General features: G+C 44.8%; 2 protein-coding genes across 4 annotated transcripts; one reads left to right on the forward strand and one right to left on the reverse strand.

The window, feature by feature from the left end:
* The first annotated feature begins 28,309 nt into the window (after positions 1-28,309).
* On the forward strand, positions 28,310-55,688 carry LOC108396771 (interferon-gamma-inducible GTPase 10-like). 3 transcript variants are annotated; one of them, XM_073222140.1, is made up of 3 exons: positions 28,310-28,559; positions 30,820-30,938; positions 53,330-55,688. In XM_073222140.1, the coding sequence occupies exon 3, from the start codon at positions 53,351-53,353 to the stop codon at positions 54,620-54,622; it is 1,272 nt and encodes a 423-aa protein (XP_073078241.1). In that variant the 5' UTR covers positions 28,310-28,559; positions 30,820-30,938; positions 53,330-53,350; the 3' UTR covers positions 54,623-55,688. The 3 variants fall into 3 exon arrangements, with proteins under 3 accessions (XP_073078241.1, XP_073078240.1, XP_073078239.1); XM_073222139.1 differs by lacking the exon at positions 30,820-30,938 and having other exon boundaries at positions 28,311-28,559; XM_073222138.1 differs by lacking the exons at positions 28,310-28,559; positions 30,820-30,938 and adding an exon at positions 30,969-31,124.
* Positions 55,689-65,133: 9,445 nt separating this feature from the next.
* LOC140846294 (immunity-related GTPase family M protein-like) lies at positions 65,134-68,247 on the reverse strand. The gene is given in 2 exon segments (XM_073222141.1): positions 65,134-67,215; positions 67,217-68,247. Coding segments are annotated over 2 exon segments (1,146 nt in total). The 5' UTR covers positions 68,204-68,247; the 3' UTR covers positions 65,134-67,056.
* Between the last annotated feature and the right edge of the window lie 3,842 nt (positions 68,248-72,089).

Consider the following 72,089-nt stretch of genomic DNA (forward strand, 5'->3'; position numbering starts at 1 on the left):
ATATTGTCAAAATGGCCATCCTGCCTAAAGCAATCTACAGATTCAATGTAATCCCTATCAAAATACCAACTGCGTTCTTCAACTAACTGGAACAAATAGTTCTAAAATTCGTATGGAACCACCAAAGACCCCAAACAGCCAAAGCAATCCTAAGAAGGAAGAATAAAGCAGAGATCTCGCTTCCCAGCTTCAAGCTCTACTACAAAGCCATAGTAATCAAGACAATATGGTACTGGCACAAGAACAAACCCATAGACCAGTGGAACAGAATAGAGAGTCCAGATATTAACCCAAGCATATATGGTCAATTAATACACAATAAAGGAGCCATGGACATACAATGGGGAAATGATAGACTCTTCAAAAGCTGGTGTTGGCAAAACTGGACAGTTACATGCAAGAGAATTAAACTGGATCATTGTCTAAACTCATACACAAAAGTAAATTCAAAATGGATCAAAGTCCTATATGTAAGTCATGAAACCATAAAACTCTTGGAAAAACACAAAGGCAAAAATCTCTTGGACATAAACATGAGCAACTTCTTCATGAACATATCTCCCCAGGCAAGGGAAAGAAAAGCAAAAATGAACAAGTGGGATAGTATCAAACTAAAAGCTCTGTACAGCAAAGGACACCATCAATAGAACAAAAAGGCATCCTGCAATATGGGAGAATATATTCATAAATGACATATCCGATAAGGGGTTGACATCCAAAATGTATAATGAACTCACATGCCTCAACAACCAAAAAGGAAATACCCAATAAAAAATGGGCAGAGGTTCTGAGCAGACAGTTCTCCAAAGAAGAAATTCAGATGGCCAACAGACATATGAAAAGATACTCCATATTGCTAATCATCAGAGAAATGCAAATTAAAACCACAATGAGGTATTACCTTACACACACTTTTGGATGACTAACATCCAAAAGTCAAGCAACAAATGCTGGCGAGGATATGGAGAAATGGGAGCCCTCCTACACTACTGGTGGGAATGTAAATTAGTTCAACCACTGTGGAAAGTAGTATGGAGTTTCCTCAAAAACCTAAAAATAGAAATACAATTTGACCCAGGAATTCCACTCCTAAGAACTTACCCTAAGAAAACAGAATCACCAGTTCAAAAAGACAGGTGCACCTGTATGTTTATCGCAGCACTATTTACAATATCCCAAAAATGGATGCAACCTAAGTGCCCATCAGTAGATGAATGGATAAAGAAGATGTGTTACATATACACAATGGAATATTATTCAGGCATAAGAAGAAAACAAATCCTGACATTTGCAACAACATGGGTGTTGCTAGAGGGTATTATGCCCAATGGAATAAGCCAGGTGTAGAAAGACAAGTACCAAACGATTTCACTCATCTGTGGAGTATAACAACAAAGCAAAAACTGAAGGAATAAAATAGCAGCAGATTCTCACAACTGAAGAATGGACTAATGGTTACCAAAGGTAAAGGGACTGGGGAGGATGGGTGGGAAGGGAGGGAGAAGGGGATTGAGGGGTATTATGATTGGTACACATGGTGTGGGGAGGTCACAGGGAAGACAGTGTAGCACAGACAAAGCAAGTAGTGACTCTATAGCATCTTACTACACTGATGGACAATGACTGTAATGGAGTATGTGGTGGGGACTTGATAAAAAGGGGGAATGTAGTAATCACAATGTTGTGCATGTGAAACCTGAGCATAAGGCTGTATATCAATGATACCTTAATTAAAAAAAAGACTCATCTGATGGCTTTGTTCTGAGCAACTGATTGAAGAAAAGTGTCATTTGAGGGATGGGGAAGGCTAAGGGAGAGCAGCTCTGGGGTAAGGGTGGTGTAGAGTAGTAAAGAGTCAAGAGCTCAGAGAGCGGCTAGAGAAAAGATGGTGGAGTAGGAAGGAAAGGCAGAAACCTCCTCTCATGCACACATTGAGAAAACAACTACATCAAATACAGCTAAGCCTGAAAAAGACCTGAGGCCTGCAGAATAGACCACCTGCTCCTGGGGAAGGAGAATGGACTGAGTTGAGAAGGGTAAAGTGGCATATCCAAGACTGATTGAACTCCAAACCCTTCCCACATCCCAGCCCATAAGTGGAAGGGTGAGGATAAATGGTCAGGAATGCAGCACGTATTGCTTTACAGATCTGCTCCAGGAATACAACTCCACAAAGCATATGACTGTTGATTAATGAGGCTAGACACTAGGGAGAGGTGGAGCACGGTGCGGGGCAAACACGCCTCTCACTTGTGGAGGACAGGCATGCTCTGTCAGTCCCACTGAGGCACAACACAGAGGTGGCAGTTTAAAAGATTTGCCAGCAGTGGAAATGTACCAGAGGGATGAGAGCCTGAGGGAGCTCTCTGCAGAGGAGAAACGGCACGTGACCAATGCTTCTCTCAGCCCACCTGGTCGGCACTTGGGGAACCCAGCACTGAAATGCTCCATCTCCCTCACTGGCAGCTCAACCCTGAGGAAGCACTCCCCATATACCTGGCCCACCTGGCACACTTAGCCGGGCAGAGGGCAGGTCTTGCTGACTGGCAGGCAGAGGATGAACTACACTTTCCTGGCTCTTCCATCTCTCCCTCAGCTCAGGTGGTCAGATGCTTGCAGGAGCCAGCTCTAAATTCCCCACCTGCCCCATTGGCTCAACCCCAACACCCCCACAGCATGCCCACCATTTAGGCACACTTGGCCCAGGCATGGTCTGCCTTTGCAGGCTGGTGGTAAGAGGATAGATCTGCTCACAATGAATCCAAGCAGAAGCTCCTCAACTCACACAAAGGGCAGACAGAGCTGGTTGTGGGGACCAGCCATTGCTGACAGAAGGGCAGAAAGTCAGGCCCAGCAACAGCTGTGGCTCAGCCACAGAAGAGCACCAGGCATTAGTGAGTGGACTACAGGAAGCAGAGGAAAGAATCAGTGTGATGGAAAATAGAGAAAAGCAGAGAAACCAAGCTGAGGAACAGAAAGAAAAATTGAATTTCTAAAAGTGAGAGGATGCTGAAAGAGTTTTTGACAACACCAAATAAAACCATGTTCACATAATGGGGGTCCCAGAAGGACAAGAGAGAGACAAAGGAGTAGAAAGTCTCTTTGAGGAAATAGTAGCTGACAACTCTGCCAACCTGGGGAAGGACAGAGACACCTAGGTCCTGGAGGCACCAGAGGCCCTAACAAGAGGAACCCAGGAACACAAGACCAACACATATAAAAATTAAAATGGCAAAAATTAAAGATAGAGAATCTTAAAAGCAGCAAGCGAAAGGTAGCAGGTTACCTACAAGGGAAACTCCATAAGGCTCTCAACAGACTTCTCAGCAGAAACTTTACAGACCAGAAGGCAGTGGCATGAAATATTTAATGTATTGACAGGGAAGAACATACAATCCAGAATCCTCTACCCAGCAAGGTTATCACTCAGAATTGAAGGAGAAATTAAAAGTTTCCCAGATAAACAAAAGATAAAAGAATTCACCACCACTAAACAGGATATGCCAAAGGGACTACTTTAGATGGAAATGTTAAGTCTAAATAAGCAACAATAAAGTTAAAAAATAGTAAAGTCAACTATACAAAAAAATCAGTCAAGGAATACACAAAAGATGCTGATTAAGACATCTAATACATAACATATGGAGAGGATAGAAGAATAAAAAAGTAGTACTTTAAAGTTGTGCTCAGAATCCAGTGACTATCAACATAATATAAACTATTATATATTTAAGAAACTATGAACCTTATGGTAACCACAAACCTAAAGCCTATAATAGATACCCCCAAATTTTTAAAAATGTAATCTAAACATAACACTAAAGAAAACAATAAAATCACAAGAGAAGAGTATAAGAGAGGAAGAAAGGAACAGAGAGGAACTCCAAAAACAACAAGAAAACAACTCATAAAGTGGCAATAAGTACATGCCTACCAATAATTACCTTAAATGTAAATAGACTAAATGCACCAATTAAAAGACATAGGGTGGCAGAATGGATAAAAAGACAAGACCTATTTATAAGCTACCTACAGGAGACTAATTTCAGACCCAAGACATACATAGACTGAACGTGAAGGCATGGAAAAAGATGTTTCATGCAAACAAAAGGGAGAAAACATCAGGAGTAGCAGTACTTAGACAAAAGAGGCTTCAAAACACAGAAAGTAACAAGAGACAAAGAAGGACATTATATAATGATAAAGGGGTCAGTCCAACAAGAGGCTCTAACAATCCTAAATATCTTTGTACCCAACATAGGTGCACCTAAGTATGTAAAACAAATACTAACAGACCTAAAGGGGGAAATAGATTGCAACACAATCATTTTCAGGAATTTTAACACCCAGCTTATATCACCGGAAAGATCATCCAGACAGAAAATAATTAAACAGAGGCATTGGACAACCCATTAGACCATATGGACTTAACATATGTATACAAAATATTCCACTCAAATTCAACAGGATACACACTTTTCTGAAGAAGACATGGAACATTCTCCAAATTAGATCACATATAAGGACACAAAAAAAGCCTCAATAAATTAAAAATGATTCCAATTGTGTTAAACACCTTTACGGATCACAGTGCTATGAAACTAGAAACCAATTACATGAAGAAAACCAAAATAACCCACAACCCATGGAGGCTAGCTTGCTTCTATGTAATCAATGAATTAAAGAACAAATAAAAGAGGAAATCAAACAATACATGAAGACAAATGAAAAGAGAAACACAATGGTTCAAAATATGTGAGATGCTGCATAAGCAGTTCTAAGACAGAAGTAGATGGCAATACAGGACTACTTCAAGAAATAAAAATAATCCCAAATAAATAACCTACATTCACAACTAAAGGAATTAGGAAAATAAAGAACAAAGCCTGAAATCAGTAGAAGGAGGGGCATAATAAAGATCAGAACAGAAGTAAATAAAATAAAGAATAAGAAAATAATAGAAAAAAAATCACTGAAACCAAAAGCTGGTTCTTTGAGAAAATAAAGAAAATAGACAAATCCCTAGGCAGACTTATCAAGAAAAAAGAGAGAGGACACATATAAGATCAGAAGCAAAAAGGAAGAAGTTACAACTCGCACCACAGAAATTAAAAGAACTATAAGAGAACTGCACAAAAATTATATACCAATAAAATGAAGTACCTAGAAGAAATGGAAACATTCTTAAAATTGTACAATCTTCCCAGACTGATGCATGAAGAAATAGAAAATCTGAACAGAGTGATTACTAGTAACAACATTCAATCGGATATCAAAAATTTCACAACAAACAAAAGTTCAGTACCAGATGGATTCACAGTTGAATTTTACCAAACGTTTAAAGAAGAGCTACTGCCCACCCATCTCAAAGTATTCCAAAGGTAGGAGTGGAAAGAATACTTCCAAACTCATAGTATGAGGCCAGCATCTCTCTAATACCAAAAACAGACAACAGTACAATAAGAGAGAAAATTGGGACCAATATCCCAGATGAATATAGATGCAAAAGTCCTCAACAAAACATTAGCAAACTGCATTAAAAACACACCAAAAAGATTATCCAACATGAAGAAGTGGAATGTATTCCAGGGATACAAGGATGGTACCGTAATTTTAAATCAATGTCATAAACCACATTAATAAATGGAAGGATAAAAACTACATGATCATCTCAATAGATTCTGAGAAACTATTTGACGAAATTAAACATCCATTCATAATAAAAACTCTCAACACAATGGGTAAAGAAGGGAACTTACCTCAATGTAATAAAGTCCATATACAACAAACCCACAGGTGATATCATCTCAATGGCAAAAAGCATAAAGCATTTCCTCTAACATCAGGAATAAGACAAGGATGCCAAGTGTCACAACCTTTATTCCTTAGTACTGGAAGTCCTATCCATGGAAATAAGACAAAAAAGGAGATAAAAGGCATCCAAGTTGGTAAAGAAGAAGTAAAACTGTGACTATTTGCAGATGACAAGATACTATGCATAAAAAACCCTAAGGGTTCCATAAAAATGCTATTAGAACTAATAACTGGATTCAGAAAAGTTACAGGATACAGAATCTGTATACAGAAGTCTGTTGCATTCCTATATACTGAAAATGAACTAGCAGAAAGAGAAATCAGGAAAACAATTTCATTTAAATATGCATCAAAAGAATAAAATACCTAGGAATGAACCTAAGCAAGGAAGTGAAAAACCTATATTCTGGAAACTATGACACTCAAGAGACAAATTATAGATACCAATAAGTGGAAATCTATCCCATGCTCATGGATATGAACAATCAATATTGTCAAAGTGGTCATCTTGCCCAAAGCAATTTACAGATTCAGTGCAATGCCTATCAAAATTCCATTGGCATTTTTCAATGAACTAGAGCAAATACTCATAAAATTTACATGGAATGATAAAAGACCCGAAATAGACAAAGCAGCGCCAAATAGAATCAAGCAAATAGCATGATACAAACCTAGGGTATCATTCTCCCTGATTTCAAACTCTACCGCAAAGCTAATGTAATCAAAACAGTATGGTATTGGCTCAGGAACAGACCATGAATCAATGGAACAAAATAGACTGCCCAGATATAAACCCACACATATACAGTCAATTAATATATGATAAAAAAGATCTATGAATACACAACATGGAAAAGACACTCTCTTGAATAAATGGTGTTGGGGAAAATGGACAGCAACGTACAGGAGAATGAAATTGAAATACTCCCTAGTTCTGTACATGAAGGTAAGCTATTAATAGATTAAAGACTGAATGTAAGGCATGAAACCATAAACTCTTAGAAGAAAACATAGGCAAAAATCCCTCGAACATAAGCATGAGCAATTTTTTCCTGGACACATCTCCCTAAGCAAGGGAAACAAAAACAAAATGAACAAGTGGGACTACATCAAATTAAAAACTGTGCAGCAAAGACCACCACCAACAAAACCAAAAGGCAACCTACAGGATGGGAGAATATATTCATAAATTATTCATCTGATAAGGGGTTAATATCCAATATATATAAGGAACATGTACAACTCAACACCCAGAAACCCAAATAACTCAAGTGAAAATTGGCAAAAGACCTGAACAGACATTTTTCCAAAGAAGACATACACATGGCAAACAGGCCCACGAAGAGATGCTCCACATCACTAATCATCAGGGAAATGAAAATCAGAACCACAAGGAGATATCCCCTCACAGCAGTCAGAATGGCCACTATCCAAAACACAAGTGTTGGTGAGGATTTGGAAAAATGGGAACCCTCCTACACTGTTGATGACAATGTAAATTGGTGCATCCTGTGTGGAAAGCATTAGGAGGTTCCTCAAAAATTTTAAAGTAGAAATGCCTTATGACCCTGGTAAATTCCACTTCTAGGAAATACCTATAGAAAACAAAATTCCTGATTTGAGAAGATATATGCACCCCTATGTTTATTGCTGCATTATTTACAATAGCCAAGATATGGAAGCAACCAAGATGTCCATTAATAGATGAATGGATAAAGAAGAGGTGGTACAGTCACACAGTGTAATATTATTCAGCCATAATAAAATGCTGCCATTTGCAACAACATGGATGGACCTAGAGGGTATCATGCTCAGTGAAATAAGCCAGGTGGAAAAAGACAAATACCATATGATTTCACTTACTTGTGGAATATAAAAGTCAAACAGAACAAAATGAACATAACAGCAGGAGACTCATAGACACTGAGAAGTGACTGGTGGTTACCAAGGGGGAGGTGTCAACATGGGGGAATGAAATCAGTGAAGGGGATAAAGAGGCACAAAATCTCAGTAATGATATAAGTTAGTCACAGGAATGAAAGAACAGCATAGATAATTGACTAATAGTCCTGGAACATCTTTCTATGTTGACAGATAGTAACTGCACAGCAACATACAGGAGAATGAAATTGAATTACTCCCTAGTTCTGTACATGAAGGTAAGCTAATTGGGGTAAGGATTTAATAATGTATATAACTGTTGTATCTCTATGTTGTATACTTGAAACCAATATAATATTGCTTATCAACTATACTTCAATAAAAAATTCAACAGAACTTTTTTTAATTATGGTAATATAATAATGTGTTAGCTTTCTTATTGTTTTATAACTTTGCTATCAAAGAATTAATTTACTTCTGTCTTTTAATTGGAGTATACCTCTCTCTCTAATTGAAGAAGCTGTGTATCGGCCTATTAGAGGTAAGTCTTTTTTTAATATAACAATGTCTCTAATACTGTACTATGAATGTGATTGTAATACTGTATACTATGAAAAATTTGCAATGATTTATTCATTAGTGTATAGACTAGGCTACAGAGAAGCAATCATATTGATTATACTAAGTTACTGTAAAGTAATCATAATATTTCTGCTTGATTATCAATGAATGAATACTTGTAAATAAATATGGACATATTCCTTACATTATCTTTCCATTTCAGATGTCTAGTGTTAGTCATATATTTGACAACTACAATGTTTTGTATGATGTAAGAGAATATTAATGTAGATACTGACAAAAGCCTCATGTTGAAAACAGATGGCATAAGCTTACATTATGTATAAATACACTACATTACTGTAAATGTATTTTCTTTCCCTTATAATTTTCTTAAATGATACTTTATTCTCTTACATTATCATAAGAATACAGCATAAAATACATATAACATACAAAATATTTTAATTGGCTGTTTACATTCAGGCTAAGGCTTCTGGTCAACAGTAGGTAATTAGTAGCTACATTTTGGAAAATGAAAGTTACACATTGATTTTTGACTTCATATGCTGTCAACACCCCTTCCCCCTTCATTGTGCAAGCATAATTCTGTTTTAAATTTCTTGAAATCTCTAAGAAAAAGTGAAGCAATCCAGTATGGAAGTGGGCAAATGACATGAATATGACTTTTTTAAGGAAAAGAAACATATATGGCCAAGAAGCATACAGGAGGTTTAGCAGCTTCATTAATAATGGGGGAAGTGCTCATATGTGTACAACAAGATGACATTGTCCATACTTTCAGTTGGAAAGATTAAAAAGTTGGACAATATTGGGTATTGGTCAGACTGTAGATACCTGTAGTGTCTGCAAAGCAGGGTTGCTGGGAATGTAAACGAGCACTATCACTTTGAAAAACAATTCAGCTTAATCTTGGTATATTGTATGTGCAAACACCTTAGAGGCCCGCAATCCACTCCTCAGAGTCACTCTACATAAACGTACAGGAGACCCGTGGAAGTGTGCTCCTGGCAGCATTCTTCCTGGTGTGGGGAGGACAGCATAGCCACCGACGGGGAGGGATTAACACAGCGAGCTGCGCGGCATTGAAAGGGAAGAACCAGAGCTCTAAGAAAGAACTGAATATTTTAGCACAGCTTGAATTTAAAAATTGAGAACAATTAGAACACCTTTTAAATAAAGCTTCAAGAAAACATAATCAATATAATGTTAAGCATGCATCTGTAAGTGATGCATCAAATAAAGGAAAAGAATCTATGGTAAACAAATACTTCATGAGATTGTCACCTAAGGGCTGGTGACAGAGCATGTGCCAGAGTACAGCTCCAGCGGTGGGGGTGAAGCCCAAAAGGATGAGACAGAGTCGGTGCACGGAGAGACAGGACACAGAGAGACAGGACACAGAGTCAGATGGAAGTGGTCTCTCAACAAAGTGCTGATGACAGCTTTATTTATACCATTTTGCACAAGGATATGATTATTTTTTATTGCTCTGTTGATTATTGGTATAGACAGTTGATTAATAGGTATAGGCAAGCTTTTCTTCTTTCTTCTTCTTTCTTCTTCTTTCTAATCTATTCATGTTTGGTCAAGTGTTAGGCAGATGATCATTTTTCTGTTCCTTGACCGAAACTTTTCCTAACAACATGGACTCTATTGTGTTTTATGTTTCTATGCAATGCAGTTTCTAAGTAGTGCATGTGACCATAGGAGCGTGCAGTATGTAGCAATGACTATGGAGTCTATCAGCTCAGGGTGAAATACAGGTCACTTACTGCCACAGTTAGCTATGATTCTTTACCACAAAAATATTCCTACAGGTTTTAATAAATTTACAATCAACCTAAAACCATAAACTCATATCTTCATTATACACTCCTCTGTAGGGCACAGTAAGCAGCAAACTACATTTCCCCTTCTTATCTACATTTCTCTTTCTTCTGTGTGGATACCTAAATGTCCCTGACATATAATACACAGGTCTCCATGACTCCACTACTGCAGGGACTAAACAAGTTCTTACATGGTGAACAATGCAAGGGCATTCATATCATAGAAACTGTTTCTGTTCTAACTACAAACCTTAAACTATAAACAATCAAGTCAAATATGATGTAGGATTATTCATTTGATTTTTATACTTTATATGTGATTCTAATAAAATGTTGATGTAGTAGGTAGATGCAAGATACAGATTGAAAGCATGATTTAGTGCTGTAAGAGAGCAAGTGTAGATGATCAGGTCTGTGCCTATAGACTAGGTATTAATCCAAGCTGGACAAGGGCAACAAAACATCCACCAGTATAGACAATTTCTCTCAAACTGGGGGGGTGAGGTTCTAAGTCTCACCTCTGTTGGCCCCCATTTTCTCACCTGATGGTCCCCCTGCGACTGTGCCTGTCTTAGGTTGTTCCTCCCATGAGGAATCTTACCCGTCTCTGGCTAACCAGCCATCTTCCGGGGCCATACAGGGAGATGTAAAGCTGGTAAGTGAGAGAGAAGCAATATTCTTTGAAAATGTTAGCTTTTTACTTCTTTGCAGATTTATGCCCTGTGGCTTCCAGGCCCAACACTTGTCTTGAGGTATCTTTACTTCTTGAAAAATTATGGTATTTGGTAATTTCACATATAAGGCATGAATTCTAGTAAAGGGCTGTAATTAGGAAGGAAGAAGAAAAACTATAGAAGTAGCAGAGGGAAGAAAACATGAGAAGATTAAGTGTCAGACAGGGTTATTCCATTCAGTAATCTCTCATAACTCTATTTCTATAAAACTCTTCATCACTAATTTCACTAGCATTACAAAAAAGGGGGGCATTCACACTTAGGTGGAGATGGGGTGGTCAGTGTTTGACTAGCTACCCACAGGGTTGGGTATTCCACGCCAAGATCGCAATCTGGCCCCTGCGTGTTCCATCCTTCAGGATCACTGTCCTGAAAGGCTTCTGGGAAGTTTATGTTCTCCTCCTTTCCATGCTGCTTATCAAAGGTTAGCTTAGCCCTTGGCAACAATGCAAGCAAAAGCAAAGCCAATAGTATAATGGAGAATAACAAAATCAAGGTGGGTAATAGGGGAGCCAGCTGTGAAGGCCCTTGATTTGCGAGGGTCTCCTCCAGCCTGAGCTTTGCTACACAGTTTGAGTAGCAGGGCTCCCGGCTAGCATAGAGTCAATAGGACACACAAACAGGTGCGAGCTTTTGGAGATGTTCTATTTCTTGGTATGGTTGTTCAGTGTGTAGGTGATCATAATAATATGCAAATAACTAAAATATTTTAAAAAGAAAAATATCTCTGTTCTTTCCAATCGATGCCATTCTTTTGTCTGCATTCAGACCTGAATCTGTCCCTCCTGCCATAGTTTGGGGACACCAGGCAAATATCTTCTATCTGACATAGAGGACAATCAATGCTGAGAAATCCTTAGGCAGGAGGCCGGGAGAGCCTGGCGCTCCCAGGAGAATGAACTGCGAGATGCAAGCTCAGAATGAACCTCACAGCCACACGCGGATGCAGACGAACACACACTGACAGCCTCCCCAGCTCTCAGGAGTAAAATAAGAAATGCCTCTGAGTTTCAGGTACACTTGCAGTGATGAGGCCCTTGGTGGTGGGTGACAGAGAGCCCCGCCCACTCCAGGGCTCCCCGGGCCTGGGCTGCACCCTGTTGTGAGGGTCACTTTGGTCTGGAGTGGCTCCAGCACCCGTGGGCAGGGATCTGCTGCCCCTGAACGTATGCTTCACGCTGCACAAAGTCAGACCTCTGCTCCTAAGTCAGTATTAGGAAATCAGGGCTATGATTTATGAAGATATCATCAAGCTCTCTATCTTTAGAGGAAAGGGAAATTACTTGCTTCTATGCCCAGAGCATAGCACCTATCTATGCACACAGAATAATGGCTTGATCATGAGAATAACATGTATTTGGGTGCACATGTACACACACTAAACATGCACACATTATGTGGGTTGTCATGCATGAATCCCTTATTTATTTACCGTTTCAAAACTTTATAGCTTCAGGTTGGAATTAAAGTGTTAATTATATCATGAAGGATGAACATCACAGATGAGAGTTTGAAAGAGACTGGGGAGAGGGATGAAAATAATAAACGGGAGTAGAGCCCAGGAGAGGCCCGGGAGGGCAGGAGACAGAAGGTCATGGAGAACATTTGGAACTTCACCCACCTGCTACCCAGCCCCACTGACCACACGCTCAGCAGCCTCACACCCAGAGAAAAAGGAGGTTCACACCCATGAGTGAAAACACTGTAGAAGGCCTGGAGGTGATGAGGAGAGAGACGTAGGTGCTCGGCAGGGGCCCCACTGCCCGTTAGCACAGAGCTCTGCAGCTGAGACAAGGCCCTTGGCTCCTTCTACCTCTGGTCTGGAGCGTCCGCAGCCCTCGTGGTCTAGGGCCTCATGCCCTGCATGCACACCCACACTGCACAGTCAGACCTCCGGTCCTGGGCCCCCGGGACTCACAGGGGCCTTCCTCAGGACAGGAGTGAGGGTACCCTGGGCACCAGTAAGTGGCAGTGTTCCCTGGACACCAGCACAGCTTCTGTCTCTGCAGGCAAACCCTCCCCGGCGCCTTGGAGGTCGGCAGCTTCTGCAGAGGCATCTTCTCCCCACACTGGGTGGGATCCCGTGGTGAGGCTGGAAAGAGTACCCCAGAAGCCTAGAAAGGTTTCCAACTGCACTTTGGGCCATACTTTGAAAATTTTCCTAGGTTTCCGTTCTTCTCTTGGGCCTAATCTCTCTCCTGGAGACCTGAAATGGTTTGGGAGCAGGCTCAGGAGAGTTAAAAAGGTCCAGGAAAGAGCCCAATTAACACCACCTCTCATCTCCCATCCTCTCAAGAAACCTCAACTCCTGTGATAACGTTCCCGGGGGTCGCGTCTCCCACCAACACTGGGCAAGCCTGGACCTTCAGCCACGAGGCTGACACCAGATCTCTGCGTGAACCGTTGTCAGACCGGACAGGCTTCTGGGTAACCAAGCAGGGACAGAGTGCGGGGAAAGAGGAATGGCATAAAACGGCAGTCCAGAGCCCCTAGGTTGGTGTGGGCACCAGAGGTTTGAGGCAGTTTGTCTAGGAAACACTCCGCAGGCCCATTAACTACACAAGCAAATGGGAAGTGGAAGTGGGTGTGGTCATTTCTTTGTCCTGTGAAAGTGACAGTGGGCTCTGTTCTGGTGATGATTGCAAAATGAACCCTCTGATCCACTTAGGGTGCAGCTCTGCAGAGAGGCACAGGTATACGGAGATAGGTGTGGCCCCTGAAATGCACAGAGACAAAGCAGACACTTCCTGTTGGGTGAGGGAAACAATGGTTCAGGAAACAACCTCCTCCTGGCCGCACCCAGATAAGCAGCGGTCCACTTGGGCTGGTAAACAGCCTTCACACACTCATGGGACAGGAGCCTCGCCTGGCCTGGCTCAGTTACTCCTCCGCCTGAGGCACCTGCCACGGGGACAGGAAGGCCGCCCCTGCCCTCTGCCTTCCTCCCTCCCTGCGCATTCCCTGGGGGGTTGAGGGGCTGAAGGGAACTGCAAGGGGAGGAAAGGACACCCCAGGGTGGGGGAGCAGAGATCCTGCTGGCCCAGGGCAGTGAGTGTCCCTCACGCAGGAGGGACCTCGGGCTCACGCTGTGCCCCCCGAGGGATGGGCTCACGCTGTTCCCCCACAGGGATGTCCGGGATGGGCACCGCCCAGACCTGGGCCTCTGACTTCCCCCTTGGTGTCAGGCACGGAAGGGCAGCACAGCCTCTCTCCTTGAGGCCATCTTCCCCAGGAAGAACATGTGCAGCCCTCTCTGTGGGCAAAGGCAGAAACACCGATGTGGTCCTTGCCTTCCCTGGTCCTCAGCCTGTCTGCTGCCCTTTCCTGGCCGGGGGAGGAATCAAGGGCGGCATCTCCAGGTTCACAGTTTCTCAGCTGCATGAGGGCCTCATAAGCTGTTACTGATGCTTGACATCCCAGCCTGAACTGTGGCAAACAATCCCTCTCTGTCACCCTGTTACAGTCACGCAGCCCATGCCTGGGTCTTGCTACCTGACCACACAGCCCTGGGGAGGGCTTCCTTCTGCCCCACATGAGAACGCGGACAGACCAGTCACTCAGAGGTGAGCAGCTGCCCAGGGTCAGCCGGCCGGTGTTGAGCAGCCTGGGGACTCAAGCCTCCTCCTGCTGGGAGCAGGGGCCCTGATGATGGGGAGAGGTCACAGCTGGGGGCAGTGAGGGAGCAGTGGTGGATGGAGCACCTGCCCTCCCAGCCAAGGAGGGCGTAACCCGTGGGCCCCAGAGCTGGAAGGGCCCAGCAACACCAGGCTAAAGTCTATGGGAAGGGTGTGCATCTATCTGAAGGGTGGTACTCAAAGAAGTTGAATGTGGGCCTCACACTAGGCTGGGCACTGACTTCTGATGACACAGCTGGGTCAGAAGGTGGCAGGGCCAGTCTCAGGGCATCCTGACCCTGTTCGGCGCCTCCATCCTGATGGGAAATCAGACACCCTGGGTTGGGGCCGAGAGGCTGTTATAACAACGGTGCACCTCTGCGGAGAGAGAGTAAAGCAAGCTAGTCCCCTCACTGAGAACTGGACAGATTTCCAGGAATAGAAACTGAAACCAACTTGCTCGCCCTGCGTCCCCTCCTCGTGAGCTGCACCACAGCTTGAATCTAAACTAACAGAGCACAGGGAGCAGCAGGCTCTGGAGGAGGAACCCGGGGTGACCACACTGGCCTCCTGCTCCCCTTCCCTCCTCCGCCATCGGCCCTTCCTGGGACAACCGCCACCCAACACAACTCCTATTCCTCCTGCTGGTGCAAGCTGGGTGTGGTGTGCACTTTTGGTCAGTCCCAGAAGGAACCAACTCTCTTGAGGGCAGGGTCCTTCCCCAGGAGGACATCTATCTGACCTCCTGCACCCTCTGAGTCCTGGAACAGGTAAATGAGAGGCTTCCTAAAATCCAACTCAGCTAATAATCATGCTACTGTATAGATGTGAAAGGTGGAGGCTGACATCAGGCCAGGAGAACCTGGGGTCTCGCTTGCTTATTATACTTTCCTGGAACAAATCAGCACTTTGGTTTTCTCTCAGCCTTTCCATACAATGACCAAATGGGGGACAAAGTTGGGACTTGGACCACATTGGATTCCAGCTCATGAAACTCCCTGGGGCCTGAAATTCCACATCTGGTCCAAGGCGGATCCCTGCTACAGATTCAGGATGATTGGACGTGGCATCATAGGAAACCCACTGACGAGCGTCCTTTGCTCTGCTTCTTAGGGCATGAGGTCTCCTTGGCACACCCATCACAATAGGATACACTAGACCAACATAAAGGGAAGGCAAATGATGTGATAAAATCTTTTCCCCATATATGCATGTGTGTGGGTACATGCGTGTTGAGTGTGTACTTAGTTCTTAGGCGAAATGCGTCTCTCACTTCCGGTCCCATTCAGAAGACTTTGGAGGATGTGTTCCCAGGGCCTGGCTCTCCTCCCAAGCACACCGTCCTCTCTGTCCTCTCTAGTGGAATCTGTCCCCTTGGCTCCCTCCACAAAGCCTATCGCTTTCTCAGGGGCACTCCAGCTCCATTCAGAAAGGGGGTACCAGGGATACAGCACGAGGAGGGTCGGCAAGCAGGGAGCATGGGGGCGGCCTGCATCCCAGCATGATGGGATGGCCTCTCCTCAGCTGTCAGGCCCGCGCTCTGAGCCCCGGCCTCCATGACACTCACGTACACCACCACCCACACGCAAACCACTCCTGGAGATCTCCATGACCTCACACGGTGTGTCCAACATCCCACCTTGGCCTGGTGGTGACACATGGGCACAATCATACCGTGAAGGGCCCTGGAATGAAGGCTTTGTCAGGTCCTTGTACAGAAGTGACCGGCACCAGTGCAGAGCATGCACCAGGTGAGCAGGTAGTTGGGGTCAGGCTGCTGGGTCTGGTCTGTGGGGTCCACATTCATCCCCTCCCACAGGGCCCAGCACAGGGGAGTAGACAGGCACAGAGTCCAGGGCTGGGTCAGATGTGGTCACTGAGATGGTTGGGAAGGTGCAGGGTATTGTGGACCCTCCCACACTCACTCTGGGGTGTCTACGCCTGCCTCAGTCCCTGTTCGCCTTCCAGAAGTGTGTGGATAAGCTGGCTTCAGCCCTCCAGGTGACAAATTTAGGAAGGAAAGTTAATCTGTCAGTCAAATAGGAAGTTAAAAATATACAGTGATATATTGTGCTTCATTCATCAAACAAAAATGTATCCCAAACCTGCCAGGCCCAAGTCACTAGGCAGAGTGTAGTGAAAATATTTATTGTGAAGACCAAGTTTAGCTTATGAATTTTTTCACTGAGGTATTGTCTGCTTATGAAATTTTATTAAATCAGGCATCCAACATGGGATGAAGCTATACCTCCTGATGTTTATGAGGAGACAGGGTGTTTTAAGCTGATATATCAGAGAAGAAGTCAAAATGATATGAGTAGTAGTGGGGGTTATAATGAGATTTAGATAAACCAGGGAAGGATTCCAGGCTGACGCCCATTTTCTGTGCTTCCTGGATGGCCTGGCCTCACAGAATCCCTAAAGTGAATTTTGAGCCCTCCCCAGCTCACACTAGCGTTAAACTAAGATGCAAGCATTATACATAGCCTCCTCAAGGGCAGAAGAAACCCCTTCCCACAGCCAAGTCAGTAGTCCTGGAACCCAACTACCAGATGATCGTCCTGGGGGCGAGATGCCATTGGAGGCACCTGGGAATTCTACGTCCCAATAACAAGAATCTACACCTTTGCTGGAGATGGGTAAGAGAGGTCTTGAAGAAGGCTTTAGGTACGAGGGCAACCAGGGGGCACTTTTACGTTCTCTGATTCTAGAATGTTCCCCAGCCTGGACTTTGCCCAGGGCTCAGACCCTCTGAGCTGGAGCCAGATTTGCTCCTCCAAACATCACCACCACTAGGCCATTCACCTCCTCACTGATCCCAGGGCACCCTCACTCCCCACAGTGGGCACCACCATGCCGGCTGACCCACGATATCTCGAGTCTGCCGCAGGCTCCCTGGCAGGGACCCTGGAGACTTCTCGGGAAGATGGGCTGGTGATCAACGCACCTTCCCGGGATCTTCCCTCCCTTTGAACCCCAGCATCTGCTCCTCATTTGATTAGGCATCTCTGTCTCCCAGTGGGAGTCAAATCCCTGCAAGAGGTTCTGAGAAGTGGGGACACTTGGTGGGGATTTTCCTCAGAATTTCAAATCAGTGAGTTTTCTGCAATGTGGCTTGAGGATGGAGGTGAGAGGAGAATGTAGTTTCCATTCTCCCCCCATATTAGAAAGAATGCATCTGGGGAGGAGTATGGCCATTGCCAGCCATGACAGGACCATGTCCCCAGTGTAAGAGCCCCAGCAGTCACGTTCCTCCGGCCCTGGGGCTGCAGGGGCTGCATCAACAGGATCTCTCTCCTGTCCCGTGCAGCTGGAAACACAGACACCATGGGGGTCCCAGTCTTAGGTGCCCCACTCATCGCTGTGTACTTTGAGGCTTGTTTCTAAACTGTAATGTTAATGTTGACATGAATGTTTCTCCATGTGTTTTCCTGCGCATCCAGTCACGGTGGCTGAGGGATGCTTAACTGTCACATAGCTTATCTCACAGAGTTTGGACATTAATCAAAATATGTCATGCAAAGTATCTACCCAGACAGACCCACAGACACAGGACCTTCATGCACCGTGGCCAGAGGTAGAGAACGGAGAAACCATAGCAAACACTTCCTGCGAGGCCCTAACAAGACCACAAAGCCTCTGCTGAGAGGTTTCAGGGAGCCCGATGGAGGGCCTCCAAATCCAGATCTCTCCAGAAACACCGCATGGTACCTTCACATGAGGCCGAGGAGGTGGGTGGCCTGACTCCCCCTGCGCAGTGCAGAGCACTGGTGCTCAGGAACCTGTCCACACTGCTGGGGCCAAGCTAGCTTCTCTGCAAACTCAGGTGGGGTTATCTGACAGTTTCCTCCAGGGATTGGGGTGTCTAGGCCTTCCTGCAGATGACTTGGGGGAGTGTCTGGATGCCTACCGCCTGCTCTTTGGTGTGGATGACGGATCTCTGCAGCAGGTGGCCCAGAGTGTAGGAAAGTCCATGGAGGAGTTCAGGGCCGCCATGAAGTCCCAGGACCTGCTCACTCTCTGCAGGGAAGACTGGAGACTGAGTTTCATGACTTGTGTAGTTATGAAGGCAGTCCTCAGCCACCTTACCTACATACATCCCAGTCTTGGGGGACCTTGTCATCCACTACTTCAGACGGATGAAGCATAGATGCATCCTTGATGTCGTTGCTGAGGACACCAAGGCCGTCCTGAGGAAAGTCCTTACCGCAACGAAAGCTGACTTGGCAATAGTCCCATAGGCCCATTCTCATGTGGGAGTCAGCTGACTGGAGTCCTCCCCCGGGATGGTACATCTTTCTCCACTAGAAATCACTATATTCAGCTTAGGTGACAGATAGTAACCTCGCTAGAGGGGCGAGGATTTAGTAATATGAAGAACCATTGAACCACTGTGTTGTGTATTTGAAACCACTGTAAATGGGTAAAACTGCAGCATTTCCAGAATCTCTCACTTGGCCTTAATCCATCTCCATATCAACAGGTGTCTCCAAGGGTGGAGAGAACAGCCCACCTCCACACCAGTAGGTGCCTACAGGGGCAGGGGGAGACTGAGCAGGCACCTGGCCTGGAGAGGTGTTGAGGTCTTCCAGCCCCTAAGGGGAGAGACACTGGCAAGCAAAAGTAGATGACTTCCTTTAAGCAATAAATAGGCTTCTCACACTTTATTTTTCCCTTTGATTTCAGTTTCACAGGTTTCCCTGGTTGATTTGCCCCAGGCTGGGAACACATTTTCCCCCTGGAATTACGATATTAGTCAGGGTTGTAGTCAGAAACAGAGGGCACGCTGAATATCTGAATCTGGGTCACATAAAGAGTTTGTAATAAGGAGACTGTTTTCAAAGGTATGGGTGGGTTGCAAAGAGATCACCAAGAGAAAGGGTTGACCCAAGAGCGAGGGACACTGGGACAGCGTCTCCCCTAAGGACTGAAACTGTAGGTAGAGTGGCAGGCGTTTGGCTGCATGTACAGTGGGCTGCCTGACCCCTTTGGCGACAGTAGAGGAAGGTCGCCTGGCACCAGGAGTCCAGCAGGGGCAGCACAGAAACCTTGCCCTCACTCCTCTCCTTCCCAGTCTCTGCCAGTGCTGCCCATTAGCCAAATCCCAACAGCATCCGGGGACGAGAGGACACACAGACACAGTCATGCAGGTCAGACATTTCGGATGCCTAACGTGGTAGAGAAGTGCAGAGGGTGCGTTTGCAGAGGAAGGCGATAGTCAGTGTATTGAAATGATTGCAGTGATTGCAGTGCAACTGTATGCGTGTGTCATTAGTACAGAAAACGGCAAAGATTGGTCCAGAGAACAATTGCGAATGAGGACTCTGCGGCAGGTGGAAACTGGGATTGTCCCAGCCCTGCTGGGATGTCCGGTCACCCTACACATATGAGTGTTCACTGAGTTATTACATAAGAAGCAGATCTCATCCCTCAAGTTCTTCCTCAAATACACATTTGCAGGCACACACTTGAAATAGTTGAGGGGATCCCATTGCTCGGAGCTAAACAGCTCATCACCATATTCTCAGCTCCCAAAGCTGCTCCTTCTTCACCAGCTCCTCCGATCACTCATTGGTCAGGAGACCAAGACAAAGCTACATTTCTTCCTTTCCATCGTCCTCATCACAACCCCAAATATCCAAGCCCTTCAGCTCAACATGTGACACAAACCACACATATAGCCCTGCCACGCTCACCAATTCTCTCCTGGACTCGCAGTTGCTAGCCACCCCTCATCACTCCTCCCCATTCCGCATGCCACCCTCAGAATGGTGCCTGGTTCAGTGAAGCTTCATATGTCGGGTGACCAGACATTCCTGTAGGGCTAGGAAAATCCCAGTTTTCCTTCAGTGTGCTTGTTTGGATGGTAAATTCTGTGGTCACTTCATAAGTTTGACTCCTCTGCTTAGTGCCCCTTGATGGAATTGTCCCTTTAGCTTAATGGTTCACTCAGGAATCCATCTGTGAACCTCTCCCGTCATTTCCCACCACTGTTGACATTTTGCTTTTAGCTCCAGCAAAAGTTTGATGTGCAGGTCCCCGGATGTACCTGGCTGCTTCATTCCTTTGTGCCCTTGCTTCTGATCTCCTCTTTGGAAGACTTTTCTCTCTTCCATTGGCCCAGCTCACTCTGACATCCTTTAAGCCTCACTTAGACCTCATTCCCTCCATGGAAGCCTTCGATGATAACTCACAGTGAGCCGTGAGCTTTAGCTTGCACCCCAATAATCAGAATGACCATCTCTGGGATGCATTAAAAATTGTGTTCCTAAACAAGATGGCAATTCTAAGCATTTGAGTTTCTGAATAACCTGTGAGAGAAAGGCTTGGGTGACTCCCTGAGAATTGGCTGGTGCCCTACTCTGCAACCCCCTCCCATGTGCAGCTTGAAGGGGAGAATAATAAGATCCCCATGAGGTTTGGGAACTGGGAGCATGCCATGGCATGAGAGAAAGATGTGGTACAAGGCAGAAGGCCTAGTAGGGTCCTGTTTTTCAATTTCCAGAGTATCTTGGATGACAGTCCCAGCATCCACGTGCCTTCTGGGGAGTACAGAAGGAGCTGGCATGGGGACTCTTTTTCTGGAATGAGGTGATAGGGTATGTTCTGGTGCTCAGTGGCCAGGATCTGGCACCATGCACATGTTAGCAGATGCCCACGTGGGCAGGTAACACCTCCTGGGATGAGCCTGGCCTGCGTCATAGCACTGTGCAATCTCCCAGACTTAGACATCTCCCCAAGGTTAGGAAAGGGGAACCCCTGAGTGTGCGGAACATACCCCAAGTTCTTCATGGAATTTGGACTCACATCTGAGAAGGCTGCCTCAAATCTGTGACCTGTTTTTTTCATATCTGCCTGTCAGTGTCTTTCATACCTGCAGACACATCAAATCCACCATCACAAGTATCTTGACTGCACTCCCCCCATGCTATCAAAGGACGCTATCCCCTCCCTGAAACCAGCTAGTGTCCAGGACAGGAGGGGAAACTCGCTGCCAGCCTTCCACAGGGCAAGAAAAACATTATCTTTGTGTGATCTGTTCTGTGGGGCAGAAAGTAATTCATTGTCCCTCATTGGTTTTCTTGAAGCCTAAAACATTTGGGCCCTAATTAACTGTGACAACAGATATTTCCCAAGTCAGAGGACTCTAGTATGACATGAAAGGATATGTAATCATGCTTTTCATGTTAATTCAAGTTTTGGATAATTTATTGGTAGTTTATTTAAAGTAATTAGTGATATGCGATAGAAAATCTCATTTTCGCCCCAGCTTTGTGATAAGCCCACTGAGCAACCTTCTGAGCTTTAACAGTGGAAATTTTTCCCTTTCTTATGGTTCTTGCTCTAACATTTCTTGAAAAGCTGGTTTAGTAGTGGTGAACTCTTTAAACTTATGTGAAGCTCTTTGTCTCTCCTTCGATTCTGAATGATAACCTTGCTGGCAAGGGTATTCTTGGTAGGTGTTTTTTCCCCACTAAGCACTTTTAATACATGATGCCATTCCTTCTGGCCTGTAGAATTTATGCAAAAAAAATCAATTAATAACCTTATGAGGTTTCCCTTATATGTCAATCATTGCCTTTCTCTTGCTGTTTTTAAGATTCTCTCTTTGTCTTTGATCTTTGACATCTTAATTACAATTAAAATCTTGGTGTGGACCTCCTTGGGTTCATCTTATTTGAAGCTCTTTGTGCTTCCTTAATGTGATAGACTGTTTCTTTCCCCAGGTTAGGGAAGTTTTCAGCTATTATCTCTTCAAATAATTGTTTTACTCCTTTCTTTCTCTCTCCTTCTCCTGAGAGTCCTATAATGCAGAAGTTAGGACATTTTATATTGTCCCAGAGCTCTCTTACCCTACCCTCATTCTTTTTAAGTCTTTATTCCTTCTGCTTTTCAACTTGAGTGCCATCCATTACTCTATCTTCCAAGTCACGGATCCATTTTTCTGCATCCTCTAGTCTGTTGTTCATTCCCTCCAGTGTATTTTTTTATTTCATTTATTGAATTCTTAATCTCTGATTTGTTCTTTTTTAGACTTTCGCTTTGTTGAGGTCTGCACTGAGTTCTCCTATTGCTTTCTTAAGTCAGTGAGTATGTTTATAACCATTGCTTTAAGTGCATTATCAGGTAAATTGGTTAACTTTATCATTTAGTCTTTTTTTTTTTACTTTTTTTCTTATTCTGTCATTTGAAGCATATTCCTCTGTCTCCCCATTTTGTATGACTTCCTGTGCTTGATTCTGTGAATTAGTTGAAAGGGCTTCCTCTCACACTCTTGAAGGATTGGCTTTGTGTATGATATTCCTCTGTGTAGACTACATGTGCCTCATCATTTTCCAAGCTGGAGACTGAGTGCGTGTTATGTTTTTCCTGGTGTTGGGACTCTCAGGCCATGGTCCTGGGGTACAGTTTTGGGGACCCGTTTGATGAGATACTGGGAGGACAACTGTGGGTTCTGCACTGATGGTGGAAGGGTGGTGGGCCAGCAGCAGGTCAGTAGTGCACTCCAGGTAGTTCCCTTATTGATGCCAGCTTAGTCCCTTGTGCCTCCTCACCAGTACCCCTGTCCATTCTCTGGACTGCTTAGGGCTTCTCCAGGGAATTCCTGCAACACATGCCAGCTGGGTCCCACTGGTGGCATACAGTCAGTCTCTGCCTATTCCCCCTTGGCCCCTGCATGTCTGGGCTGCAACATGGAATTCCTGCATTGTGCCTATGGGCCCACTGGTGAGTGGAATCAGGCACTGTGTGCATGCACATTCCCCAGTGATGCCTCCACATGCTTGGCTATTACAGAAGGGAATTTCCATGCTGGTACCTGCCAATCTCTCTGGTGACAGGGATCAGACACCAGGAGTATGTGTTCCCTTGTGACACCTTTACATTCAGGCTGCTCTGGGAAATTCTCACACTGGCACCCACAAGTCCCACTGGTGCCAAGATCAGAAACCAACCCCATGGCCTCTGTGTGCTCCAGCTGCTCTGTGGAATTCTGCAATGGTGACTGCCTGTCCAGCTGGTGGCCAGGGTTCCCCACATTTGTGCATTCTCCCTCAGTGCTCTAAGGAGTTGCCTTAGCACCACCAGTCCACAGTTCCTGAAGCCTCCCTGTGAATGTGTGGAAGGAGTGCAAACAATAGCACACAGTGTGAGCTATCATGGAAGGTTTCACAGAGGAAATACAGTCTAAGCAAGGCTTAAAGGATGTGGGAGTGAGCTGGGCCAGTGGAAGAGGGAAAAGCCTTCCAGGTAAAAAGGGGATCAGGAGCAAGGACACAAAGGAATGAAGCAGTCAGGTACATCCAGGGACCTGCACATCAACCTGTTGCTGGAGCTAAAAGTGAAAGATCAACAGTGGTGGGAAATGCGAGCTGAGATTCACAGACTGATTCCTGAGTGATCCTTAAGCTAAAGGGACAACTCCGTCTAGGGGGCACAGAGCTTATAAAATGACTGTAAAATTTACCAGCCAAATGTGGACACTGTGGTGAGTGGACACTGGGACTGTCCCAGCCTTACTGGAATGTCTGGTCACCCTACATATGAGGCTTCCCTAAACTAGGCACCATTCTGAGGGTGACATGGGGAATGGGAAAGAGGGATGGAGGGTGGCTAGCAACTGCCACAGTTGAGGTCAGAAATAGGAAGCAGGGGGTTTGTGACATACATAGTATGTTGACCTGCCAGGAATTTGATATTCTGGGATGTGATGAAGATGACAGAGAGGCAGTAATGTAACTCTTTGTCTTGATCACTTATCAGCAAATGATCTGAGGTGCTGGTGAAGAAGGAGCAGGCTTAGAGCTGAGAGTATATGAATGGTGATGAGTAGTTGAGTTCCAAGCATTGGGATACCTGTAACTATTTCAAGTGTGTGCCTGTAAAAGTGTAATTTAGGAAGGACTTGAGGGATGAGCATTGATTCTTGTGCAATAACCCACATAGTATCTGCCCAGAATTGCTGTTTGGATCAATCTTTGCTGTTTTCTGTGCTAATGATCCTGGCATACACTTGATTTACAATCATTTTCAATACACTCCAGGGCTTAATGCCTCTTTATGCTCTAGATGCCCCCTCTGCCCTTCTCCAGCAGATTAGACATCCCACATGCCTGCCAGCATGGACTGTCCATGGGGGCCTCACCCTCTGGATGCTGTGGGGACTTGGCCAACGGGCAGCATTGGCAGAACCCTTGAAGGGAGAGGAGTGAGGGCGGGAGTTTTACTCTCTCTGCTCCCCGTGATAGGCTGTCAGGGCCAGGGGACCTCTCTCTACTGCAGCCAGAGGCCACAGGTTGCCCCTGTTTACAGCTGTTATCTTCAAGGGCTAAAATACTTCCCCTTTACTTGCCCTTATAGGCCTTAAGAGAGCCACGTCCCACCTTTGCAGAACCCCAGGACCTCCCTCTCTCTCCTCAAATTCTCTGTGTGGACAGAGTTATCAATGAAGTAGGGTTTTAGTAGCCCTTGATAATTGATCAAGATACCCTCTGGAATCTGTAACTAAACCTGTTTCCATAAAGTTACCTGATGGCTGTTGCTGACGTGCATCTTGCAGTTGTAAGATCCACAAGGGCCAGTCCAGCCACAGCACTGGCTCTGGTAGAGGAAACATCTCAAGGGCTGGCCACGTAGTAGGGACTCAGGTAAGTGCCCCCAGTCATTTCCAACCAACAGTATCACTATCAATAGACTGAGACCAACATCTCAGATTGCACCATCAGATTGCACCCCTATGTTGCAGAGGGAGAAGACCCATTAGTGGATTTCCCATGAGGGCTCTATATAGGCTACATCACACACAATTATCCTGGACCCCAACCACAAGCCCTCGTGGAGAAATGGGACCCACCTTGCACCAGACGTGTAGCCTGAAGCATCAGGGACTTCTGCGGGCCCAGACTCCATGGGGATTAAAGCTCCAGGTGTGCCCTCATCTGATCATCATCAGGAACGGCTGAGGGATGTCAAGGTGCTGATTTATTCCAGAAAAGCCCCATATACCTCCACATGCTCAGTGGGCATGGTGCTAACAGGGCAGTGCTAAACTAAGAATGTGGTGAGAGGTACATGCCTCCACATGGAGGACTGGATGGGTTTGGGGCAGCAAGGTGTGTGGGTGCTGAGATTGGTCCCTGAAGGGTATCAGAGAAGGTCCTGCCATGAATACTCCCTGAAATGGACAAGCCAGACCACAGGCTCACCTGGCCTGATGTCAGGCCCTACCTTAAGTGGCTATATAGTAGCAGAGTTATTAACGAAGTGGAGTTTTAGTAGCCCTCTCACATAGACACTCCAGAAAGCAGAGGGTGATGGTGGCAGGTACATCTCAGGGGTCTTCTTGCTGGGTCACCCCTCCCTGGGGAAGGGTCCTGTTCTAAGGCAGAGTTAGTTCCCTTTGGCTCACCAAAAAAGTACTGAGTTTTGTTGCCTGCCTAGAACTTGTGAATTTTTGGCCCAGTTCCAAACCATTTTGGGTGTCTAAGGGACAGATTAGCCTTCAGAGAAGAATCTAAATGTTGAAGGGGGTTCACAGTGTGGCCCATGTGAAGGCATCAGACTTTGTAAGACTCTGGTACGCTCTGCCCAGAAGCCTACAGACCTCAGAGGGGATGGGCAGCAGCTTCACCTGCAGAAGCAGCAGATGAGCTGCAGTCCAGGGAAGCATTCCACTTGGAAGGCACCTTGGAGTGACCATCCCAGGTGTATTCTCATCCCCCATCATGAGGTGGACTCACATGACCACGGGGCACTTAGGGACAGAAGGTCTGAATGTGGACTGTGAGGTGTGCCTCCAGTTCCTTAGGATCCAGCCCGCCAGGCACTGCAGCTGCTCCAGGACAGAACTTACCAGAGGCACGCAGCCCAGAGTGACCCTTCCATCAGGGTGCATCCCAGACCTGGGCACCTCGAGTGGCAGCGTCCCCGTCACCCACTGCAAGGGGTCTCATCACTGCAAAAGTACCTGAGACTCAGAGATACTTTTATTTTACTACCAAGAGCTTCAGTTAACTGTCTGTGTTTGTCTACATCCACATCCCTTGTCAAGTTTGTTTGTGAGCTGGCATTTTTACCCTGTGGCTCTCTTTCTACCCAGAATGCCAGGCTTTTTTGTCCCAGCCTCTCCCTTAATGAGTTCTCAGTCTTTTCACCATCACAGCATTCTTTGTCTCTGTATGTCAGATATTTCTCTGATGTCCCCAGACTATGGCAGGAGGGAGATTCATGACTCACTGCAGACAAAAGAATATATACAGTTCACAAAGAAATGAGATACTGTCATATATTTTTAAATACTTTAGTTTCTTGTATAATATAATGACCACCTAAACACTGAACAACAATCCCAAGGAGTAGAACATCTCCAATAACTTAGAGCTAAGTGTGTGTTAAATTCACATCATGGTCTGTCACCAGCCCTTGAGTAACAATATAGCAAGTATATGTTTATGATTGCTTTCTTTTATTTCTCATGTTATCACTTACATATACATGCCTAAGCACTATATTGGTTCATTTTCTTGAAGGATTATTTAAAGGATACTATTGACTCTTAATTTTTAAACTCAGTACTGTTAAAACATTTAGTCCTGAAGTATACTTATCGTGGTGAGCATTTACAAATGTATATAACCAAATCACTATGTGATTCATCTGAAATGGGTATAATATTGTATATGAATTCAATAAAAATTCAACAATATTGTATATACACTTCCATCAAAAATTAAAACTAAAAGATTTAGTCCTCTCTATACAAATATGATTCATTCATTCTAACACTGTATAGCTCTGTCACATTATATATGTTCTCCTTTTCAAAATTACGCAGACTACTGTTGGAACAGCAGACACTTCCTTCCACATGTCTCATGTCCATTTTTACACAGTGCCTCATAGATATAATCCTAGAGGTAGAATTGCTGGGTCCTGAAGGGCATGAATAAACAATTTTAAAAGATTAAGCTATATTGTTTATTCAAAGTAGTACATTTATATACATTTGTAGGTGCCATGTTTCAAAGATCTCTTGATCCACATTTTCGCCATAATGAGTATTGTTCAAATTTTTAATTTTTCCAATTGAATTGAAGGATGATGTCTTCTCATTGTGCACAGATATGCTTTATTAATGAGGCTGATAAACCCTCTGTATGTTTATTGGCCATACATGTTTCTTTTGTTGTGTTCAGAAATACTTCAACAGAAAGATCTGTGCATGACTTTTTCCCACTTCCATACAGGATTGTTCACTTTTTCTTTAGTGATTCCTAGAATTTTAAATACCTTCTTTTCATCAATTCCTAGTTGATTACATTTGCAGAAATATCTTCAAATTTGTAGAGTTTTTTACTTTTTTTAAGCATTTCTTTTCATGAACAGAAGTTTTTCATTTTAATATATTCAAAGATGTCACATTTGTCAGTATTTTTTATACAGTTATCTTGGTCTGTTAAATCTTTTTCTAAGAATAGCTGCATTATCTTCTGGACTTTGCAATTGAAATTTAGGTCTTAATCCATGTGGAAGATAATGATTTTTAGAAATGTAAGTAAGAATTTAGTAACCTCTGTCCATATGGACACCTAGATTGTCCAGCCCCACTTACTAGGTGGGGCCTTCCTTCCCTGCTGATGCCAGTGCCATGTGCTTCTGCCCAACATACTCCCACCTGAGGCCAGCTCAGGGCTCTGCATTCTGTTCCAAGTGTCAGGTGGTCTAACACTGTGTCAGTCTCCAACTGTCTTAAATACCATAGCATTGGACTAAATCCAATTTGTTTTTAGCCTGCCCTGGTTTCATTTTCATTTCCTGTAAATACAAGCCCTGAACTATCAGCCAGTCTTCCTGGGGGAGGGGTCCGAGTCCGAGGCTGTGCTCCTTCCTGCTGCTCACACACTGGGCCTTTTTCCCAGGAGGACAGAGGCTCGCCAGCTCCTTTCTTGCTACAGTGACCACAGGAGCTCACAGTGTCTACATTTCTTGGGGGAGGACATCTGTGTGAAGCATTCCTGTGCTGACAGCTAATGGGAGCACTGCAACAGACAGCATTTTCTGATAGTTTATAGGAAGCATTTGGATCTGATCTCTGTCCTGAGCTGGTGAGTGAGCAAACTCTTTGCACCTGCACAATGGGAGGCTGGCTTCATGCTGATGGGCTGAGGGGCAGGTGGAGACCTGGAATTCCAGCCAGAGGCTCATGCCAACCTCTTTGTAGAATGGAGAACCCTTGTGTCTGAAAATGCCTTCTCTTCTTATTATATTAGAAAGTTATAAGAAAATATGGAATGAGCAGAATATTTACCAGGTGTCCAGTTGGAAACTGTGGAATATATAGTGCATACCTGTAGGGTTTTCTGACTCTAACCTTTTATTATCTTAGAGCTATTTTACAACTCCACGAGTTTTGATAATTGGTAGCAGTGCAAAATAATTCTTTTCTTGGTCATTTTCTTAGTGCTACAGTCTATAACAAAATACCATACGCAGGGTGGCTTATAAGCAGAAATTTTTTTCTCACACCTCTGGGGGATGAGAACAAAAATATCAAAACACCTGTACATTTGGTGTCCGGTGAGAGCACTTTTCCCAGCTGGCTGTCTTTCCTGCAAGTTCACATGGAGGAACAGGCAAGCTCCTTCTCTAGGGTCTCTTTTATGAGGGCACTAACCCACTCAGAAGGTCTCTGCCCTCATGACTAAGGCACCTTTTGAGGGTCCACCTGTTGCAGGAACTATGGGAGTCGGGACACCGAGACATTTGGTGAGAAGCAGCATTTTTTAGTGCCAGCACTGGCTCAGCGGATTCCTATCCAAAGGCTGAGCCCCTAGTGCAGCAGGGCCATGCCTTTTATACATTCACTACAAGATTAGGGGGGAGTCAGCACCCAGGATCCATTGCAGCAGGAGCTATTAGGTCACTAGGTGTATCCAGGATGCTCCTCATATTTTAATCTATCTCTGTAAAGGTCACCCGGATACCCTATTGTAACTAATGGGCCTCCATGGCTATGATCAGCAAGCTGTTCCATACCAGCGAGTCCCAGTGAGGAGGATACATTGTTACCTTGTTTCAATCTCAAGCACCCAAGCACCTTGTGATTTCTCTGCATTCCTGAAGCTTCAGCAGAAACTTTGTTTCCTTGGCTTCCTACCACACAGCTATTCACCATGAACATTACATTTCTTCTATAAATTTTGGAAAGGCACAAACATTCAGGCCATATCAGGCATATAAATAAAATCTGTCTGTGGAGGTTCAATGAACTTCCCAACCTCAGCTTCAAATGCAGCCATTCTTGCCCCATTTTCTCTTTTGTATCAACATTCTTGAGTCATGAATGTATCTCTTCTTTGGGATTCTCCATTCAAATAGCAGTAACATCTGCTTGGTGCCTTTGTTAGTAATCAGTCAAATAAAATCCTTAACACATGTTCATTTTATATTTCTTGGAGATCATGATTTTACCTTCTTTTAAAAATTTTCTCTTATTGCTCAAATATGGTCCATATGGCTTAAAAATCTCCTTTCAAATGCATTCAAAAATACCAATTCTCCAGGCTGACTTCCCTGACACACAGTGTAACTACACCTCAGAATCGGACTCTTCCTTCTTTCTCAGTTTTGGCTAAGGCATGGTAACAATTTTTACTTTATTTCAAGGGAAACCATCTCTCAGAAATTGTCCATGAGGAGGTCATGAAGTAGTTAGATGACTGGTTCAGATCTAACCTTGTAGAGGGGTACAGAGAGTGGGTAAGGGGATTTGTGAAAGGACATTCAAGGGAGATGTCATGGTGCTGGCCTCCAAGGGAAAGGGGAGGGCAGGGGCCTGATCCTCACCTCGGACTCAGACGGAGGGCTTCAGGGGGAGTCTGCAGAGAGGAGCTAGAGGTCAGGGGCTGGTGAATGTTGAAAGGAAAGGAGCGACACACAGCAGCAATTTACTGGAGAATTCTGCTTTATTAGGGAAAGGTGCTGGGTTATATAGGAAGGGGCATGGGGTGATTGTGCGGTTACTTCTATGAGACTGGTGGCTATTGGCTAGGTGCTGGGATTGGGAGGGGGGCGAGAGGTGATTGGGCTTCAGGTGGCGCCGGCGGGAACTGAGGACCCCCCCAGCCCCGAAGAGAAGCCGGAAGTTTGCCATCTTACTGGTGGGGGCCCTTCATTCCCCCCTTTCTCCTCTATGGGGTTGTGGACATTGCTTTCTCTCTGACTGCTTCCTGCTGAACGGGGGCGGAGAAGGGAGTGAGGGCTTGAGGATTGGGAGGAAAGGGTTGATAGGACTCCCCACAGTAAGGACGGGTAGATGTGGACTTCTTCAGGTTGGAAATCAATGAAGGTTCCCTGTAACCATAGGTCGAGGACCTGTTGATTCCAATGATGCCAAGAGGATATGGGTGTCAGGAGCCAGGCGTCTGCGGCCATTGTTTCCAGGAACAGTTTCCAGTGGAGAGAGGGGTCCATCTCAGCGTGTGGTGAGGAGGTCACGTGAGGGTGAGGGATCTTCTGTGGCCAGAAGCTGGTAGTTCCTGAGTAAAAGCTGGTTGAAAGCTTGATTAGAGATTTTTCCGACTTGGGATTTGATGAACTTTATTATACAGGGTAGGAAGAGACAGGCGAGAAGAATGATTATTATGGGGCCTTCAGTGGACCAGACCCAGGTAAGGAGGGGGTTTGTTAGTATTGAAGAGAATGGGTTGGAATTGGAAGCAGAGTGGAGGGTGGAGGCAAGGTCGGTGAGTTTGGTGATGTCAGTTTCTACAATGCCAGATTCGTTGATGTAATAACAGCACTCTTCTCGAAGGAAGACGCAGGTGCCGCCCTTCTTGGCTGTAAGCAGATCTAAGGTCCGCCGGTTTTGAAGGGTGACCTTAGCTAGCGAAGTGACCTGTCTTTGGAGAGAGGCTAGGGAATCGGCAGTGGATGTCAGGGCTCCCTCAAGTTTGGCGTTGAGATATCTAACTGTCCATAGAGAGTGACCCAAGGCTCTTCCCGAAAACCCTGCCCCAATGGCTGAGGTGGTCAAAGAGATACCGACCATGATGGGAAGGAAAGCAGCCCTTTTTGTGCGCGAGGGCAAGGGAGGTTGGAGCTCAAGAAATTCTGCCATGCTGTAAAGTGTACGCTGTGGGATTAGGGTGACGAGAATGCAGGGTGGGTGTATCGGAGTTGGGGAGGCAGTGAGTTGAAAAGACTGCCATTACACCAAAAGAAGTGTCCCAGTTGCGTAAAAGTCTTAGAGTCAGAGGTAGGGGTGTAGATAGAGAGGCAGTGGAGTGCGCTGGAGGGGGGGTGGAGTTGGGTTTACACAGTGGTGGATGCTGGGATTATCTGCATATTCTGGTTCCCATAGGGGTATGTCTGCCAGGGGGCAGAGGGGTAGTCCTTCTGCATGGAAGGAGTAGTTGGAAATAATAAGGGGCAAGGTGGCCAGCAGTGGGCGCTGTAGTGATGCACACAAGAAACAATTGGCGGTGTTAAGGGTGTGGTTGAGAAAGATGGTGGTGACCTGAATTAGCTGTAACGAAGAGTAGGAGAAATTGGAAGAGGGGCAGGGACAAGAAGATGAAGAGGCACCGTCAAGAGTTTGGATAATGACTTTTTCGGAATGTCTGATATCTGATGCAACTTGAGAGATCTGGGAATGAGAGGGAACATACTTTCAAGAGATATGAAGGGTACCGTGGGGGGTCAAGGACCCCCCGTAGTAAACTGAGGCTGTGACTCTGGCAGCCCATTGAGAGTCCCAGGGATCTGGGATTGATAAAGAGAATGAGCCGTTGGGATATTTCATGAAACGATTGGAGGAGTAATACTGTGGGTACCAGGAGTTACCCATGTAGTGAATGGCACAAGACCAGTAGGGACATTTCCCGTAGGTGTCTGGCCATCACCTGCAATAGGCTTGTTTTTGGTCATAGAGGAAGCAGAGGTAGGGAGAATAAAGGTAGCTGCTAGTGAACACTTCGGTGGAGGGAGGAAAGTGGTGGAGGTATAAAGGCTCAGAGCAGCTTTTCAGAGGGCAGTCTGATGTGGCAATGAGGGCAGTAACTTTTGTTTGATGCTGTGTGGAAGTCTGTCTGACTTTGAATTGGCATACAAAGGAGGCTGGGGTGGCGGGGAAGACAATAGGAATGAGGAAAAAAAGCTAGAGAGCAGTAAAGGAGGAAAAAGTCATGATTCGGGTATGGATGGCAAAGGGGGTGAATGGGATTTTGGAGGAAAGAGGACAGTAAGGTCAGGAGTCTGGAGGGAGGGAGAGTCTGTAAACTTTTGTAGGTTAAGAGATCTTTTAGGTGATGTGGGAACAGAATGGTAAGGGGCGCCCTGAATGTTAGTTTATGAGCTTCTTTCTGCAAGAGCTGTCCAGCGGCTAATGCCCGTAGGCAGGGGGCCCATCCCCGAACTGTGGGGTCTAATTGCTTGCAGAGATAAGCTACTGGGGCAAAGGATGGGCCATAATATTGGCCTAGGACTCCTAGAGCTTGACTGGACCTCTCATGAATGTATAATGAGAAGGGCTTTGACAAAGCAGGAAGATGGAGAGCTGGCACTTCCACAAGGGCTCGACGGAGCTTAATGAAGGAGTGTCAGGGTGAGGAGGATAATGGTTCTGCAGGGGGGCTCTTGCTGAGGTCATATAGGGGTCTTGCTAACAGGGAGAGGTTAGGGATCCACGCTCTAAAATACCCAGCCAGGCCTAGAAAGGAAAGGATTTCTGTCTTGGTTTTGGGAACGGGCAGGTCAGAGAGGAGCCATTTTCTATCTAATGTAATGGACTTTCTTTGTTGAGATAGGAGAAATCTGAGGTAAGTGACAGAAGGGGAAGAGATTTGAGCTTTGACAGGGGATACTCAGTAACCTCTGGAAGCTAGAAGGTTAAGTAGGGAGGCAGTGTCAAGTTGAGACTGTTCCCATGAGGGACTGCAGAGTAGAAGATCGTCCACATATTGTAATAAGGTGGACTTGGAGTGATCATGATGAAACTGTTTGAGGTCCTGAGCTAGGACCTGTCCAAAAATATGGGGACTATCTCGGAAGCTTTGTGGCAAAACTGTCTAAGTGAGTTGTTCAGAATGTCTTGTGTATGGGTCCATCCAGGTGAAGAGGAAATCTTGGGAGGAGGGGTCTAGAGGGATAGAAAAATGCATCCTTGAGATCTAGGACTGAGAAGTGGGATGCCGAGGCAGGGATCTGCAATAAAAGGGTGTATGGATTTGGAACTAAGGGATGGATAGGGACAACGGCCATGTTGATGAGGCGTGAAGGTCTTGGACAAGGCGGAAAGATCCATTGGTTTTTTTAACAGCTAATATGGGGGTATTAAACGGAGAGTGAGTGGGTCTGAGGTAATTTTTGTTTAAGAGATCTTGAATGATGGGTTGGAGGCTTATGAGGGCTGAAGTGGTTAGGGGATATTGCGCCTGATAGATATACTGAGAGGGGTCACGTAATTTGATAGAGGCAGGAGGACATAGAGCTACGGAGGGGCTTGTAATGTCCCCAACTTTGGGATTTACAGGGTGTATAAGGGCGGAACTGGAGCTTTCATTGGGTAGAGGGGGGTTGTCGGCTATGAGGGCCATCAGAAAGGGAGTACTGGGGGCTGTGGGAGTGGATATAGTTATGGAAACGTGGAGGAGGGAAAGGATGTCCCATCCTAGTAAAGGGATGGGACATTGGGGCATAACTAGGAAGGAGTGGGAGAAAGGTATAGGATTGTCTTGGATTGTGCATAAAAGGGGGGGGTTAATGGGAAAATCTATTTACTTCCTACCCTGACTACAGGAGTAATGGCAGGCATGGTAGGGCCCCAGTATTCTCGCAAGACTGAAAAGGTGGCTTTTGTATCTAGGAGGAAGGAGATCGGGCGACTGTCTACTATTAAAGTAACACTGGGCTCCTGTTTGGTGATGGAAATGGTCAGGCGAGAAGCCCCCAGGCCCTGTCAATCTTCTTCTGCCAGCCCCACTACAGCGAGCTTAGGATGGGGGTTGTTCATCCAGCCTCCCCTTCAGGTGGCTGAGCAATCAGACCCCCAGTGGCCCTTTTTGTGGCATCTGGGGCATGAGGTGGTAGGAGATCTGGGGGAGGGGCATGCCCTTGACGAATGTCGTTCTTGTCCACACTTGAAACAAGCTCCTGGGGGGCACTTGTTTGTAGAAGGGCGCCCAGGTTGTGGTTTTATCAGCTGGGCCAACATTTGGAAATTGGCCTGATCAGCCTTTTGTTTACAGCGTTCTCTCTCCTCCTCCCGGTTATGGAAGACTTTAAAGGCCACTGTTAGGATCTCAGTCTGTGGGGTAGCGGGGCCCTGTTCTAACTTTTTGAGTTTAGCTTTAATGTCGGGGTAGGTTTGAGCTAGGAAGTATGTCATAAGGACATGTCTTCCATCAGGCATTTCTGGGTCTAGGCTGGTATACTGTAATAGGGCTTGAGTGAGTCTGTCTAAGAACTCAGAGGGAGTTTCGTCCCTCCTTTGAATTATGTCTTGAAGCTTTTGAAAATTGACTACTTTACGAGCTGCCTTTTTCAGACCTGCTATTAAGCAGGAGGCAAAAATATCTCGAGAGCGGAGACTCATGGCGGTGTTATAGTCCCAGAGTGGGTCTTGTTCGGGGACAGCGGTGGGGCCAGGGGGGTAGGTGGGGTCAGTCCTCTGGGTTTTGGTATCGTGAGTTTGGGTGAAGTCCCAAACTCGTCTACGCTCTTCAGGGAGGAGAGTATTGGCCAGGAGCATGAAAATGTCATGATGTGTGAGGCTGTAAGACTGGAGGGTCCATTGAAACTCTTTGATGTATGTCGTGGGATCAGTGGAAAAGGAACTTGGGCGTTTCTCAAGTTGGGCTAAATCTCCTAAAGAGAAAGGGACATGAACGTGCACGATGCCTTCGGATCCTGCTACTTCCCGGAGGGGGGCAATAATTTTGGGAGGCCCTCGGGACCGAGTCTGAGGGGGACTGAAGGGTTCTGGCTCAGTCTGTGGGGAGGGGGGGGATGCGGTCCAGCCGCGCCTAGTCGAGCAGGTCCTGAAGTGCGGAAGGGGGGCAAAGAAAATAAAGAAAGATAGAAAGAACTGGGAGGGCTGATGCTCTCACGCGTCGCCAGCCAGCAGCCCAGCTGCTTACCTCTGCCGCTCCAGTTGGGAGTTGGGCTTAAACTTACAACTCTGAGGTTAAGAGTCCCATGCTCTGCCAACTGAGCTACAGCAGGGCTCCTGTTAGTTGCTTATGGAATGCATAATCAGAATGTTCTTTGTTTTCTATTCTTGCTACATCAGCAAGTAGGGGAAGGGCATAGCTAGAAGCAGGGGCGGTGTTTCTACACATCTTCAAGGTTTCCCTATTTTCAGAGTGAGGAGTCTTGGCTCGTCTTTGAGGACAAGATATGTTTTTGTGGACAGATAACTTCCAAGGACTGCACCGGTTGTTTTCAAGCTTGTGCTTTCTCATGCTGTGTTTGGGGAAGGTGCTTTATTATTCTGCTTACAAATATGTGAGAAGACAAAGGCGGTCTCTAACAGGGGAGAAATAGGTGATGAGGGCAAAGACGGAGGAGGCCCCCGGGACTTAGTTAAAGGGGGGCAGAAAGGCTCAGGCTTAATCTGCAGGGGACGAAGGTGGAGGAGGTGAGATGGGGGAGGAGATGATAGGGGAGGAAGGAAGAAAGGCTGTTGTAGGAGAAGAAGGGGAAGGGAGTGAACGGGAGGCTTCTGAGGGGGTGGTGGCTTGCAGGGTAGGAGAACTTTGGAGGAGCGGGGGGAGGAGTAGGCGGAAAGCTTCGATATAGGGAATCTCCTTCCATTTTTTCAGGCGCTGGCAGTAGTTAAAGAGATCGTGAGTGATGTTAGAATCAAGAGTTCCTCCTGTGGGCCATTGGTTGTTATTGTCTAGGGGGTATGTCAGCCAATCTTGGGAGCAGTATTTATGGAGAAGTTTTGGTTTTATATCAGGTGTCAGGGATAGGGTAGCCAGATGCTTAAGCAGGCATTCAAGAGGTGAACTTTCAGGGAGGGATGAGGAGGCTCCCATGGTTAAAGGACAGAGAAGGAGACAAACAGGGGAAGACAAACGGAAATCCTCAGACCGGAGGCAGATGGCAAAGAGACAAAGGGCATCCCCAGTGATCCTTGGTGGTCTACAGAAACTCGTATACGAGTCAGAATTTCTTAGGAAGTGTGGGTCGTCACCCAGACTTCCCTAAGAAGGCAGAGTGCCGGAGTCACAAGGTACCTAGTACTAGGAATTTTTGGTGGATGGAACGGATTTCGGCAGACAGAATGGAAGGACGAAGGGGGAAAAGGGAGCGTTCTCATCCACAAAGGAGTCACCTCGTTTATGGCTCTTGGAGGAGGGGCCTGAGGGCCTGTCGCAGCTGTGAAGGCCTGAGGCGGGGTTTATGGCTGTTGGAGGGGGGGCCTGAGAGTCTGCAGCAGCCGTGAAGGCCGGAGGCGGTGATTTATGGCTGTTGGAGGGGGGCCTGAGGGTCTGCAGCAGCCGTGAAAGCCAGAGGCGGGGAGGGTTCCCTCCTCATCCCCAAGCGTCAGAGCCTTGCCGGACGATCACGGTCAATGGCACTGCGATAGCTCGGGGAAGAGTGGCCCACTCTGGGGGAAAACTTACCTAAAGGCCAGAGAGGAGTGGTGAGTGTGATGAGCCAGCGCTGGAAAAAGAGGATGAGGGCAAGCTGCTGCTGGTGTCGGGGGGAAGACGGGGCCCAGTTGGGGTGTCCCGTCTCCAGGGTTTCAGCACCAATGAAAGGAAAGGAGCGACACACAGCAGCAATTTACTGGAGAATTCCGCTTTATTAGGGAAAGGTGCTAGGTTATATAGGAAGGGGCATGGGGTGATTGTGCAGTTACTTCTACGAGACTGGTGGCTATTGGCTAGGTGCTGGGATTGGGAGGGGGGCAAGAGGTGATTGGGCTTCAGGTGGCATGGGCGGGAACTGAGGACCCCCCCGAAGAGAAGCCGGAAGTTCGCCATCTTACTGGTGGGGGCCCTTCAAATGTCCCAAATTTTAATGTGTGATCAAGCTGGCTATGATTAGAATGAATTTATTTGAAATGACTTTAATATGTTTAATGAGCAAACAAAGGAAAAAGTGGATTTAGCAAGATGTGGCACACAAGCCAAAAAAAGAGCTGGAGAGAGTTTGCTGAGGTGAAGGGGTGATGCGTGTCCATATGTTAGGGGGAACATGTTTATTTCCCTCCATTCTTGTCCCTGCTGCAACAAGGAATTGAAGGGCAGAGACACAGTAGTGAAGCAAAGTAAAAGTTTTATTTAAAGTTACTTAAAGAGAGGAAAAGGGCACCAGGCAACCTCAGGGAAGAGAGGTGCCCTGAAAGGTTTGATTTTTACTTAAGAGAAAAAGTTTACACGCAGAGAAAGGGGACTGTGGGCTACCTCATAGAAGAGGTACTGAAAGATTGGATACATTTTATTTAAGGCTATGCACTTGGAAATTGCAGGCAACCTCAGACAGGGGAGCTCAATGAAAAGTTGGAGGTTCCCCCTTTTAAGGATTTTTTTTAGAAATATGAAAAGGGCTAAAGGTGTGGACTTGTTAAGTGGTATCAAGATGTTTATCTCTGATGAGACATTAAGTTTCTCTTCTTATCAGTTCTCTAGGTAATTCTGCAAAATTAGCTTAACACAAGAAATTTACTGCTCTGATTCCTTCACAGGATAGCAGCTTCCTGGTCTGGTAACATATCAATTAAGACCACCTGCCCTGCCTCCAAGGTGGGCTGAGTTATTGTCTGTTTGCTAAAGAATATTAAGAAACTTCTTAACTTCCTGGGTTTTAAAATGCAATTTTAGCTCTAAGATGGTATTTTTCCTGTCTTTATATGCTGTTTATAGCTGGGCTTGTTTGGAAAATTAATCATGATGCTTATCTTTTGCCCAGGTTGCAGGTTATTTGATTAGGGGCTGGAGGAGGGAAAAACAGCATGTAGGTAAAAATTAAACTGGGCCTTTTAGCAGGCTAAAGTAAATTTTACAATGGCATGATCTAATTGACACAATGAAGACATAGGCTATGCTGAGATACTTATTCTTTACCTGGGGAATATTTGGGCATTCCAGGCCAAGTTGTCCCTGGCCTTTTGAACTTTAACTGATTAACTCACTAAGTCTGTGAGTCTTTTCTGGCTCTTTAGTTTTAATTGGTTAACATTTGAGTCCCTTTTTAGTGGGCTTTATTGTCCTTATTCTCTCTCCACCCCACTCATATCTATTTTCCCTCCTCACACATACATCTGAACTGGACCATGTGCAAGAGAGGCCACCGTGGGGTCATCTCAGAGCCCTTTATGGAGGGCTGCCTGGAAGGACCAGTCTGCAGTGTGGAGCTGAGCAAAGAGGTGTGGGGTGTGCATACAAACCTCAGAGTGGTCTGTGGGTATGTGGACATGGAAGCCTTGAGACTGGAGGAGATCTTGGTAACTGAGGAAATGGATCAAGAAGGCCTTCTAAGGATGCAACACTCACCACTCTCTAGTTTCCAGGAGGAAAACATATTTGTAAAGGGCTGCAGGGAAGGCTAGGTTTTCTTCTAGGAAAATGACAGGAGTGTTTATTTTCAAATCATCTTGCCTTTTGTGACACTAAATTCCATCTTAAAAATGTCTCTCCCCTTCACCTACTGCAAACATCCCCTCCCCCATCACAGACTACTACAGCTTTTTAAATTTAATATACACCCCACAGTTCATCTTCAGTCTGTTTGTTAGTGTATATGTGTATTCATGTAAACAATATAATAATGCTTTTATGTTAATCCTTAAAATGTCCACAAAGTAGTGCATCTGAAGTCTGTTATAATAAAAATATATTTGGTCTTTGTCCCTAGTTCCTGGCAGTAGCTCCTAAAGCCTTTGGAATTTCCTGAGTGAAAGGAGTGCCTTTAGTATGCTAATGAGATAACTGGGTTGTGTTTCCTACAGACCTGGTTGTGGGTGGGGGCTGCTGCCCAGGAAGACCAAGTCAAGGTTAAAGGGTTGGAACTGGCAGCCTCCTCCTCCTCTCTCCTCCCATATTCTACAGGAAGGAGAGGGAGGCTGGAGATTGTGTTTTACCGCAAATGACCAGTGACTTAATCACTCGTGCCTATCAACCTCCATAAAAACCCCTAACAAGACTCAGTTTCTGACTTACTAAACCCAATATTCTTAGAGGTGTCTCCCTATGCTGAGGGCATTGATCATCTTTTGTTCCTTCTGACACAGTATTCAGTCAATGTAGATTCCATTATTTATTGGTATAAAAAGACACAGAACTGTCTAGGATACAGGCACAACTGCTGTAAATGAGGATCCCCAGACACAGAGACAGAGCACAGGGAAGCCTCTCTCCCCCCAGGACAGTGCAGAGGTGAGGTGACCACACAGCTGGGAGCTGGGCAACTCTCTGGTCAGCCAGAGCCCAGGCCCCACCCATCTTCACACTATACCCCCTCCACTCTTATCCCCATCTGTGTGTTTGTCTCTAGTAGAGCAACCTAGTGGCTGGCTGTGGGTAAAATTGCAATATTTCCAGAATCTCTCACCTGGCTTTAGTTCATCTGCATATCAGTAGGTGTTTCCAAGGGGTGGAGAGCATTAGTCCATCTGCATATTAATAGGTAACTACAGGGTGTGCCAGGGTTTATCTGGACCAGAGAGGTTGGGTGGAGCTCTCTGCTGCTGCAGCCTCGTCAAGAGAGGGACAAAGCAACTGCTTATAAGAAATAAATGGGTTTCTTAACTTTATTTCTCCCTTTTACCGATTTCAGTTTCAAAGGTATTTTTGCCCCAGGATTTCCTCCCCAAGGTTACACTGGCCCTACTCTGCTTATCACATCAAGCTGGCCAACATTTCTCTAGTTACCTCACCCACCTCACCTCTGCCCTGGAAAGCCAGCAGTGTGAAATCAGGGGTTAACATTACTGAAGTTCCAGTGCTGGAACAGGGCCTGGCACACAGTAGGCACTCAAAGGAAGAATTTGCTTAGAAAATGAAGAATTTGCTGCTAGAATAAAGAAATAAAGGAAACACTCTGTTTTTATTCTCCCAGAGATTGCTTGGAGACCAACTTGTAGGCACATAAGAGTCTCTGAAAATATGAACCCAAGATTATTGTTACTATATTTTCAGAAGTCACAGAGCCTTGACATCTGAGGGGAAGTGAGAGTAGATTTCAGGGAGTAAAGAAGGTGGGACACATTCATCCTTAAACACAGTAACAAATCAAAGGCTCTAGAGATCAAGAGGGCTCTGAAATAAAAGGGATTGAGCCTTTACAGATGCAGCCATAAAAAGACTGAGTCCTGGGACAGGAAGTTTCTTCTTCACCAGCAGCAATGCCACTTCACAGACACAACTTTTCCACCAGACTCAAGAAATAGAGCACAAGTATAATGGTCTTAAGGAAAGAATGTTGTTAAAATCTGTTCATGCCATCTTTACATCAACATCAGCTAGGGCATTTCCCTGATACTCAGGTTCCATTCTCTCCGGGTGGACTCAGCTTAATGACAGTGATTTCAGTGTAGGATCTGAAGAATCAAAAGTTAGCATAAGTACAGCCATCTTAAAGGCTTAAATACCACCCCCTAACCTAGAAGGAGGAAAATTATTAGAATCTTGAAAAACAAGTTAGTCAGCCAGTGTTAAATGTAGTGACCTTTAATTAGCTGACCTCAAATCAGTTAATCATACACACCAAGCTTATCTTGCTAGAACCACCCTAAACATTCCGAAGGTAATCTTATCTAACCAGACCCCAGGATGTGGCCCCAGCCAAAGATTTATGTGTCTATGAAAAAACACTGTATTGTGATTGTGGAAAATGTTGCCCCCTTTGAAAATGCTATAAAACCTTCTGGCTTTGTGTGCTCACAGTCCTTGTTGAGACCCGCTGTGTTGGGCTAACTTGGACCCCAGCTAGCTGGTTACTGAATAAATTCCTCTTGCTTATTGCATCAAGAGACGCCTTTCGTGAGTGATTTGGGGTGGCGTCCTCCTCTGGGAGAATCCAACATCAGAAAGTTGCAGAGTAATTACAAATGATAACATCATGTCAGGACCTATCAGATATCTAGGAACTCCATATAATTAATAGAACCCTCATGCTCATTATGCAGAAAGACAGATATGAGTGGGATGAAAAGAGGGTGTGGCCCACGAAAAACTCAGGGAGTTAATCAGATAAAGCCAGAGGCCAGAGATAATTCAGACGATGAATTAAATGAAGCCCCAGGGAACCCAAGAATGAGCTGAAGGGCACAGGCCCTTCTCAGATGACAAAAATTCCCCAGATAAAAATGTCAGAGCTGAGCTTATGTCTTCAATCCTCCAATCAGATCATGCTCCCAAGGCCAAAGAATGTCAATCAGGGGCTTCTCTCTGCTGCCAAAAGTCCCATAAAGGAAGCCCCATAAAACCCACACCTCCCTTGGAGTGCATTCAAATAAAACTTTTGCTCTGCTTTCCAAGTCTCTGCCCTTAAATTCCTTGTTGCTACCAGGACAAGAACTGAAGAGAATGAACTCAACCCATAACAAACCTATACAAATATACAGAAGCCTTAATATTACTTCTTATTTGACAATATTCCCTTATAAATTTGATGTGTTATATAAATCTAATTAGTTTAACCATTTAGAATTTGATTTGGCCAAAACCATCAAAAATAGCTTTTATGTTTTTTTTTAAAAACACTTGGTTGCATAGGTGTTTTGCCAATGGGTTTCAGACCTGGACAAATTCACTATGGATTCAATGTGACCAAAGAAATGACAGTAGAATTTCTTGGCGTGAAAGGGTTTTACCCAACTTTATTTCCATGGGGCAGGTCAATCACTAGAATCCCATCCACTCAGAGCAAGTCTGTGGGCAGCAAGCCAGTCTCTACCTCTGGGCCCCTCTGCCTGCACCATCGTCCCGCACAGCCATCTTCTGGGCCTCTGTCCTTGGTGCTGCCACCACCCCAGCTTCTGATATGCTCTCCTGCAGCCTTGCAGCCATGCCACCATGTAACCCAGAGCACTGGGTGAAGCTCTTTATATAGAGTCCATAGCAATGTATTGCCTGCACGTATATAGTGAGCTAGCCAGCCAGGGCCAGGTGAGAATCCTGGCCACAGGTACTTCCATTTTATCCACACTCCACCCCTCCATGATGCTCCTCTCTCAATCTGTGTGCCCCCAGTCCTCTGCAATGGTCCCTTTGCAAGGAAGCTGGAACATTGTAATAAAACTCCACAACAACATAATATAATATACAAATAACAGAAATTATAAATTACAATAACCCTCAAGCCTGAGGAGATCCATTGCCACCAAGTGGTCATCCTGGCTGTATTCAAACCAGTTCTACTCAAATGAGTTAACCGAAAGAAACATGGGTGGTCATTACAGTATGCTCCTTCTCCAGTCTCTCCAGCAAAAAGTCTTGTAGACACACAGGCCAGATTTGTGGTTCTGTCTCTGACCTCTACCTCTTTGGTCTTAATGGCTGGAACCGCTGCTCTGGTTTCAGTTGTGGCTATAGCTCTAGTAAGATCCTACTTGACTTCCCATCTAATTTCCTTCTGTTTCCTCCTGCCTGTATTATATCAACCCACATCTGGGTCCTTGTAACCTTCTTGGGTCCTTTAAATTCTTCTTGTGAGTAGCAGACCTTATTTCTTTCTCTGTTCTCAATGCTTCAGCCTCTCCTAAGTCTGCTACTGCACGTGTCACCTCACTTATGGGCTGCCCTAAGTCAAGGGAAAGAATGGCCACTAGAGACCCAAAGAGGGACATGGGAACCATTTAAAGCACAATATTTCTCATCCCAGTAGTGAAAGACTCTTCATCTGGGCCATGATTCTCTGAGCTATAGATACCATTTCTTATGCCTAGCTCTCATAACACCTGTTGGAGCTTAGCATACATCTGCCATCTAACAGGAGAGGATGGCAGATCACCCTGATTGGGCCACACAGCATGAAGTGCAGCCATAAGCCAATCGAAGAGGGAGTGATTCCCTGGGATCGATGTGCACTTTGTAACCGCTGCCTCAAGGTGGGCTGAACTGTCAGGGAAGCCAGCTTTCCCATCCATCTCTGATTCTGACAGAACAATTCCATCCACCCCTAAGTCCCACAGACACAGGAGCCAAGCATATATTGACTCTGAGGGCTTCTGTCTAAACTGGGAGCCCAAATCCACCAGCTCGGCCTGAGTATAGGGGCGGAGCATAGAGTGCTCCCCGACCTGGGAGGGGGATGCTCTTCTCCTTGGAGAACTCTCTGCTGTTGGGTCTTTATTTTCTTTATAACCACTGGACATGCTTTCAATACAGGAGGTGCCAGTGCCTCCGGCACCACCCCTTCATCCTTCCCCAGCTCCTCCATTTCTGGGGCTGATGGCACCTTTCTCTCCACTCCCCTGGGTGCCTCACCTGCTACAATGCCTCGCAGCAACGTTAGCCTCAGTCTTCAGAAACTCTCACCTTCACCTCAATGCTTCACAGCTGGCTTTCTCATTCCATCTCGCCTGTGTTTACCTCATGAGTTTGTCTTTTTTCCTTGGTGGCCTTTTCCTCATTCAGAGCACCTGGCAGTGCTGCTGTCTCATTCTGTAAGGAATCTTTTACCTCTTCAATACTGACTGCCAGTGGTCTTGTGCTGCCTCCTCTGGCATCAATGCCATTTCCTTCTTCTGGGAATCCACAGAGGTTTGTAGCTCGCATTCTTGTGCCGCCGTTTCTTGGGTCTTTTTCGGGAGCATGACTTTCTCTTCTGTAAACTTTTTTAATACTGTGAGAAGCAGCCAACCCACAGTCTCCACTGCCTCATGGGCACTCTGTCTCTCAAAAGACCTACTTACTAGACCAAGGGCCACCCCTACTGCTTCAGGTATTGCCTCCACTTACCTCCAGTCCTGGGATGGTGCCCAGCCCTCTAGGAGGCAGGCCACCTCAGACTACACAGCCATTGGAGGACAATCCACTGTCTCCCCATTCACAGGGGCAGCCTGCTCAAGCACCCCTCCCATAAGGGCAGCCTGTCTTTTTCCTTGGTCAACAATGAATCCTGCCAACTACGCCAATTGTCTTGCCAGTGGGTTTCAGCCCTGGGCAAGTTCACTATGGATTCAATGTGACCAAAGAAATGACAGTAGAACGTTTCTGGGGTGAAAAGGTTATACCCAACTTTATTTTCATGGTGGCAGGTCAATAAGTAAAATCCTGTTCACTCAGAGTGAGTCTGCATGTAACAAGCCAGTCTCTGCCTCTGAACCGCTCTGCCACAGCAGTCTTCTGGGCCTCTTTGTCCACACATCTGGCCTCTGATTCTCTCTGCCTGCACAGCCATCCCACACACCCATCTTCTGGGTTTCTGTCCTCGGGGCTGCCCCACTCCATCCTCTGCTCTGCTCTCCTGCAGCCTTGCAGCCATGCCACCATGTCGCCCAGAGCACTGGGCAGAGCTCTTAATATAGAGTCAATAGCAACATATTGTGCACATGTGTGTAATGAGCTAGCCAACCAGGGCCAGGTGAGACTCCTGGGCACAGGAACTTTCATTTAATCCACAATAGGATAACTGAAACTTAGTTATCTATTTAAGCAATTGAAAAAGATTTTACAGGCAAATATAGAAGGTCACATAGTTGACAGAAAATTTTAGCTCTTTTAATATTAAGAATAGTCAGTTTTCTTAAGAAATCAAACACCTGATGATAAAGATACCATGAGGAACAGAATTTTGTTTTCTAGACAATTATCTTAAGGGCAAAGAAAAAAACTTTTTGCAATCTCTTATCAAGACCATATCAATAGTACAAGAAAACTTTGTCTTTTTAGCAGAGAGAAGAAGAATTGGGTTTTGTACCAGCATACTTTTGATATTAAAGTCATTTTAAATAAATTCATTCTAATCATAGCCAGCTTGATCACACATTAAAATTATTTTCCTAAGATTCTTTTTCACAAACCTACAGCTTTCTTTTTTTTTTTTTTACATTCAAATTTTATCCTAAGGTTTTCCTCTTTAAATAATGAGCCTTTTACTTTTAGGACAAAAGTACTTTCTTTTTTCTTCAGTAAAAATTCATTTCCCTTTCTCATATCTTTTTTTATCAAGAGCACACATACTAATTTTCTTGCATACAGAAATGTTTCCCTTCTTTCTCATGGCTTTGATTCCATTCATTAGAATTCCTGGATTTTAGAAACCTTAATTTCTGGTGAAAAATAAGTCAGAAGGAATTGTGAACTATTGCACCAGCATTCTTTAGATTGGCAAATTTATGAATACACTTCATAATTTCTAGAAACGTGTTTCTTCATAATACAGTCTTTTAGTAAATGTCAAACAACTTTACCAACAAATAAACTAAATTTATCTTTAGTTTTCTGTAATAAGACAAAAGCAGATAAATTTAGATAGGTGATCAATGTATATAGGAGACTCATAGATTGGGTGTTGATGATGGTCAAATACCATCATGCAGTGATTCTGGGGACCTTCCAGATGATTGTTAAAATGATTTTATCCAGGATTGTGGTTTCTGGTTAGTAATATCCTGAGGCTATTAACTGATCATATTCTCTTGTCTCTCTCTCTTGTTCTCCAGCCTTATGTCACTTAATTTAGGACATTAATTTAGGACACTTAATTTCAGAATTTTTCCTTATAAACAGTTACTCTCTGTTGAAGAAGTTAAATTGGGACCACACAATGACATGATTTAATATTTGTAGCTCACAGATGGTCTCAGTCTAAGCACTGGATTCAGCATATTTCAGTAAATTCAGAGCCTTTTCCAGCACTAGTGTCATTCTTGCCAACACTGAAGAGATAAGCACCCATGGAATTCCCCTTGAAATAGAAATATTGGTCTCCATAAGTAACATTATCAAAAAACAAAACTCAACTGAGTAAACTTTAAGATTCTAATTGACTTTATTAAATAATTCATGAATCACACAGCATCCTGTCTAGTAATTCAAGAGGAACTCTGTCAAGGGGAAGAAAGGAAAAGTCTTTTAAAGGCAGAGAGAGGGTATTTAAACAAATAAATTCAATAGTAAGAAATGCATTGTTTAGGCAAGGTAGCCCTCCTAACTGGGAAGAGTCCACCTGAGGGATGGCTCTGGAAAATTCTAGTTTGGCTGGTTATAGGTCACACTTAAGGTGGCTGAAACTGATGTTATGTTGCATATTAAATCTTGGTTTACTGACAGGAGGTCTTAACAGAAATGACTCCATTTTTGAACCTGTGGTTTTCTTTTTAACAGTTCCTCCTCTTGTGCAGACTCTCAGCTCAACTGAGAGATTTGATCAAGATTTAAGGCCTTCGCCCCACTCTCAGCTACTGCTCTGTAGTTCTCACAGCTTTTATTTCTGTGTGTTCTATTCACAGGTGATGACCTTTTTTTTGTTTAATTGCTGTTATTTACAGTTTACAAATACAGGTTTAAAAAATTTTTAAGTCAGTCAACCAATTGTTTATTTTATGAGATTTCAGTCTTAGAAAGATGTTTTACTTTTGGTTAGAAGCTGCAAAAATGCATTTAAAACTTTTGAAAGAATACAATGTACCAGAGCAGTTTTCATAGCTTTGTAAGCAGAGTAATTCCTGATGTTTGGAGTGCACTTTGGAGCCATGGTCCCTGAAACTCCAGTGTGAAAATATGCTCCCAGCCTGGGGCAAATAAACCTTTAAAGCCAAAATCAGTCAAGGGGAAAAATAAAGTGGAAGAAACCCCATTTATTGCTTACAAGAATTCTGATTCTGTTCATCTACTCCCACTCACCCATGTCTCTCCCCATCCTGGCTCAGAAGAAGCCAAAAATACCTCTCAGGATCAGGTGCCCACTAGCCCCCACCCCCAACCCACCTCCCACTGCTTGTAATCGCCTGTTGATACGGATATACTACTTCTCACCACCCCCTACCACCCCTAAGAAACACCTATTGATATGGAGATGAATTAAGGCCAGGCAAGAGATTCTGGAAATATTGCAATTTTACCCATAGTCCCCAAGACCCAAAACACTCAAAATTGAGTATGTCAAAGAAGTATCCTGCTGAATGTCACCTTTTTAAGCCAAGCGGCTTGCTCTGTGATCTCATTTACTTGAGGTCCAACTTCCCCAGAAGCAATAATCCAGGTACAGTGGGTGGTACTGGCCACGACAGACACCTCCTTGTTCAGCTAAAAGGTAGTCAAGAGATATTCTGTTATTGAAAACAGCTTTGGCTAGAGTCTAAGTATCTTTTTTAGGCAGCTATTGTCATGTCAAAGGAATATGCAGTAGAATCGAGAGTTAAGGAGAGGTTTCTGACCATATTCTTATTTACCCATATTCCTAACCAGAGATGTACAGTGCTAACCAAAGGCAGGGAACCCTGAGCCATGAATGACCCCAGTAGGGCTTTTTTAAACTTGATCCTGTAAATCCATGAAACTACAATGAGATTTTTTAGTTTGCTTGTGAACATCAAGGGGCACAGTCAAATAACCTACGAATTATTGAGAGGCTGTGCACCAGATATTTAGATGTTCATAGGCCCAGAGAGAATGATGAGCACCATCAAGATTAACCTTGTTGTGACCCAAACCACATCCACCAAGTGGGCAGGTTGGACAGACAGGAGTTTTCAGTGACAAATCCAGCAGTCTGAATAGCATAGTTTATCACCCTTAGCAAATATTTGGGAGATACAGACAATGGCATTATCATTCCAGGCCAGTGTCAGAGTAAAGGAAGGAAATGGAGGAGGAAAGGGTCTATGTTTAGTTAGAGTGTGATGTCTTGATCAGGCATCCTGGAGGAAGCAGTCTACGTGGATGTCAGCTCCTTCTCTTTCGAGTCAGTTTGACTGAGTTCTCCAGCATTTGTATAGGACCAGATGAAGATGGGGCATTTGTCAGCTTTAGATACATATCTTAATTTAAGCCCCTGAAATTTGGCTGCTGTTGGAGAGGTGAAGTGGACCCTGTATGGGCCATTTAAAGAGATTCAAGTTCAGACTTTGTTCTTACCAGCTCCAAATCAGAATTAGTTCTGGGAGTGGTAGCCCCACTACCAGGTTTTTAAGGAAGCTAGAAGAATTTAGGTTCAGTCCAATTCACAGGTATATCATAGAACCTCAAAGACAATTAACAGAGTTCAACCTAAATAGACAAAAATGTCAATATAATTTCTTCTTTTTACATTTAAGCTCATATATTTATAGTAAAACTGATATGTCTGCATTACCCTTTTCCTGACTTTTTGTAAGTGTACCAAGAATAGTGATTCAAAGGTCTTTTTAAAGCTGCTTTACTGGAACCTTATAAACAAGTTACAAGGTTGACATTTTTTCCTTCCAAGGGGCTTTATTGCCTCTGAAAAGTCAACCTTTTCTAAAACTGTCTGGTCATATCTGACTCTACATACATCTCTTTCAAATATGATATTCCAGTCAAAGCTTTGGTAATATAATCAGTGTTTCTAATCATGTTCTCTGACGTGGAGAGCAAATCTCACTGAACATAGGTAAATAACTACTTATATTGCCATGAAAAGAATACTCAAGATTTTTGGTGTGTTTTTTTTTTTAATTTTGGACAGATCTGGTGAGGAGAAAAAGGAAAGGTTAAATCTTTGTTCTCAAAAGGAAAGGTTAAATCTTTGTTCTCAAGGGTATATCTTACCAAATTTTTTATAGCTTAAGAGAAACAAGAAAAAGGTTTCCAAAGTGTGGAAATGCAAAATATTAGGGAACCAGTGATATTTTAATATGGCTCATAACATGAGTCATATTTCATTTTCTTCAGTCCATATAGTCCTATTTTTTTTTCTATTTGATCCAGTTTTCCTAGTGGTTTTGGAAATTCTTTTCTAATTCAGTTTTATGATCTTAAAGCTGTCAGAAACCTGTATTCTAGAGTCTTTTTTCATGAATCTCTTTTGCAGGAGCTCTTTTGTAAAAAAAAACTCAGTCAAAGTACAGCTACCTGTAAACGATAAAAGGCTTTAAAATGGCAATGGTTAAAGATATGATTTGAGTTCATTATAATGCAGTTGACAAGGAAATCTGATTATTTCTGTTACAAATAATACTTCAAGATTATATCAGGACACATTGGATTTCTAGGAGTTTCATGAATGACTTTAAAACACTTATTTAAAACCATACACACACACACACACACACACACACACACACACAAGAATCAAAGTTTTAGCATTAACTGACAGCATTTCCCATGTAAATTAACATACCAAATACCCCAATTAGTTTAATGTATCTCTTTCATGGGGAGAACAAATCCTTTGAAATGTTCCAGGGGTCCTCCAGAACATATCAAAGTTAGCTTGTGGTCAAAAGTTTAAGAATTTCATTTTGGAAAAGTTTTCCAAAAAATACCAAAAAAAGTTTTGAAACACTTGTCCAAATAGGCTGACAGTTCACTGTAAAACAATACTTTATTATCTATTTAACCAAAGTGACAATTAGAGTCCACAGGGAAATACATAAGGTTACATAATTGTAAGCAAAGCTTAGCTCTATTTTTATTAAGAAGACTCAGTTTTCTTAAGTAGTTAAAGACCTGATGTTAAGATATCATGAAGCACTGGAGATTATCTTGATAAAACACAAAAGCCTTATTTTCTAAGTAGATAATCTCAAAAGTAAAAAAACAACAAAACAAAAACCTTTACCATCTTGTACTGATAGCAGACTGTTCAAGAAAACTTTGTCTTTTGAACAAAAAGAAAACCAAATATTATTTTTGCATCAGTGTACTTTTAATATTTAAACACGTTCTTTAAAAATTCATTTTTAATCTTAGCCAGTTGATCACATATTAAAACATATTTTCAAAGATTCCTTTTCCACAAACCTTACAACTTTCTTGTTATATATATATATATATCTTTTTATTTTATGTTTTCCCTCATTAAATAACAAGCCTTACTTCGGGACAATATTAATTTTTATCAACAACAAAAGAAAGCATTTCCATTCCTCACACTTTCTTTTCCTGAAAATACTATTTTTAGTACATTCTACTTTTCTTGGGTCTGGAGATGTTTCCTTTACTACTCTTAAAAGCTTTAATTACATTTAACACAATTCATAACTTTTAGAAATGTTAAATAAGAAGTAAATAATGATGAACTCTCTTTTACATTACCTTCCTGTGAACTGGCAATATTAAACACTTTTTGTGACTTCTAGAAACATGTGCCTTAGTATAATCTTTCAATAACTCATGCAAAAAATGTTTACTAACAGACCCAAATTCATCTTCAGTTTTTCTATAATACAGAAATCAAAAGTAGATCAACTTCTATTCAGTATTGTTTCATTACCTTAATTTTGTTTACTTTTTTAGAGGTATAATTGATATGAAGCATTGTATTCACTTCAGGTGTAGAATTTATTGATTTGATATTTGTATATATAGCAAAATGACTGATACAATAAATCTAGGTAGTATCCATTACTACACACAAAATGATCACCACAATTAGTCTTATTAATATCTATCAGTATACATAATTTTTTCTTGTGATGAGAACATTCAAGATCTGTCTTAGCAACTTTCAAATATACAATACAGTATAACTAATAATAATCACCATGGTATACATTATACCCCATAACATATTTATTTTATAACTGGAAATTTGTATGTTTTTATCTTCACCCATTTCCCCAATACCAAATGTCTATTTCTGGTAACCACCCCATCCACTCTCACTATCCATTAGTTCATTTTAAAATTTTTAATTAATTAATTAATTAATTAATTAAATGAGATGATATGGTGTTTATCTTTCTCTAACTTGTACTTAGCATAATCCCCTCAAGGTCCACCCACATGGTTGCAAAAGGCGAAATTTACGCTTTTGTGACTGAATAGTATTCCTCTGTGTGTGTGTATGTGTGTGTGTGTACCACAATTTACCTGTCCATTCATCCATTAGTGGAGAGTTAGGCTGTTGCCATATCTTGGCTATTGTAAATAATGCTGTGATGAACATGGGGATGCATATGTCATTTCAAGTAAATGTTTTCAATTTTTTCAAATATCCATAAATAGAAATGCTGACTCATATGGTAATTCTGTTTTTAAATTTCGAGGAACCTCTATATGTTTCCACAGTGGCTGCACCAATTTACCCTCCCAACACAGGACTCAAGGACTCCCCTTTCTCTACACCCTCACCAACTCTTCTTATTTCTTGTCTTCTGGATAGTGGCCATTCTGACAGATGCGAGGTGATATCTCATGCGGGTTTTGATTGGCAGTCCCTGAGGACTGATGTTGGGTACCTTGTATTTGGCCTGTTGTATGGTACCTGTTGTATATGGTACCTGTTGGCCATTTGTATTTCTGAATTAGAAAAGTGTCTATTCAGATTCACTTCCCATTTTCAAAACAGATTGTTTGCTTCTTATGCCATTGAGTATATGAGTTCTCTGTAATTTGAATATCAACCCCTGATCAGATATATGATTTGTGAATATTTTCTCCCATTCAGTAGACTGCCTTTTCATTTTTTTGATGGCATCCTTTGCTGTGCAGAAGCTTTTTAGTTTAATGTTGTTCCACTTGTTCATTTTTATTTTTGTTGCATTTATGATGGTTCTCGAGAGATGAACATTTTAGAAGATTTTGTCTCCCCTTTGTCTTTAGGAAGGTTCTGCCAAGGAACGTCCAGCGTCTCCTTGTGCAGGGCCCCAGGACTCAGTTCCAGCTCGGTCCAGCTGGAGCTGAAGAAGGAGACAGGAAATCTTGTTAAATGTGGAAGATCCTCTTGGAACTGCTTTCTTATTACTGCTATCTTTCCACATATGTGGAAAGAGTTTTCTCTTCTCTCAGAAAGAGACATTAAAAACAAGTAAAAGGAGTTTGCAAACGCATTGAACTTAGATTCAAGGTGTGCCTAAGTACGAGCACATTAATAGCCTTTCCCCATTCCTACTTGGTACATTGGCCAGAACATGTATGTTTCCTGGTTACTTCTGAGTGCTAGAAGACTCATTAGTAGGTATCAAAAATATCAAATACATCTCCTTTTCCCACCTAAACGTCAGTCCCACTTACATACAAATGGAGGTCTGGTGTGGGCAGGGGCCTCAGGAAAATTTGGCCAGCTCAATCTTACATAGATGCATCTAGTGGGCCCCTTAACCATGTGTAGCATGTGACACCAGCAGAAATGACCTCCAGAACAGACAGCCAGACTGAAAAATCCATATACCTTCTAGACAGAAAGAATTTTTGGTAGTAAATTTGCAGCCATGTTATCTTGCTACCATTTGATGATGATATATATAGTATGTCCTCTGGGAAGAACAAGACCCACATAGGAAGTGAGGTCTGCCACATGGACATGTCAGACAGTTTTCATGGTCTTAGGGGATTTTCCTGAGGTTCTCACACCTGGGGTGGATAGAGATACAGTGGGATGTGCTTTATTTATATCAGGAACTAAATTGTTCCATTGAATGGTCACTGTGTGTGATCATTATTTCATACAAATGAAAATACTAAATGATAATTCAAATGTGGTAATGAAGACCAGTGGGTAGGAAAAGTTGGGAGGAGTGATCCAACTTTGAATTTGGTCATGAAGAACTGAGAATCTCTTAAGGGAGAAAGGGATACCAAGATAGGAGCAGAGCCTGGGCAAATGCAAGTAAACAAGAAATAAAGGGTGCAAGTCCAGGGAATTCTGAAGAACAGTATAAGAAGGTGCTCACCATGTAAAATGGGGCTGGGGCTGAGGTTCTCCCTCCCATAATATCTCACCCCAACTGTTCTGCATGTAGTAAGGACACCTTCCCTCTCTGACCTTCCCTTTTCTCTGCTCCTTCTAGTGTCTTCGGTGGCATCCAGCCATGGGTCAATGCTCACCCTCCCGTGCATCTCGTCAAAAGGCTCATGATTTGCTCTCCGGCTTTGGAAAATTTGCTGAGAAGTTCCACCTAGAAACAAAAATCATCTCTCAGGAAACCACCACTTTGATTCAATCATCCCTGAAGGCGGGGGACTTTCAGAAGACTATTACTGAGATCAATGAGGCATTGAGAGACATTGAGAATGCCCCACTGAGTATTGCTGTGACTGGGGAGACTGGGTCAGGGAAGTCCAGTTTCATCAATGCGCTGCGTGGGGTTGGCAATGAGGGAGAAGGTGCTGCCCCCACTGGGACGTTGGAGACCACCATGGAGAGAACTCCATACAGAAATGAGAAATTTGTCAACGTGACAATATGGGACCTGCCTGGCTTGGGGTCAACTAGCTTTAAGCCACAGAAATATCTAAAGAAAATGAAGTTTAATGAGTATGACTTCTTTATTATCATCTCTGCTACACGCTTCAAATTATATGATACAAAACTGGCCAAAGCAATTGGAAAAATGGGGAAGAATTTCTACTTTGTTCGAAGTAAAGTGGACAGTGATTTGGACAATGAACGAAGGAGTAAACCAGCGACATTCAATAAGGAAAAAATCCTGAAAGACATTCGAGATGACTGCAAGAAACAGCTAGAGAATGCCAAGGTGAATCACCCTCGGGTCTTCTTGGTCTCCAACATTGATGTGTCTGACTATGATTTCCCAAATCTGGAGATGACACTTCTGAGGGAGCTCCCAGCCCAGAAGCGCCACATCTTCATGCTCTCCCTGCCCAGTATCACTGAGGCCGCCATTGACCTGAAGCGGGACTCCCTGAGGCAGAAGGTGTGGCTGGAGGCACTGAAGGCTGGAGCATCAGCCACCCTCCCTTTGGTGGGTCTGATCAATGATATAGATCTGGAGAAGCTGGAGGAGACTTTAACCCTGTACCGGTCTTACTTTGGCCTGGATGACGCATCCCTGGAAGCCATGGCCAAGGATTTGCATGTGTCAGTGGAGAAACTCAAGGAAAATCTGGAGTCTCCACACTTGTTGTCTGTCAAGAAGGGTAACGAGTCTGTGAAGGACAGACTGCTGGAGTTTATTGAGACACTTTGCTCAGTCACTGGGGGCCCCATTGCCACAGGCATTTACTTTACAAAGACCTTCTATTTGCAAAATCACTTCCTTGATACTGTGGCTAAGGATGCCAAAACTCTCCTTAAAAAAGAGGAGCTTTTCACAGAAAATGTGGGCTCTGCCGAGGTCTAACACCCTGTATATTGGGAAACAAAATCGGAATGATGAGGACCAGACCCCACCGCATCCTTGGTGCTGGCCAGGCCTTGCCAGCCGGCCTCATAGTTAAGAGCTCCTCTAAGCAGGCCTGGTATTCCTGCCCCAAGTAAGGACCCCTGATGTCTCCACACTCTCAGCCCTGGAGCAACCTTCACCTTAGTGCCTTTCATGCAAAATGTAGAATCAGCTAAAATTCTGCCTGGGAAAAACAAGGAAGGAGATCTGGAATTTGATGCTGAGAAACACAGGCATGTCAGTGGTCCAGCTACTCTGCATCCAAGGCTGGGTACCATAGTTATAATAGTGGCATTTGGTGTCTCAATGGTTGGCACCCAGAATAGGCTCAATACGTGTTTGATGTTTGCACAAATCCAGTCAATAGTATTAATTCTTGAGAGTTCCTCCTGATATGTCCATCTGAGGGTTCCTCTGTTGTCCTTCCAGAACTTATCATGTTATTTCACAAGCTTCTGCAATGTAACAAGGATCACGATGTAGTATAAGCCCTGGCAGTGGTTTTGCTTATTTTTTTTAAGTATGAGTGTGTGGGTAAAATTGCAGTATTTCTCAAATCTCTTGCCTGTCCTTAATGCATCTCCGTATTAATAGGTGTTTCCAAGGGGTGGAGAGAAGAGGTCCTTCTCCATATCAATAGGTGATTACAAGGGGAAGCAGGGCATATCTGGACTGGAAAGGTTGGATAGGGTCCCTTTTTCTGCAGCCGGGTCATGAGAGACACAGGCAAGCAGGAGTGGACTACTTGTAAGCAATAACAAGTTTCTCCCACTTCATTTCTCCCTTTGACTGATTTCGGTTTCAAAGGTATTTTGACCTAGGCTGGTAGAATATTCTCCCCCCAGAGTTACAGAGTACCTGATTTAGGCTTTGCTGATGTGCCCATTTCAAAGATGCTTATTTCAAATAAGCACACTGCTAGCCACATAACTAGATGGAGAACTTACCCAAGTGTATTGTGTTAGCCTAAAGTGTGGTGTGTAATTTTCAGCTTTTATAAGTAATAAACCTTTTTTTTTTTCAATGCTTTCTGCTGGTTGTTTCTGAAGGAAATTTTGCAATCATACTAAGAACAACAAGGTCTGAGGCAAACACAACATGGTTAGACAGAGAAAATGTGAAGTCTCTCTCCTTTCTGATGGGAAGTGCTTCTCACTCATTCACTAGGAGCTTTGTGAACATGCTCACAGACTTCCACCCTGGCCCCAGTCCTGCCAGTGTCCTCGCTAGTGGCCTCCCACAGAGCATTGGAGAATTGCCTAGTTGGTTCCTACTGCTTCCTTGCCCCCTACCCCCTCATTCCCTGAGCTACCAGAAGTCACAACACTTGTATTTCTCTTTCCTGGAAATTCTTCTGCTTTGGAGAAATATATATAACAATGGTTGCCCTGACTTCATTTATGTTTTCTGTAAACATGAGCTCTCAGCTCTCAGCCACGTGTTCCTGAGGGAGGGGCCACAGTCAGTCTGTGGTCCTTCTGGTGCTCACTCACAGGGCCCGTTCCGCAGGCAGCACGAAGGCCCACCCATCCCTTGCTCACTTCTGTGACCACAGGAGTGCCAGTGTCTGAGTACCCCAGGGAGGCCATCTGTGTGGAGAGCTCCAGTGCCGAGGACTTGAAGGAGCATCTCACCACGTTCAGCATGTTCTGATGTTTTTGAAGATTTGGGTCTGATCTCTGAGATAAGAAAGTTTTAGCTGGTGAGTGAGCACACTTTAACTCCTGTTGTGATGGTCTTGTCTCTTCGTGTTGGGAGGGCCGAGGGGCAGCCTTGGCCGATGGAGAGCTGCGGTTTTCCTCAGGGACCAGGCCATCTCAGGGGGCTCAGAGAGTGAAGGAGGGCAGAGAACTTTCCCACGGCTAGGGGAGCAGGCTCTCTGTGATGCCTGGGAGGCCACCGAGCAAGGCTCCCAGGCACATGCCTCTCCCGCTCCTTGACTCTTAGATCCTTCTTTTGAATATAGAAACAATTGTATAATGTCTTTATAGAGTTACTAAGAAGATGAAATGAAAAAAATCTATGCCCATGTACACTTGCGAATTTTAATGAACACATGACTCTGACTTTCCCCCTAAATTTCCCCTGCTCACATCAGTGAACACACTCCCACTGGATGGAAGACAGGTCTTGAAGACCCCAGGAGAGCTCTGCCCCACTTACCACAGCCTGATTCTCTCAGAATAAAATAACTTTTAAAAGAAGTGTACATATAACCTCGGGTGAGGTGTAGTTGAAATTTGTTCAGGGCATAGAGTTTGGATGTCCTCATCCCGCATCATCCATGTCTTGCATTCTGACATCTTTTTTGTGCCTACTTATCCTGTGGGCATCTGTGATGCTCTTCTCCTCTTGTGTGGTGGTCACTGGCTGAACACACAGCTGGCCATCCTCCAGGGAAGGTGGCAGAAAGACCAGCCCACTAGGCACTTGAGCTGCGGTGCTGGGTGCACCGTTCAGGAACATGGTGAACGGGACCCCTGGGGATGGAGCCAGGGGACAACAAAGTGTCTGGGGCGAGTCAGTCCACACAGGGTAAACAGCTCCCTGCAGCAAGTGAATCTCTCCACTTGGGATGACAGGAGGAGCTACGGCCTCTCTCTGAGAAAGCAACAGCTCAGCTTATGCCCCTCAGAACCTCGGCTGGTGCTTCCTGTACCTGGGGAGTCTTGAACAGTTGATGTTTGTGTGCATCTGCTCTTTGCTGCCACTCAGACAGCTCCCTCTCCGTTTAACCATTTCACAAGTATTTATTGATCATGTCCTTATGCACTTTTCTGGTCACAGCAGAAAAAAGAGGGGACACAAGAGGCAAACTGCCTGCCCTGGTGAGTGAGGGAGGTAGGCAGACCAGAAGGGAGACAGACAAAGGAGCAAAAAAAGAAAGGGAAAGCCATATTTTAGGGGAGGGGGAGTTTGCATCAAGGTGTTGGTGGTGGGGAGGGCCAGGCAGAGGGGGCTGCAGGACTGCGTAGGGGGGTCAGGGAAGGCCCCTGAGGGGTGAGACCTGAAAGATGGCAGAGAGTGAGCCCTGGGGCTGCTTGGAGCCTCAAAAGCAGGGAAACAGAAGTGGGAACAGGTCTGGTCTGCTGGGGGCGCAGCAGGGAGGTGACAGGAACAAAACAAAGCGAGAGGGGGAGGAGGACGTGCAGGAGTGCTGGCGGGGCACAGGGGCCTCTGAGGAGCATTATGGCTGCTCTGCAGGGAGGTGGGAGCCCCTGGCAGGTGGTCCCAGAGCAGAGTCCTGTAGGCGGGTCACTGGCTGCTGTTTGTGGTGAGACTGCCTGAGGGTGGGCCAGGGCAGAGGCCCTGCGGGGAGGAGTCACTCTCCTCTACCAGTCCCACCAGGTTCCATACCTGGATCCATGAAAGAGTCTGACAATGAGCAGATTAGCAGGAGAAAGGCCTACAAACTTACCAGTTTTTATGGGACATGCATCAAGCATCACAGGAAAAATGTGAGCTCCCAAAGAGCTGTGAGATTTGGGAGCCCATCTGTCATTTTAATAGGAGAAAGGGCTGGGGATGCAGGCCTCTTGGTGGAAAGTAAATGTTTCTTCGGAAAGATGAATGCACCCTTGGAAAAGAAGATGGGGGACAGGATAGCTACTGAAGACTTTTGTGTGTGTGTGTGGACTTCTATTCTCTGCTCCTGTGATGATTCGCTTTTCCCATGTTGATGAAATCCTAGGGAGGGGATTTATAACAATTGAGTGTCTTCTGGAGGATGTCTTTAGGCAAATGAGGTGAACTCAGAGACAACCTCTTCCTGCATTTGCTGTTTTACTAGTGTCTTCTGTTCAAAATGACCAATATGCCAAATCAGTGGTTGGGGTGTCATGTCCTGAGCTCCTTCCGGGTCACCTCTGGGTAGCTTCATGCAAGCATCCCAGGTAGAGGTGATGGTGGTTTGGACCAGGGTGATCATGGTGTTAATAGGAGAAATGAATGGGTTGTCCAAAGTCTTGGAAGGTCAAGCCTCCCCCCAGTTTTGAAAGGAAGAAGATTGTGTGGCCAGCCCCACATGCAACTGGGGAAGTGACATTGCCATTAACTAGAAAGGAAAAGACTGTGGAAGGAAAGGGTGCAGGTTGGGTTAATTTTAAACATCTTCAGGTACTCAGCATCATCCTATACATACAAGGGGGGATGTGGCATGAACAATGGGATGATTGGCTCCACAGTCATGGGAGAGACCTGGGTAGAGACAAAAGTTTGGGAGTTGCCAGCTTATATGTGGTTTTGGACACCTTGGGACAGGACACGATAACCAAGGTAGTGGACACCCCAAACTTTAGGTCTCACTATAATAGGGATGGGGTTCACACACCAATTTCAGATTTTAAATCAGTGGCTTCCCAGCACCTGCCCATACCCAGACTTGTCAACCAGAGTGCATGTTCCAGCCACAGCTGCCCTGAAGGCATAAGGACAGACACCCCCTCCCCACTCCTGGGGAGTGCATGCTGGCTACCCCTGCACCAGGACCCCGCCACAGTGGTGGCAGAAGTGGAGCTTCCCTTGGGCCCATCCTCACAAAAGGTGGAGCTGCTACCCCACCACAGGTTTGGAGTTGGAGCCATAGCCATAGGGAAGGGCTTTCCTGGTGGGGCATGCTTGGGCTGGGGCTGTACCTCAGGTGTGGAACAGTCCCTGTCCGCCTCTGGAGAATGTGGCAGTCTGTTCCCTCTCTGCCAAAATATCTATCCCATTGGTATTCACTCAGTGACCCATCTGATTGTGCCCCTTCAACTTGCCCCCTCCAGCTATGCCCTGACAGCCCTGACACCAAGACACTGCTGGCTCATGCACCCAAGGCTGCCAGCCAGCTAGACAAAACCACCAGACACAGTCTACCCAGAGGAACTTCCGTACACCCGGCCAATCCTTCAAGACTGGGAGAGGGAGACCTTTCTAGTAATTTATAGAATCAAGCACAGAGAGTCAAACAAAATGATGAGAAGGAGGAATATGCTTGAAACAAAAGAGCATGATAAAACTTCAAAAAAAAAAAGAACTAAATGAAGCAGTTAGGCAATTTCCTACATAAAGATTTCAAATTAATGATTATAAAGATGTTCACCAGACTTGAGAGAAGAGTGGAAGAACTCAGTGAAAACCTCTACAAAGAGAAAGAAAATTAAAAAAAAAAAACAATCAGAGATGAAAAATACACTAGAGGGAATCAGCAGGTAAGAGGAGGCAGAAGAATGAATCAGCAATCTGAAAGACAGAGGAACGGAAAATACTCCAGCTGAACAGCAGAAAGAAAAAAGAATAAAAAGAAAGGAGGAGAGGTTAAGAGAGCTCTGGGACAGCATCAAATATCCAAACATTCATATTACAGGAGTCCCAGCAAGAGAAGAGAGAAAGGAGCAGAAAATTTATTGGAAGAAATAATAGCCGAGAACTTCCCTAACATAGGGAAGAAAAACAGACGTCCAGATCCAGGGAGCAGAGAACCACCCAAACAAGATGGACCCAAGGAGGTCCACCCAGCACATCGTCATTAACATGTCAAAGATCAGAGACAAAGAGAGAGTCTTAAAAACAAGAGAAAAGTAACAAGTTACCTGGGAGGGGAACCCGTTAAGGTGATCTCCTGATGTTTCAGCAGAAATCAACAGGCCAGGAGGGAGTAGCATGATATATTTATAGTGCTGAAAGAGAAAAACCTCCAACCAAAGTACCCTACCCAGCTAGGTTATCATTCAGAATGGAAGGGGAGAAAAAGAGCTTTGCAGATAAACATAAGTTAAGAGTTCACCACCACTTAACCACCCTTACAAAAAAAACTGCTATGTGGTCTTCTTTAAGAGGAAAATAAGAACCCCTAACAAGAAGCAAGAAAAAAGTAACAATGAAAAATTCACTGGTAAAAGCAAGCATATACCAGAGGTAGTAGATCACTCACTTAAAAGCTAGTATGAAGATCAAAAAGACCAAAGTAGTGTGATCAATTACATCTAAAAATGAGTTAAGGAATCACTAAATAAAGACATGTAAAAAGAAGACGCCATATGAATAAAATGTGGAGAAGGAAGAGTAAAAACTATAGCATTGTTAGAATGTCAACCTGAAGTGATTAGCAACATATTATAGGTGCTGTATATGTACAATATCATATAAGAACCCCATGACAACCACAAGTCAACAATCTATAATCAATACACACAAAACAAAAAGAAGGGAATCCATCCTCAAGGGAGGAACAACCTAAGACAGGCACAGTCGCAGGGGGGCCATCAGGTGAGAAATTGGGGATCAACAGAGGTGAGGCTTAGAACCTCACCTGCCCTGTTTTGAGAGAAATCTTATGCATCCGTGGATGTTTTATTGTCCTTGTCTAGCTTGGATTAACACTTAGTCTACAGGCACACGCCTGATCATCTAAATTTGCTCTCTTACAGCACTAAACTATGTTTTCTACATTTATCTTGCATCTACCTACCACTTCAGCATTTTACTTAAAATAATAATAATAATAATAATAATAATAATAGTAAGGGAGAAATGTGGGATTCACATATAAATCAAGTATAAAAATCAAACGGATATTCATATTTGACCTGATTGTTTATAGTTCATAATGAGTGATCAAAACCGAAAGTTTCTGTGATGACTGCCCTTGTACTGTTCACCATGTAAGAACTTATTCACTATGTAAGAATTCGTTCACCATGTAAGAACTTGTTTGTTATGCTTCAGAAGATTGGAGAGTGACGAGAATTAGGCTTGGGGTGGATTAACAATTGTACATTAAGCATTGAGTCCCCTATACAAAATTTTATTGTTGTTAACAACCATTTGATCAATACATATGAGAGATGCCCTCTCAAAAAAAAAAAAAAAATAAGGGAATCCAAAAACAACATTAAAGGAAGTCATAATGTGTGAGGGGAGTGCAAGAGAAGAAAAGTTTAGAGAGAACAGCAAAAACAATCAGGACACATTTAACAAAATGGCAATAACTACATGCCTATCAATAATTATTTTAAAAATGTAAGAAGAATAGATGCTTCGACTAAAACACACAGTGACTGAATGGATTTAACAAAAAAAGACCCATCTATTTGCTGCCTACAAGAGAGTCATTTTAGACCTAAAGACACACCCAGACTAAAACTGAAGGGACAGACAAAAACAGTCCATGCACACAGGAATGAAAAAAAAAAAAAGCTAGAGGAACAATACTTGAATCACACAAAATAGACTTTGAAACAAATATTGTAACAAAATATACAGAATAAAATTATATAATGATTAAGGGTGCAATCTAGCAAGATTATATAATAATTGTCAATATTCATTCATCCAATAGAGCTCCAAAGTATATATGCAAGGAGAGAGCTAGACAGTAACATAATAATAGTAGAGGACTGTAACACCCCACATGCATCAATAGATCATCTAGACAGAAAATTAATATGGAAACAGTGGATTTCAGTGACACATTAGGCCAAATACAATTAACAGGTATATACAGAATATAACACCCAAAAACAGCAGAATACACATTCTTCTCAAGTGAACATGGAACATTCTGCAGAATTGATCACATTGAGCCACAAAGCTAGCCTCAACTAATTTAGGATAGAAATCATATCAAGCATCTTTTCAGATCAGAATGGTATGAAACTAGAAATCAGTTACATGAAAAAAGTACAAACATATGGAGGATAAACAGCGTGCTATTAAACAACCAATGGGTCATCAAAGAAACCAAAGAAGTAATCAAGAATTGAAGAATAATGCAAATAGAAATACAACAGTTCAAAATGTTTGGAATACAAGAAAAGCAGTCCTAAGGGGAGAATTTATAGCAATACAGGCCTACCTCAAGAAACAAGAAAGTTTTAAAATAAACAACCTAACCAAACACCTAAAGGAATGAGACACAAATAAATGGAAATCTATCACCACTAATGGATAGGAAGAATTAATATTATTAGAATGTCCATAATTCCCAAATCAATCTACAGATTCAAAGAAATCCCTATCAAAATATCAATGGAATTTTTCAATTAGCCAGAGCAAATAATCCTAAAATTTGTATGGAACCACAAAAGACCCCAAAAAGCAAAAGCCATCATAAGAAAGGACAAAACTGGAGGTGTCATGCTCCCTGAATTCAAACTGTACTATAAAGGCACAGTAATCAAACAGTATGACAGACCCATAGATCAATGGAACAGAATAGAGAACCCAAATTTAAACCTACACACATATGGGTAATTAATATATAATAAAAGGCAAGAATACAGAATGGGGAAAACAAGTCTCTTCAATACTGGTGTTGGGAAAACTGGACAGCTACATGCAAGAGAATGAAACGGGGCCATTGTCTTATACCACACACAAAAATAAACTCAAAATGGCTTAAAGACCTAAATGGTAGACCTAAAACCATCATACTACTGCTAGAAAACATAAGCAGTACAGTCCTGAACATCACCATTAGAAGTTTTTTTCTGGATATGTCTTTTCAGGCAAGGGAAGCAAAAGCAAAAAGAAACAAGTAGGACTTCATAAAAGGGAAAAGCTTCTGGGAGCAAAGAGACCATCGGCAAAACAAACGCCTACTGTGTGGGAGACTATGTCTGCAACTGATATATGGAGAATGTGGAAAAGGGGGATTCCTCACACTAATGTGGAATTACAAATGGGTACAATCACTATGGGAAACATCACGGAGGTTGCTCAAAAAACTAAAAATAGAAATACCGTATGACCCAGCATTCCACCTCTGAGAATCTAAGCAAAGAAAATGAAATTATTAATTTGAAAAGATATAGACATCCTTATGTTTACTGCAACATTTTTTTTTACAAATATCCAAGATATGGAAGCAACTGAAGTGTCCATCAATAGATGAATGGATAAAAAAGGTGTGGTACATATACACATTGGAATATAATTCAGCCATTAAAAAGAAAGAAATCTTGCCATTTGCAGCAACATGGGTAGACCTATAGCATTTTATGCTACGTGAAATAAGTCAGTCAGAGAATAATATATCATTTCACTTAAATGTGGAATCTCAAAAACAAACCAAACAAACCAAACATAAATACACTCGTGAACACAGAGAACAGACAGTTGGTTGCTCTGGGAGGGACAGGGAGGATGAAATGGGAGTGACAGATGGAGAATGAAAGCTGCAAGTTATGAAATAGTTCAGTCATGCGGATGGAGGTACAGCATAGGTAATAAACCTCCTAATACTGTGGTACCTTTGTACCGTGTCAGATGGTAACTCCAGCAGTCATGGTGGGAATTTAGCAATGTATGTGGTAGATGAATCACTAGTTATACAACTGAAAGCAATATTATATTATATATAAATTATATTCCAATAAAAATGAAATAAAAATATATATCACACGATCTTATAATGAGATGTCAAGACAAACCCAATTACAGAAGAAAGGGATTTGTGTTGTATGTTTTCAAATGAATATTATATAAGCACATCTTGTTTTTAATTATGCAGCTAGAAATTGAGACTAATATTTAATGAATTTTACTGATTTACACATTTTCAGTAGCACTGATTACAGTAAGCTCAGAAGGTTGCTCAATGGGCTTAACACAGAACAGATCACACAAAGACAATGTTTTTCTTGCCCTGTGGAAGGCTGGCAGTGAGTTTGCTCTCCTGTCCTGGACACTAGCTGGTTTCAGAGAGGGGATAGTGTCCTTTGATGGCATGGGGGGAGTGCAGGTCAAGATACTTGTGATGGTGGATTTAATGTGTCTGCAGGTATGATAGACACTGGCATGTAGATATGAAAAAAACAGGTCACAGATCTGAGGCAGCCTTCTCAGATGTGAGTCCAAATTCCATGAAGAACTCGGGCTCTGTTCTGCACACTCAGGGATTCCCCTTTCCTAACCTTGGGGAGATGTCTAAGTCTGGAAAATTGTACAGTGCCATGATGCTGGCCAGGCTGATCCCAGGAGGTGTTACCTGCCCATGTGGGCAACTGCTAACATGTGCACGGTGCCAGATCCTGGCCATTGAGCACCAGAACACACCCTATCACCTCATTCCAGAATCAGAGTCCCTATGCCGGCTCCTTCTGTACTCCCCAGAAGGCACGTGGATGCTGGGACTGGCATCCAAGATACTCTGGAAATTGAAAAACAGTACCCTACTAGGCCTTCTGCCTTGTACCACTCCATCTTTCTTTCATGCCATGGCATGCTCCCAGTTCCCAAACCTCATGGGGATCTTATTATTCTCCCCTTCAAGCTGCACGTGGGAGGGGGTTGCAGAGTAGGGCACCAGCCAATTCTCAGGGAGTCACCCAAGCCTTTGCTCTCACAGGTTATTCAGAAACTCAAATGCTTAGAATGGCCATCCTGCTCAGGAACACAAATTAACACATCCCAGAGATGGTCATTCTGATTATTGGGGGGCAAGCTAAAGCTCATGGCTCACTGTGAGCTATCATTCAAGGCTCCCATGGAGGGAATGAGGTCTAAGTGAGGCTTAAAGGATGTCAGAGTGAGCTGGGCCAATGGAAGAGAGAAAAGTCTTCCAAAGAGCAGATCAGAAGCAAGGACACAAAGGAATGAAGCAGCCAGGTACATCCGGGGACCTGCACATCAAACTTTTACTGGAGCTAAAAGCAAAATGTCAACAGTGGTGGGAAATGACGGGAGAGGTTCACAGATGGATTCCTGAGTGAACCATTAAGCTAAAGGGACAATTCCATCAAGGGGCACTAAGCGGAGGAGTCAAACTTATGAAGTGACCACAGAATTTACCATCCAAACAAGCACACTGAAAGAAAACTGGGATTTTCCTAGCCCTACAGGAATGTCTGTCTGGTCACCCGACATATGAAGCTTCACTAAACCAGGCACCATTCTGAAGGTGGCATGCGGAATGGGGAGGAGTGATGAGGGGTGGCTAGCAACTGCGAGTCCAGGAGAGAATTGGTGAGCGTGGCAGGGCTATATGTGTGGTTTGTGTCACATGTTGAGCTGAAGGGCTTGGATATTTGGGGTTGTGATGAGGACGATGGAAAGGAAGAAATGTAGCTTTGTCTTGGTCTCCTGACCAATGAGTGATCGGAGGGGCTGGTGAAGAAGGAGCAGCTTTGGGAGCTGAGAATATGGTGATGAGCTGTTTAGCTCAGAGCAATGGGATCCCACGAACTATTTCAAGTGTGTGCCTGCAAATGTGTATTTGAGGAAGAACTTGAGGGATGAGATCTGCTTCTTATGTAATAACTCAGTGAACACTCATATGTGTAGGGTGACCGGACATCCCAGCAGGGCTGGGACAATCCCAGTTTCCACTTGCTGCAGTGTCCTCATTCGCAATTGCTATCTGGACCAATCTTTGCCGTTTTCTGTACTAATGACACACGCATACAGTTGATCTGCAATCATTTCAATACACTGACTGTTGGTTTCCTCTGCAAACACACCCTCTGTGCTTCTCCACCATGTTAGGCATCTGAAATGTCTGACCTGCACAACTGCATCTGTGGGTCCTTTCGGCCCTGGATGCTGCTGGGGTTTGGCTAACGGGCAGCACTGGCAGACACTGGCAAGGAGAGGAGTGAGGGCAAGGTTTCTGCACTACCCCTGCTGGACTTCTGGTGCCAGGCAACCTTCCTCTACTGTGGCCAAAGGTGTCAGGCAGCCCCCTGTATATGCAGCCAAACATCTGCCACTCTACCTGCCATTTCAGTCCTTAGGGGAGATGCTGTCCCAGTGTCCATCGCTCTTGGGTCAGCCCTTCCTCTTGGTGATCTCTTTGCGACCTAACCGTACCTTTGAAAACAGTCTCTTTATTACAAACTCTTTATGTGACCCAGATTCAGATATTCAGGGTGCCCTCTGTTTCTGACTGCAACCCTGACTAATATTGTAACTCCAGGGGGAAAATGTGTTCCAGCCTGGGGCAAATCAACCAGGGAAACCTGTGAAACTGAAATCAAAGGGAAAAATAAAGTGTGAGAAACCTATTTATTGCTTAAAGGAAGTCATCTACTCTCGCTTGCCAGTGTCTCTCCCCATCGGGGCTGGAAGACCCAAACACCTCTCCAGGCCAGGTGCCTGCTCAGTCTCCCCCTGCCCCTGTAGGCACCTACTGGTGTGGAGGTGGGCTGTTCTCTCCACCCTTGGAGACACCTGTTGATATGGAGATGGATTAAGGCCAAGTGAGAGATTCTGGAAATGCTGCAGTTTTACCCATTTACAGTGGTTTCAAATACACAACACAGTGGTTCAATGGTTCTTCATATTACTAAATCCTCACCCCTCTAGCGAGGTTACTATCTCTCACCTAAGCTGAATATCGTGATTTCTAGTGGAGAAAGATGTACCATCCCGGGGGAGGACTCCAGTCAGCTGACTCCCACGTGAGAATGGGCCTATGGGACTATTGCCAAGTCGGCTTTCATTGAGGTAAGGACTTTCCTCAGGACGGCCTTGGTGTCCTCAGCAACGACATCAAGGATGCATCTGTGCTTCATCCGTCTGAAGTAGTGGATGACAAGGTCCCCCAAGACTGGGATGTATGTAGGTAAGGTGGCTGAGGACTGCCTTCATAACTACACAAGTCATGAAACTCAGTCTCCAGTCTGCCCTGCAGAGAGTGGGCAGGTCCTGGGACTTCATGGCGGCCCTGAACTCCTCCACGGACTTTCCTACACTCTGGGCCACCTGCTGCAGAGATCCGTCATCCACACCAAAGAGCAGGCGGTAGGCATCCAGACACTCCCCCAAGTCATCTGCATCCTGGATGCCCAGGGTGTCTTGGGAAAACCCTGAGGATATTTTCTCCTGCAGAGAGGTCACTTTGTCATTAACGATCTTGTGACAAATTTGGGATAGGGTCTGTAGTGGACTGCAGCATCTGATGTCAGACAGGTCCCTGTACAATGTGTCCCTAAGCCATGGGAAGTCATGCAATAAAGGGTCATGGTTGGACACCAGGAATGTGGGGGGTTCACATATCCCCCTCTTCTGGAGATTTTCCCAGATATTCCCCCGGATGTTTTGCAGGAGCTGGTCCTCTGAGAGGACACTCGTGCTCAGGTCCCTATCCAGCTTGGTCCACACGATGGAGAACCTCTTTCCCAGGCCCTGGATGGTTTTGGCGAGCCTCACGTGATTCATGCTGAACTGCTCGGATGCCGTGATGATAAAAAGGTCATATTGGCTGAACGGCATCTCCCCAAGATGGTTCTCCAGGCTTTGCGCAGCAGCCCCCATGCCGGGCAGGTCCCACGGCATCACAGTGGGAAGACAGGAGGATGAGTAGCTGGTGGGACTCTGGATGGTCCTCACCACCCCAGTGGGAGCTGAGGTCTCCTCCTCGTGCCCGAGGCCCCTCAGCACATTGACGAAGGAGGACACGCCATTGCCGGAGTCCTCTGTCACTGCAATGCTCAGCTGAGCACTGCACACTGTCTCCAGGGTCTCCCTGACACAGAGACCCCCCTGCAGCAACTTCCCTTCCTCCAAGGCCTTCTCCATGCTCCTGTCTCCCAACTCAGGTGACACGCTGCAGCACATGCTGTGCTGCCCAGCAGAGTCATAGGCTGCAGGTAAGGGTGTGGAAGGGGACAGGGCAGGCGGTGTCACGTCTCTCAGCAGTGGAGTAGCCTGCACAAGGAGGAAGAGCACAGGAGTGAGGGCCAGGTGTGCAGGTGGCAGAGGCACCATTAGATTTAGTATGCTCAGCCCAGGCTCACACTTACTCTTAAGCTTTTTGTTTACAAGCTTGATATTTTGATTACAGACAGAGTGAGCAAACCTTTCCTTCATTCAGAACATGTGTGCAGTTGGGGGTGAGAGGAGAGCTTTCAGGAATGCTCTGCAGCTGTGGGGCCGGCATTCAGTCACAAAGCAGGACTGTGGATACCCATGGACTTGAGCCACAGAGCATCATTCGGGTCCCTGAGCCGGGAGTCAGGCGGGTACAGGTCCCTCATCCACCCTGACTGGGTGAGCAGGACGGCCACAGGAGGTGCCTGCTGGCCAGGGTGGGCTCGGGCCAGCTCTCCACACCCTTTCTCCCAGGACCTACACATCATCCACCTGTTCCATCTTCACCATCTAAGTCACAAGTGACTTTCCAAACAATCTCCCACTGACGTGACAGGGAGCACACGTCTGTACATGATTCATCATTGTCATTGCTATTATTAACGTAAGGGTTTAAGGTCTTCTGTGAACACAGGTTTCTCTTGTAGGCTGAGCCCGGGAGTGAGGTTGAAAGCACCTTGTAGGGCAGAGTGGTGAAAGGAATTGCCTGGGACTCCCCCGCAGACTCTACACATGCTTCTAGCTGGTGGGCTTTCACAGTCCCATAAGGATGAGCTCCTGCTGTGGCAATTTCCCTTAAAAATCGCCTCTCTTCTTTGTGCATGAATGCGGATTTATTTTACCTAAGAATGTCTTTTCGTCTGAGCAGTTGCCATGTGAGCCCCTTGAGGGCAATTTGTCCCATGACGGCCTCCCTGGCAGACCCGCCCGTGGGCTCCCCTCGTGATGCTGGGGACCATCACTCAGACTCCCCTTCCCGTTTCTGCCTCAGAAGACCTACAGTTCCATGTGTGGTACTAATTTCTTGCCTACATGGAGGCCCCATGGTGGAGCTTCTTCCTTTGCCCCTTCCCTGGGCATCTCCCACTTGCCTCTCCAGTGAGGGGACCCCCCACCTCACTGCCTGCCAGACTTCTCTGGCTGCTTTTATCTGCAGGAAGGCCTAGACACCCCAATCTCTAGAGGAAACTGTCAGATAGCCCCACCTGAGTTTGCAGTCAAGCTTGGCCCCAGCAGTGTGGACAGGTTCCTGAGCCCCAGTGCTCTACACTGCGCAGGGGGAGTCAGGCCACCCACCTCCCGGCCACACGTAAAGGTACCATGCGGTGTTGCTGGAGAGATCCGGATTCGGAGCCCCTCCACCGGGCTCCTGGCAACGTCTCGGCCGATGCTTTGTGGTCTTGTTAGGGCCTTGGAGGAACTGTTTGCTCTGTTTCCTCTGTCCTCCACCTCCGGCCACAGTGCATGAAGGTCCTGTGTCTGTGGGTCTGTCTGGGAAGATACTTTGCATGACATATTTTGATTAATGTCCAAACTCTATGAGATAAGCAATGTGACAGTAAATCATCCCTCAGCCACCCTGACTGGATGCGCAGGAAAACACATGGAGAAACATTCATGTCAACATTAACGTTACAGTTTAGAAACAAGCCTCAAAGTACACAGCGATGAGTGGGGCACCTAAGACTGGAACCCGCATGGTGTCTGTGTTTCTAGCTGCACAGGATGGGAGAGAGATCCTGTTGATGCAGCCCCTGCAGCCCCAGGGCCGGAGGAACGTGACTGCTGGGGCTCTTACACTGGGGACATGGTCCACTCATGGCTGGCAACGGCCATACTCCTCCCCAGATGCATTCTTTCTAATATGGGGGGAGAATGGAAACTATGTTCTCCTCTCACCTCCACCCTCAAGCCACATTGCAGAAAACTCACTGATTTGAAATTCTGAGGAAAATCCCCACCAAGTGTCCCCACTTCTCAGAACCTCTTGCAGGGATTTGACTCCCATTGGGAGACAGAGATGCCTAATCAAATAAGGAGCAGATGCTGGGGTTCAAAGGGAGGGAAGATCCCGGGAAGGTGCGTTTATCACCAGCCCACCTGCCGGAGAGGCCTCCAGGGTCCCCGCCAGGGAGCCTGCGGCAGACTCGAGATGTTGTGGGTCAGCCGGCATGGTGGTGCCCACTGTGGGGAGTGAGGGTGCCCTGGGCTCAGTGAGGAGGTGAATGGCCTAGTGGTGGTGATGTTTGGAGGAGCAAATCTGGCTCCAGCTCAGAGGGTCTGAGCCCTGGGCAAAGTCAAGGCTGGGGAACATTCTAGAATCAGAGAACGTAAAAGTGACCCCTGGTTGCTCTCGTACCTAAAGCCTTCTTCAAGACCTCTCTTACCCATCTCCAGCAAAGGTGTAGGTTCTTGTTATTGGGACATAGAATTCCCAGGTGCCTCCACTGGCATCTTGGCCCCAGGACGATCATCTGGTAGTTGGGTTCCAGGCCTACTGACTTGGCTGTGGGAAGGGGTTTCTTCTGCCCTTGAGGAGGCTATGTATAATGCTTGCATCTTAGTTTAATGCTAGTGTGAGCTGGGGAGGGCTCAAAATTCACTTTAGGGATTCTGTGAGGCCAGGCCATCCAGGAAGCACAGAAAATGGGCGTCAGCCTGGAATCCTTCCCTGGTTTATCTAAATCTCATTATAACCCCCACTACTACTCATATCATTTTGACTTCTTCTCTGATAGATCAGCTTAAAACACCCTGTCTCCTCATAAACATCAGGAGGTATAGCTTCATCTCATGTTGGATGCCTGATTTAATAAAAATTCATAAGCAGACAATACCTCAGTGAAAAAATTCATAACCTAAACTTGGTCTTCACAATAAATAATTTCACTACACTCTGCGTAGTGACTTGGGCCTGGCAGGTTTGAGATACATTTTTGTTTGATGAATGAAGCACAATATATCACTGTATATTTTTAACTTCCTATTTGACCGACAGATTAACTTTCCTTCCTAAATCTGTCACCTGGAGGGCTGAAGCCAGCTTATCCACACACTTCTGGAAGGCGAACAGGGACTGAGGCAGGCATAGAAGCCCCAGAGTGAGTGTGGGAGGGTCCACAATACCCTGCACCTTCCCAACCATCTCAATGACCACATCTGACCCAGCCCTCGACTCTGTGCCTGTCTACTCCCCTGCGCTGGGCCCTGTGGGAGGGGATGAATGAGGACCCCACAGACCAGACCCAGCTGCCTGACGCCAAATACCTGCTCACCTGGTGCATGCTCTGCACCGGTGCCGGTCACCTCTGTACAAGGACCTGACAAAGCCTTCATTGCAGGGCCCTTCAAGGTAGGATTGTGCCCATGTGTCACCACCAGGCCAAGGTGGGATGTTGGACACACCGTGTGAGATCACGGAGATCTCCAGGAGTGGTTGGCGTGTGGGTGGTGGTGTACGTGAGTGTCAAGGAGGCCGGGGGTCAGAGCACGAACCTGCCAGCTGAGGAGAGACCATCCCATCATGCTGGGATGCAGGCCGCCCCCATGCTCCCTGCTTGCCAACCCTCCTCGTGCTGTATCCCTGGTACCCCCTTTCTGAATGGAGCTGGAGTGCCCCTGAGAAAGCAATAGGCTTTGCGGAGGGAGCCAAGGGGACAGATTCCACTAGAGAGGACAGAGAGGACGGTGTGCTTGGGAGGAGAGCCAGGCCCTGGGAACACATCCTCCAAAGTCTTCTGAAAGGGACCGGAAGTGAGAGATGCATTTCTCCTAAGAACTAAGTACACACTCAACACGCATGTACACACATGCATATATGGGGAAAAGATTTTATCACATCACTTGCCTTCCC

The sequence above is a fragment of the Manis javanica genome, chromosome 14 (assembly GCF_040802235.1).
Source record: "Manis javanica isolate MJ-LG chromosome 14, MJ_LKY, whole genome shotgun sequence".
Classification (NCBI taxonomy): domain Eukaryota; kingdom Metazoa; phylum Chordata; class Mammalia; order Pholidota; family Manidae; genus Manis; species Manis javanica.

Bases quoted from the DNA above. Each gene is read 5' to 3' on its own strand.
- LOC108396771 (XM_073222138.1), top strand. From the start codon at position 31,047: ATGAACTTTATTATACAGGGTAGGAAGAGACAGGCGAGAAGAATGATT. The intron at 31,125-53,329 runs GTAAGGAGGGGG...TGCTCCTTCTAG, and splicing joins CTTCAGTGGACCAGACCCAG to TGTCTTCGGTGGCATCCAGC.